This window comes from Phacochoerus africanus, chromosome 9, assembly GCF_016906955.1.
Source record: "Phacochoerus africanus isolate WHEZ1 chromosome 9, ROS_Pafr_v1, whole genome shotgun sequence".
NCBI classification, from domain to species: domain Eukaryota; kingdom Metazoa; phylum Chordata; class Mammalia; order Artiodactyla; family Suidae; genus Phacochoerus; species Phacochoerus africanus.
In genome coordinates, this window is record NC_062552.1 from 58,911,738 (window position 1) to 58,982,030 (window position 70,293).

At 54.8% G+C, this 70,293-nt stretch overlaps 1 protein-coding gene across 3 annotated transcripts; it reads right to left on the reverse strand.

Annotated features, from left to right (window-relative positions):
• Nucleotides 1-17,323: 17,323 nt before the first annotated feature.
• On the reverse strand, nucleotides 17,324-37,225 carry LINGO1 (leucine rich repeat and Ig domain containing 1). 3 transcript variants are annotated; one of them, XM_047796625.1, is made up of 2 exons: nucleotides 37,127-37,225; nucleotides 17,324-19,564 (listed from the first exon to the last, which is right to left on the reverse strand). In XM_047796625.1, the coding sequence occupies exon 2, from the start codon at nucleotides 19,550-19,552 to the stop codon at nucleotides 17,708-17,710; it is 1,845 nt and encodes a 614-aa protein (XP_047652581.1). In that variant the 5' UTR covers nucleotides 19,553-19,564; nucleotides 37,127-37,225; the 3' UTR covers nucleotides 17,324-17,707. The 3 variants fall into 3 exon arrangements, with proteins under 3 accessions (XP_047652581.1, XP_047652580.1, XP_047652579.1); XM_047796624.1 differs by lacking the exon at nucleotides 37,127-37,225 and adding an exon at nucleotides 36,990-37,104; XM_047796623.1 differs by lacking the exon at nucleotides 37,127-37,225 and adding an exon at nucleotides 34,233-34,852.
• Between the last annotated feature and the right edge of the window lie 33,068 nt (nucleotides 37,226-70,293).

Here is a 70,293-nt window from a genome sequence, read left to right on the forward strand (position 1 = left end):
TCTCGTTAATTAAAAATATTGATTCCATGTTGAAAAGATAATATCATGGATATATTCGCTTCAGTAAACGTGCTTCTTAAAATTCATTTCACCTGTTGCTTTTTACATTTTTAAGTGCAGCTATGAAAAATGTTAACTTACTCATGGGACTCGCCTTTTTTTTTTTTTTTTTTTGTCTTGGACAGTGTTATAAGAGACCAAAGATTGGCAAAGCATGGCCCATGGGTCACATTCAGCCGGCAACCTGGTTTTGTGCAGCTCGTGAACCAAGAACGTGGCATTCTTAAAGGATTGTAGGAAAGCAAACAAAGACGAATATGCAACAGAGGCTCTATGTGGCCCACAAAGCATAAAATATTTACTTCTAGCTGTTGACAGAAAATGTTTACACTAGGCTATAAGGTTGACAAAGGCGGGAACTTCTGTCAGCTTCGTTCTTCTCTGTGTCTCCGGTGACTCCAACAACAGGAGCACTGCCTGACGCACAGGTGGTATTCAGTAAGCCTTTGATGAATGAATGAATGAATGGATTGGTTGCCGAACCTTACCCAGCTGCCTTTTTTTTTCTTAATATACTTTTTTTTTTTTGGTCTTTTTGCCATTTCTTGGGCTGACCCCGAGGCATATGGAGGTTCCCAGGCTAGGGGTCTAGTCAGAGCTGTAGCTGCCAGCCTACGCCAGAGCCACAGCAACGTAGGATCCGAGCCGCATCTGCGACCTACACCACAGCTCATGGCAACGCCGGATCGTTAACCCACTGAGCAAGAGCAGGAATCAAACCCGCAACCTCATGTTCCTAGTTGGATTCGTTAACCACTGAGACATGACGGGAACTCCCCAGCTGCCTTTTGTTCCTACCCTGGATGCTGGCCCCTAGCACGCCTGGCTGCCCCTTTTCCCATATACCCCATTACACAGCTAAACACAGGGCCCATGGGAGGGGGGTGAGGGCAGGAATGACACACTTGGAGTGGTGTGCCACCTCCTTCCACCTTGTAGAGGTCAAAGCCACCATTGTCCATTTCTGCTGCCAAGAACCTTGAGGGCGGGAGAGGTGGATGGAATGTACTCACCCCATAAGTAGGAGAAATTCAGATTCCTCTGTGAAACAAGCTCTGGAAGGAGAGAGGGGATCAGCCCTGGCCTGGGGAGGCTGGCATTTGGATGATTTATTCCTCAGGCTTCAGGTCTTCTCCAGGGAATCTGTCACTGGGAGGCAAGGTGATCCAGAGCCTATAGAACCAGGCCCAGCAGCTACGACGTTCTGCCTGGCCTGTGCAGGATGCTGTAGCTTGGACCATTTCGAGACTAGGACTTGGCCATCATGTTTTCATGCTTTAAAAAAAAGGTGGGTTTGGGGGGTTTAGTTTTGACCCTTCCGGGCTAGGTTTTTACACCCCTTGCAATAAAATTGCTCCCGACCATCTCCATTCCCCCAGCATGTGCACTGAGAAAGAGACAATGCTATTAGTGGTTCTCCTCATCCATATACAGCCCAGAGAGAAAAAGAGTTGTGTGGCCCCTGCTGGGGCAGCAGAGAGAATGACGTGACAGCCCCAAGAGATGCTCAAACCATCCCTCAGAGCCGGTGGGGAAGCAGCACAGTTTCACAGTAAGTGCAGACTTTGAAATCAGACCCACTCTCCAGGGAGGGGCCACTTCATCTTTCCTGGGCCTCTGTTTCCCGCTCTGTAGAGTGGCTGATGGGAAAGGGTGCTGTGAGGGTCAGAGCGGTGGGTGAGCAGAGTACCCAGCACACAGAAGGCCCTGCATAAACAGCAGTTGTCATTGATTCTCTTCATTCCGAAGATAATTCCCTCACCACGAGCCAGGGGAGGGAGAGGTCTAGACAGCTCCTACTCCACGGCGTGGCCAAGAAGGCCCCTGACCTGGAGAGGCCCCAGTCCTTGGGGCTGGGGGTGATGAGGGGGCCCCTAAGTACCAGAGTGAGAGCCGTTCTCTAGTCTGAAACCCTCCTCCCACCTACCTCCCCCCACCTTTGTCCAGGCTCAGAGCTCCTGGGATATGGCAGCAAAAGATTGGCAGCTTCCTGCTTTCCTTCCCTCCCTCCCTCCCTCCTTTATTTGTTCTTTATTACATGGGCTGTAATTAAGGTGGAAAAATCTGTAAAAATTAAGTGATTCTGAAAGTGCTGAGCAGGGACCAGGGAGGGGATTGGAGGGAGGCTGTGCCCTTCCTGCTTCTCGAAGACCCTTTGGAGAAAATGTGCTAGAGGAAGTACCTGGAGCTACCCCTTCGTTGCCTCTTCTGGAAGCCCAGCTGAGGGATGCACCTGCTGTGTCCCAAGCCCTGCGGGAGAGAGTCCTAGACCAGTCTCACTCAAGAGGATGGTAGCCTGGTTGGGGAGACAGACACTTTAGGAGACAACTACCCTGAAGAGGACAGCGGGAAGCGGGGTCCCTGTCCAGACCTGTTTTCTTCCTGATTTGCTGAGGAAAAAGCCCCCCCCTCAGGACAATTCCCCACACGGGGAAAGTGGGGCTTCTTTTAAATTTGTGCAAAATGTAAACTCCTTTATGGATGCTTCCTGTAGGTGGCACCAGAGAGAGAGAGACCTCCCCCCCAACCCGCCCCCACCCCGACCCAGCCTGGGGTGAAGATGGTCAGGAAAGACTTCCTGGCAGAGGTAACATTGGCAGAGGGCTTTGAAGGCTGCTTTGAAGGCTGCTTAGGAGTTTAGCAGTCTGGCACAGAGCTAGGGAGAAAGCAGAGTTGAATTTTTAGTCAGAGGGAACAGCATGTGTGAAGGCTGGAGACAGGTTGGTGCCCAGTGTGGGAGGGGAACAGCAGTGTCCTGCTGTGTGTGAGTCAGGAATCTGGGGTCTGGGGGCGGGGCCGGGGGGGAGCCAGGTCAGGCGGCCTTGGACGCTGGCCTCAAGGGCTTGGGAATCTTGGCTTGTAGGTGACGGAAGCCATCTGAGGGGAGCATTTATGACCCAGTGTACGGGTGAGGGCCCTGGAACTCCGAGACGTGAAGAAGTTACCCGAGGTCCTCAGACTGTGGGCTGGGGATGGGAGGCTGGCGCCAGCCTCTGCTCGCCTCTGGTAACAGTGTTAATGACTCTAATTCACTTTAGTCCATTAACAAGTCTTTATTGAGCAGAAGCAGGTGCCAGGAGTATGGGGGTGCAAGCTGCCGCATGGGCCCTCCAGAGCCCTGCCCCAGAGAAGATGGCCAACTGAGTCTCCGTGGCCAGCCATCTGGAAGGCCAAGATACCTCCTCCTTCTCCCTGTCACCACCCCTGGGCTGCAGTGTCCCCCAGATGTCCCTCCTGAATAGAGAGTAGATGGCAGCCAAGGAAGGCTGTCACTGCAGTAGTGTGTGACCTAGCCTCAGCCTGGTCTCTCTTAGGGTCCAACCTAGGCCTTGAGGATGTGGTGGGGGATGTGTGGCAGGACCGGCCCAGCTGATGGAGGGTTTTTTTCCCAGCTGGAGGAGGGGTGCAGAAGCTGCCACATCAGCAGTAAGAGGAAGGAGTCAGTCTGGCACCCAGAAGGAGCTCCCTGGCCAGCTGCCCCACTTCAGCACCCAGTGTGAGCAGGAGAGGGGTAAGATGGGGCTGTTGGCAGGCTCCCTGAAAGAGGCCTAGGAACTCGGGCTGACAGGCAGGGTCCTAGCACACAGGAGGACCCCAGCCGGAAAGTACCACCTCAGCTCAGTCTGTAATAGGAATGAATCATGCATATGCATGAGACCTCATGACTATGCATGTTAGCAAGAAGCCTAACTGCTGGCTTCTGGCTCAGCTGGGCTTGGGATAAGGCAGGAGTCTCTGGCCCCACCATCCCTATGGCCCTAGGACCCTGGCTTATGTGGCTGACAGCTGTCAGAGCAGCTGGAGCAGGAATTCCATTTCCTGTCTTGGTTCTGCTCCTGTCTCTTCCCAAGACGCAGAGCAAATCACTGCCCTGCCTTAGGCCTCAGCTATCAGCTATCCCCTCTGCACAATGGGGGTAAGTCTCAGTTCAAATGCCTCCAGGGGTGGTACTGAAGGTCAAATCCAGGGAATAGCCATCCTGTGGACTGGATTCCCCTGGAAGTTTAAGAAGGGTCTTTTAGAGTCAGAGGTTGCTCAAGACTCATTCAAGGTCCCAGAGAAGGAGTGCTGCATATTAATGCCTTTAGCAGACTTAAAAACTGTGGCCCAGAAAGGCAGAGAGACTTGACCAAAGTCACACCAGTGGGTCCTAAGCCCTGTAGCCTGGTCCTTGCCCCGGTCAACTTTCAGACCCTGTGCGGTGCTGCTCTCCCCAACCTAGGCACCTATGCCACTTCCTGTCACGTCACCAGGGCTTTCTAAGCCATTTGTTTTTATGTCTGTATGTTGGGTGGCCCGTGAGGGGGGTTGGCGTCCGCCTGTGAGTATAAAACTGACAAGAGGCGCTGGTGGAGTGTGGAAACTGTCAGCAGAGCAGCCGCCTGTGAAATTAACATGATATCGAAAGCGTCAATGTTTATTTACTGGAAATATCTGGACAGGATGCAAAGCAGGCCTGCAGCTGCTGCCTCTAGGGTGAGGGTGAGGGTCACCCCTGCCTGTCCCTCCTCACCAGCTACCAGGCCCTGCTAGCAGAATCCGCGGACCCCCTGGCTGAGACTCCCATTCTCTTCCTGACCTGCTGAGGAACAAGCTTTCATGGAGAAAGCATGGCTTCCTTTAAGTTTGTCCTAAAGTAATCTCCTCATATTCCATTGTTCCAGGGATGGTGTCTCCTGGATGTAGTGAATGAGGATAGGTCCTTGTTCTCCATGGCAGCCCTCCCCCAGCCCCAGCTGATTGGGCCAGGTTAAGATCACCTGACTAAAATGTAGCCAATCAGGGTACAGAGATTAGGTTAGCTGCTGGGAAATGAGTGGAGATTGTGTTGGCTCCCAGCATGGGCTACCATCTTGGGGTGGTCAAGCTCAGCTAAATGCATGTTGATGAGTGAGGGAAAAGCTTGAGTTGCAGAGATGCAGAGGAGAATGGAAGAGATATACAGAGGGAAGCAGAGATGAGAGACCTCTTAGCTCCTGGTAGAGACACACAGACAGATGGTTTTCCGTTTGGGGTGGGAAGCCTAGCAGTTCATTGTGCAATCATATTTCTTCACATCTCTCTAACCCTACAATCAAAGGGTCCTTTGGGGAAAAAGGGCAAGAATCCATTGAACCTGGCCCTAAGACAGAGACTGACCCTAGAACTGAGATGACAAGAAACAGATCCTCAGATAAAGTGTGGAATTAGCTGGGAAGAAGTGAAGGTGGTGTTAGTGGCCCATGGCATGTGGTAACAAAGCGGCTAATTGTGCTGTGCCCATTGTTGTTGGGATCCAGAGCTGGGGCCCACTGAGAGCCAGGCCAAAGAGACCACAGAAAAAAGTAGAATCAGGGATCCTCCCTGTAGCTTGCTTCTTCTTCTCTCTACATCCTCGGTGAATTGGAAGCATGGCTCTTGGTAGCTCCCAGGCTCACCGTTCCCAGCCTGAACTCCAGAGAAAAACCGATATTGGTATTCTCTGGTTCCAAGTTCAGATAATAGAGGAAAGGGTTCTGATTAGCTGCACTTGGGGCAGGTGCCGATTTCTTGTTCACTGACACCGGTGAGGAGATGTGGCTTGGATAAGAATTGGCTCCTTATCCTAGTCACACCACATGGTGGGGGGTCGGCGGAGGAGGGGGCACCTCACACGGAGCAGACAGAACAATTGACATCCACTCTTCTCTGACCCCACCACCTTCTCCTCTCCTGGGGGATAGGATGGCATCTACTGATGACAACTAGGCAGTATGGGGCTGAAACCTTTTTTTCACTCCTCCCCTTTGCTACTGCTGCCTCAGCTGATTGGACCAAGGGTGGACACCTCATCTGATCCCAGCCCATCATAGTTTCTCCTGGGAATTTAAAATTGAATATAATGGTAGAGTGGATTGTGGAGAGGAGCTGAGGCTGCCCTCTTATGGGGGCAGTGCTCAGTCAGACATTCCCTCCCCCACCATTGGGCTGAAGAGGAAGCCACCCCCTCTGCAGAGAGGGTCGGTGACCTGAGCTGCTGTGCAGCCAGAAGCTGAGCCAAAAGAAGAGGGAGGCTTCCTATAATGGGTTTCCCCGAGACTCTCTCCTTACAGAAACCCCCGCGTTAGAGAGTCTTTCAATGAGCTTCTGTTCATTGCAGTCAGATTGTTTTGGATACAGACAGCACTAAAAGCTAAAATTTAGCCCAGCCCAAGAGCCCCACAACCCCTGCCGCCTCCATTGTTCTGCCCTGGAGGGGTCCAGTGAGGAGGGCACATCCCACAAGCCAGGCACTTTGCATGGGCATGGTCTCCAAGCTTCCCAACAACCCAGTAAGGTAGGGATGATCATAACCATTTTTTAAGAAGTGCCATGTTTTGCTGCAGGCCGCCTGGCTGATTCACGCAGAGCAGAGCAGAGACGTAAACCAGGTGAGCCAAATCACTTCCAATGCATCTCGCTGGAAGCCAATTATGTAAAGCAGGTCAGAGTGGAGGTCTTGCTGTGATAAAGGGATGGGGGGATTGCTGCTTGCGCTCCCCCCAGAGTGGGGATAGAGCTTGAAAGGAGGGGAGTTGATCATTTGAAAACAATCCCACGGGGGCCTAGGCCCTGAGAGAGATACCTCGAGAGGGCCAAGGCCAGGGACGGACACGGGGCATGCTTGGAAGCTGGGAGCTCTGATTATTGGCATGACCATTGCTCCTGTCATCACATAGGCCACAGGGTGCTTTGTGAACCAGAGCCCCCTCCTACCCCATCCATGCAATTCCTCATAACGCCTGGTCCTTGCAGCTCTGATGACAATTTGTAAATGGGTGTTATTTGAGTGATCGGCTGGTTGGCGTCTGTCTCCCCCATCAGACCCTAAGCTCCCTGAGGGCAGCAACTTTCCCATTCTTGTTCCTCATCACATCCCTGGTGCCTAGCCCAGTGCCGGGTGAGAGGAGGTACTCGATGAATAGGGGGGAATGAGGAAGGGAAGGAGCACTCAAGAGCAAGAATTACAGCTCCATTTTAAAGATGGGGAATGTGAAACCCAGGGAGAGGAAACCCAGTGGCCAGGGTCAGTCAGGGAGCAACTGCTAAGCTGGGCTAGGACACAACCCAGAGCAACGGAGGCCCAAGAAGACAAAGCAGAAGAGAGAGTTCAGAATGGCTGCAGGCGCAAGTAATCCTGGGCAAATGTAAAAAATTACAAATTGAGTGTAGGAGGAAAACATGGTGAGGAGACCCTGAGTGAAGCCCCTTCCTGCGACTGAGCCCTCCCTCTCTGCCAGGGAACACCACCCCTTCCAGCGGGAGCAGCTAGAATGAGCAGCGGCAGCTCTCCCCAAGGCTGAGAACCATAGGCAGGCCAGACCCACAATGAGCAGTAGGTGGGCCACAAGCTGGAGAAGGTGAAAGCCTTGCAGGGCCCCTTTAAAAACCATGCTTGTTCTTAATGTTCCTAAGGTGGGGGAGGCTTGCTGCCCAATAGGGTAAAAATCAATTATGATTAGTTGTCACTCTCGGCTCTTAATTTCTACCCTGGTGGGACAAGTTTCCCTCTTGGACAGGGCACCTGGTATTGGAACGAGTCTGGCTGTGTGTCAGGGACAAACCCTCCTGTGTTTGCTCACCCCCTGTGAATCTCCTGGTCCAGGGCCCCATGCTTGCGCTGAATGTTCTGAATGAAGGCTGGGGGCTAGAAACTGTGGGAGAAGGTGGCATTATATATGATGGGGCGTCCATAAGAATAATAATAGTAGAAGCAAACACTGATTGGTCACTTGCTCTGTGCCAGATGCTATTCGAAGTGCTTTGCAGGCATGATCTAATTTAATCCTCATAAGTTACATGGGCAAGCTGCCCAAAGGCACACAGCTGGTACGTGGCAGAGCCAAGATTTAGACCCAGGTCATCTGGCTCCAGATCCCATGCTTAACTTTCTGCCGTCAGGCCCTTTGACCAACCCTCACCTCTTTACGCTTTGTGTTTCAAATATTCAAGGTAGAGTTTTTGCCTAGTCCCAATAGTGGCAGGCCCTGGACCAGGGGGTTGACAGAATTGGGGGGTGGAGAGGTGGCAGTGAGAAAGGGACTATTTGGGAAGATGACCTATACCATGAGCTGAAGGTTGTCACAAAAAAGTGAGCGCGCGCGCGCGCGCGTGTGTGTGTGTGTGTGTGTGTGTGTGTACACGGTGGAGAAGAGGAAAATGCGGGGGTAGGGGACATACCAAGCAGAGGGAAGAATATTTGGGGAGGCCTGGAGGGAAGGATCGTGGGCATTTCAGGAAAAGGAAGCCAATGCAAGCTCTTCAGAACCCTCTGGAAAGAGGAGACCATACTGGGTCATAAAGCCTCCCCCGAAGTCTTTGAGCCCCACAAACCCCACAAGGCATCTCTGGTCAAGATGCTGACCTGCCACGCCCATCCAGGGGAACCAGCGTTCCTGGGATTTATTTCAGGCTCACTATCTGGGCACCTCTGAGGAACCCCTACCACTCCGCCCTCAGCCTAGCCCTGCCTTCTAATCTGTAAGGACTAGGGCCCGCACAAGTGTTGGGAGTGGGGTAGGGGATGAAGGGGACGTTCCCGTGGCCACGCCCCTCCTGGCCCCGCCCAGCCCGTAGCCTGCGCCTCCGCTGGTCACCTAGGAGACAGCTCCTGGTGAGCTCTCATTGGCCGACCGTGGCTCTAGGGGCGGGAGCGAGGCCCCGGCTGCTGTCCGCACATGCATGTGCGTGCGCAGGCTCACGTGTGTGAGCAGGCTGCGGGGGCACTGGGCTCTGCGCTGGGCTGGACGCGGTGATCCCAAGAAAGAGGGAAGCGGCGGGATGGGATTGGGAGGACCCAGACGGTCGGAGGTTGGTTGGGGATGTCTCAGCCAGAGTGCACCCTGAGGCACTCTGTTTGGCAACATTCTGAGCTGCTGGGGAGGGGGGCTGTTCGGAGGGTCTGTGCTTTAGTGTGAATGCACAGGGGAGAGGATCCAGTGTGGTATACCAGTGTGAACTATTACACTATACAGCTATCATCAGTACCAAAGTGTATGCTAAGGGTGTCTGCCTGCATAGGTGAAAAGATTTGTGTGTGGACACATGTCTGTGTGGGACAATGTGTGGGGCTGTATAAGTGTGAGCGCTTCCATGTGCACAGGTGTGCCCGAGGGAGTGTGTGTGTGTGTGTGTGTGTGTAGCAGAGAGATGTGCATACTCTGCCTCTGATGCTCCCACACCTCAAATCTCTCCTCCATAGACTCTGAGATGTGTCACTTTCATGCTCAGTGCCCTGCCACAGCTCCCCACTGCCCCTTCAGAACCCCTGCCTCAGCTTCCCCAGCCCCTCACACACAAGTCCACCCTCCCTCCCACAGAAGCACCAAGAGCCAACAGGAAGGGGGTTTGTGTCCTTGGTGCAGGGGAGGCTTCAAGGGTAGGTGTTATTCCCTCATCCACCTCCCCACCCATCCTCCCGTTCCTGCAAGTGTGTTTGGGAAAATTTCTTTTGTGACGGAGAGCTGGAGGCCAGCTGGGAGCCCCCAGCTGGGACCTGGGAACATATCATGGGGTACCCTGGCCTCTCCAGCTCTTTGCCTCACCTCAGAGCAATCCTCTCGTCTACCCCACACTGCCAGCTGTCCTTTCTGCCTCTGGGCAACTGCAGAGGCCCATCAACCTTGCAGTGTCCCTGTCCCTTCCAGCTGCCCCGCAGGGTAAAGGAAACAGATGTTCTCCTGGATGCTGGCCAGCCAGGTGACAGCTAGTGGCCAGGCAGTCCTGCTCTGTGCCTCGGGCTTCAGGGCCTTCCACCAGTTCTACTTCCTGGACGGTGGCTCTGCCTGCAGTCATCATGGGGCAGAGGCTCTTGTCCCACTCCTCATGGGCCTGCTGTGGTGCAACCCTAGCTGTGCAGAGGGGGAAAGTGAGGCAGAGTGGTAGGGACTCATCCCAAATGGCAGAAGATTGGTCGGCTCCCTGAGGACACAGGAAGACTCCAGACAGGTGACCTCCAGCGTATGTGTGAGGAGGGAGCTGCTCTGATAACAGGACCTCCGGGGGCTTTGGCTGTCCTGGCTCCAGACCAAGAAGCACCTGAGGCAGGTTGTGGGCCATGGGTAAGAGGTGGCCTGAGGTGGCCAGGGCCGAGGCAGGTGAGTGGACCTGCAGGCCCCTTGCACCTCTGTTCCAGGTGACTGCATGGTCAGCAGCGAGCATGGACAGGGGGATTTATGGGTCCAGGCACAGGGCTGGACAGTAAATGGCATGGTGCTAGGGAGGCTGTAACTCTGCTTCACTTCAGCAGCAGTGTGGGGGCCGGGAAGTGAGATAGAAACACCACTGAGCTCTGGGGTGGACACTGAATCTGGAGAGAGTGGGGAGGCCCAGCTGGTATAGTAGTAATCCAGAGAGGCTGGCCCGAGGTGTTCAGGCCTGGTGCAAGGTCACCCAAAGTAGTGTCTCCTCTTCCCAGGGCTGGGTGCTGGACAGAGCCCAGGAGACAGACACTCTGCCTCCCCCTGACCTGGCTGTGGTGCTGCCAGGGGACAGCCACACACACCCCTTCCCACCCAGGCCTGCTCCCTGTGCCCTTGGCGTGTCCTGAAAGAGGCTCTGGAGCTGGCAAGCAGTGGAAGGGATGAGGGTTTACTGTGCCTGCATCTCTCTTCTTTACGACACCGTATTTTCTTAATGAGCTATGTACATGTCTGCTAGCCAGAGAGCGAAGTCAGGGCCTCCAGCTGTTCCCCTCTGGGGCTGGGTGGTCCCCTGGGGCCAGCCTGACCTTGTGTTTCCCATGGGAAGGCTTTCTGGATGCCACAGCAGTTGCCTCCCTGTCGCCAGCTCCCGCACCCCTCAACCCCCCCAGGCCCCTGGTTCAGCTGACTCAGAGCTGGTGCTGCGATTGATTCACTCATTTTGTGACTTTGGACTTGTCACTTCCCTTCTCTGAATCTCAGTTTCCTTATCTGCAGAATGGGAGCACACACTGGGCATTGCGTGCTTTCTTAGGCGCCACATATTAGCTGTGCAACTTTGTACCATAGCTCAGCCTCTGAGACTCATGTTGCCCATGATCACAACAGGGAGATAGATAGTCATGCTGATCAGTGCTTTGGGCTCAGCTTGGGACACTGGGACCTGGGAGGGGGGCATCATTGGAGGGTCCACGGTCCTCTTGCCTGCCTGGCTTTCTCTTTCCTTTGCCTCCAGTTTCTCCTCCGGCTTCCTCCTCCTCTGTTCCTCCAGAACATCCTGCCACTCCATCCCCAGGATTGGCTATCTCCTTGGTGGTCTCAGCCCAGACTGGGAGTGGGAGGGTGAAGGACAGAGTGGAGCTGGTTGGGGGGACAGGGACAGCCATGCTCTGGTCCCTGCTGGGGTCACATACTTGGCATGGGGGCTGGGGTTGGAAGGAACTGGGAGAGCAGGTAGGCTGGGACTAAAACGCTGGGGCATCCCTCAGTCTCCGTGGCCCTCAAAGTCCCCAGCTTAGCCTTCCCAGATAGCAGAAACCACCTGACGTGACAGGACCTGGGCTGGGGGTGTGGGATGAGCCATAATAGGTTTATGGGAAGACTGTAAATCCCTTTACGGGTAAGCCATCAGCTCCCTCAGGCAGTCAGAACCAGGGCTTAGTTACATGGCCACTGTTCTCAGACCCTTACCCTGCAGTCTCCAGGTACCAGGGCCAGACTGCCAGGTCCTCATGGCTTGTTTATCATGCTCTAATCTCCACCCCCGACAGAGGTGCTGGGTGCACTGGGACCCAGGAAGGGAGAACTGATTGGCAGAAGCTTTGACTGTGATTCCCACCCATGGCACCCACTTGTACCAAAGCACGCTCTCCATCACTGACTCGTCCCATCCCACAAAGAAAGGAGGCTGCGGATGTGTACCCATTTCACAGATAGGAAGCCTGAGTCTAGAGTGGTTCAAAGCAGAGACCAGACTGGTGCTTGTTCTGCCGTGAAGTACTGGTGCCCTGAGTATGAATCCTGGCTTCATCACCTACCTGGTGGTGAGCCCCCGGCAACCACTTCTCTTCCCTGAGCCTGTGGGTTCTCATCCAAAAGGAAGCATCTGAGAATATCCTTAAATAAGAGAATGTGGGTAATGAGTACCTGCGTACCAATGAGTAGTTCCTGAAAGGAAAAGACTCCCTGGAGATCCCTATGGAGGGTGACTTTCAACAGTGGCTGCATCGATGCTCACATTCCTATGTGTCCTTTTATCATGTGACTTTACATTTCCTCTCACCCAGAGCTGGGTCTGTCCTTTCTCTCCTGAATCTAGGTGGGCCTGTGATTGCCTAGAGTAGCATGCAGCAAACATAAAGTTGTAGGACTTCCTGGCCTAGGCCTCAAGAGACCTGGCAGCTTCTGTTCCACCCTCTTGGAACGCTGAGCCACCATAACGAAGTCCAGCTAGCTTGCTGGAGAGACCACGTGGAATGGCCTCCAGCCCTTCCAGCCTCCCCAGCTGAGGTGACAGACTTGGCCCGAAGCCTCCTGTATCTTTCAGCCCCAGTCAGGTCTCCTTAGCTAACACCAGGTGGAGCAGAGATGAGTAGTCTTTACTGAGCCTGCCCAGGTTGCAAAACTGGAAACAAATGACTGCTGCTGTTTTAAACCATGAAGTTTGGGGAGGGCTGTAATGCAGCAATAGATAACCGGTAACAGTCCTTTAGCCCTTTCTGCACCATCTTCACCCGGACTTGGCCTAGATAAGGGGGAGCTCCTTGGCCTCAGCTGATTGGACAGGGGATGAGCACCTGACTTATAAGCAGCCAATCCATTGGCTGGCAGGTGGCCAATCATATATATTTTTTCCCCCCTCTGGAGACTATGAATGAAGATATCAGAGATCCTAGAAAGGCAGACTGAAGGCGGGCTCAAGCTGGGGTTTTGGAATGGGAGCTGAGGATGACTTTCCGTCCTGTGCAGCCTGTCATGTCATCAGAGGACACCAAGCTGAGGAGAGAAGCAGGAAAGCTGATAGGCCATGGAACCAGGTTCAATGAGGGCCCCCATAAATCACTTAACTCCAGCTGATCTACACTGACCTTGCTCCTTATAGCTCATGAACCCCGATTTCAGGCCCTGAGAGGCTTAAGGTCCTCCTGGGATTTCTAATATCTGTCAGGGGTCTACACTGATCCTCTGACCCCTTCTTCCTTGCTCCCTGTGACCTCCATCCCCAAAATACATGCTGGTTGTGACCTTGTCCTCCAGGGCCCCAAGGCATGCCCACTCTTTCAATCCTGGGCAGAGGAGGGTGATAGCCTGGAGTCTGCTCCCATCATCCCCACACAGCACTAAGGCCTTCAGTGGCAAATCAGGGTCTGACCAGGTTCAGTTTCCACCCCAACCCCACCGGAATGCCAGCTCCTTGGCATCCCCATTGCATCCTCCACACAGTTCGTGAGTTCAATCGCCACGTCTCTGCTTGCCCAAAATGATGTCACACTAATAACAGCCATCACTGTTGTACACCAAACAGGTGCCACACCTGAGATGGGGTTTGAACCAAGGTCTGCCTGATTCCAAAGCCCATGCCCCATCCACCCCTCTGCTGTGTGACCCTAGGCAGGTTACTTCCCTTCTCTCAGCCGAGTCCTCACACCTGTGAGGGATAAATCAGCGGGGTCAGGGGGCTTGCTGCTCCCTCTGATACTCACCCTTCTGGGCCCATCCTTGGCCCCGTCCCCTTGCTTGTGTCCAGGGCAGGCTCCCAGGCTTATCACCTTTTCTCTTTAAGGTCTGCTGTCTCCCAGAGAACAGGCCTGGAGGTTGCCTCTGGTCTTGGTCTTCTGGAAGGCAGACTCAACTCTTGGGATTCAGTATCTTGCCTTTTCCCCAGTAAAGCTTGGACCCAGGCTGAAAGGTGAGCAGTCAGCTCCCTGTAGGGCCTGGGGTGGCAGGACCTTCTGACTCCACAACCCTATTGAGTCTGAGGCAGACTGGGGGGCCACCAGGACTGTGCAGGATGTGGGCAGAGCAGGAAGGCTTTGGCCCCCAGACCACCTCTGAGTTCAGGCTCCCAGCTGTGGATGTGCCAGGGAGTGTGTTGAGGTTGAGGAGTGAGTGGTATCTGTTCCTTCTCTTTCTCTGTCAGGCCATGGGAGAGCAACCTCTCTAGCCTGAGTTTTCAGGCTTTTCCCCTTAAATCTGCCAGAGCTCTTTGCGGTTGAGTTTGTTACCCTCTTCTCTAGATGAATATCCCACCCTTAGGAAGGGGCAGTACTAAAATCTAGGCTGCTTAGCTCCCAGCCCGGGCTCTGCCCAGTGTCCGGGCTCCTTTGTTTGGGCCAACTCGGCCCCCTGACCTCAGGTACTCATCCCCATGAACTGATTCTCTCCCCATCTGAAAACAACCTCACAATTTTCTTGTGTCCAGAGTTTCCTTGGGGGTCCAGTTCCCTCCTAGTAGCTAGGGAAATATTGGCCCTCTGAACCTACTGCTCTTACTGGAACCTTGTGAAGCCCTGGGGATCCCATCATCCTGGAGGGGTTAAGTGACAGTCCTATGGGCTACCTGTGTGTGAGGACAGTGCCTGCCAGGGCATCCGGGGCTGGGCGATGGAGAGCCTCTGCTCTGCTCTCTCTGGACGTGGGCAGCCTGTTGGGTTCTGGAAGCCTCATGTGATACCTCTGGCCTCTTGTGGCGTATAAGCCACCCCCAGGTCCGAGGACTCCTCCCCCTGCCCCTGAGCTCCCCAAAGTTGTCTCCTGCCAGATGGGGGTCCCCCAGCCTGGCTCTGAGAGTCCCTGAGCCAAGCTTAGAAGTCTGCGGCTCTGGCAGTCTGGAACTCCCAGGCTCATGTCCTGTCACTTAGAAGCTTTATGACTTTGGCTAAACTACCACTCTCTCTGGTCCTGACTCTGCACCATCGTGCACCATTGGTAGAGGGTTTACCGAGTGCCAGGCTACACCAATCCACAAATATACCTATGCTCCCTCATTTAACCTAAGACCAAAAATTATAAGATTATCTCTGTGTTATAGATGACAAGACCGAGGGGATAAGGAACAATCCCCAAAAGCTAGTAAGTGCTAGATCAGGACCTCAGACTCAGCCCTGACCTCAAACCACAGAGCCTTATCATCGCTAGTCTAGGCTGCCCCCTGGAGACCAGCAACATTTTCCACACCGACATTCTAGGATCCAGTGGGGAGAGGAGCCTGTTTCTTCCCAGGGAGAAAAACCACAGTTCAGAGGCCTTGAGGCTTCCCCAGAACCAAGGACAGGTGGTAGTTGGGAGATGTGGGCAAGTGTACACAGACTGCATCAGCTGGGAGCCTGGAGCACAGCAGGCTCTTGGGTACATTTGTAAATTGAATGAATGAATGAGTGACTGAGTGCCAACTCCATGCCAGACTCTGCTCACCCTGCCATCCCACCACAGGCTTAGTTTAGAAGGTGCTAGGCATGCAGCAACCTAGTTCATGCCAGCTTAGGTTGGGGATGTGAGCCCCAGGAAGAGCCCTGATTGGAGGAGCTGCCTTTTATTTTTTGCCATTTCTTGGGGCGCTCCCGAAGCATATGGAGGTTCCCAGGCTAGGGGTCGAATCAGAGCTGTAGCCGCCGGCTGACGCCACAGCCACAGCAACACGGGATCCGAGCCGCGTCTGAGACCTATACCACAGCTCACGGCAATGCCAGATCCTTAACCCACTGAGCAAGGCCAGGGATCGAACCCGCAACCCCATGGTTCCTAGTCGGATTCATTAACCACTGAACCACAACGGGAACTCCTGGAGGAGCTGCATTCTGGAAGTTTCTTGTTGCTGCAATTCTTCTACATTGTGTCCCCACTCCCATCACCAACTTCAGCTACGTCTGTGACCGTGGGTTCCTGCATTGCTGGATTCTCTCCTCACCTGAGAATTAATGGGCAGCAGGTGGCCTTGGGCCCACTGTGGAGCTGAATCCAAGGAGTCCCCAAGGAGAAAAAGGAAACTGGGAGGGGTGAAGCCAAGACTCCCTGGTGCCCCTCCCTGTCTGACAGAGGTTGGGGGTGAGCACATGGTCTACTGGCCAAGCTACCACCCCAGCTTCTTAAGCCCATGGATTTGGGGAAAATTACAAGGTGAGGTCTCTGGCTCTTTGCACTTCTGTCACTCAGAGCATCCCTTTCCAAGACTGAGTATGGAGCATCTAGGTTTGGTTTGAATGAGCAGGACCGCTTCTGACTCTCCTTGTCAGCTCATATGCAGATAGATCCCAGTCTCAAACTCAGAACCCTTCGAAGCTCAGAGTAAGGCCTGGTGGAAGACGGGGCAAGGCTGGGGTGGTGACTTGGGACTGGGCAGTCCTAAGGGCAGCCCTCAAAGACTAGTATACAGTAGGCACTTGATAAATGCTCGTGTAAAGAAGGCTTGGAGAGAGCTGGTGCTCCTAGTTCCAGGATAGGTCCAGGTCAAGGCTGCAGGGGACTTCTGCCTGGGGGGCCCCCACACTCAGGGTAGAAGCAATGATGGGCCTCAGGACTCCTCTGGGGGTCTAGAGCCCTGGCCATCCAGTCAGTGCTGTGGTCATCGCCAGGCAGCTGTACTGGGAGAAGCTGCTGGAAGTCCCTGGCGGCAGCCTTCCCCTGGCATGCCCCCAACCTCAACCCCATGGAGACCCCTTTAGAAGCCTTGCCCCCCCAATGAAATAATAATGACCATAATGAGAACAGTCACCCACACGTGTGCACAGCGCTTTACAGGTTACAAAGTGTTTCACATACATCATTTCATCAATTCCTCACAACAGCCCTGTGAGGTAGGCAGGGCGGGGAGTAGCGTTTCCATTTATACAGATGTGGAGACTGAGGCCCAGAGAGGGTCAATGACCTGTTCCAGGCCACACAGCAAGTCAACGGCAGAGCTGGGACCAGAGCTAGGCCCTGGTCCCTGGCTCTCTCCACTGACTGTGCTGTCCTCCAGGAGGACCCCAGCCCCTGTCCAGAGTCTCAGCCACACCCGAGCCAGGCCTCCGCCCCCTGGCAGTAGTGCTGCCTGGCAGCTCGGCAGACAGGCCCTTGCCCCCCCTGGGCAGCCCTGTTCCCTCCACCCGCTCCCTGCAAACAGCCAGCTCAGAGCTGGGCCCAGACCCGCCACCCAACCTGCTCTTGGCAACTGCCCTGGCTGGGTGGGCAGGCGAATGGGGCTGGAACCTCCTTCCCTGTTTTCCTGAGTGATCCCTCCCCACAGGGGAAGGGAAGAGAAAGGAGGAAGAGGAGGAGGAGGAAGAGAAAAACAAGAAACTGAGCTGGAAGAGGGCCCTGGAGCAATCAGGACGTCAAAAGTTTGCATTCCGACTAGCTAGAGGAAATAGTTTTTTTCTCTTTTTATTATTTCAAGTTTTCATAAAAATCCATAATTATTGAAACCCAAGTTACAGAGGAAGTTCGTAACTTTTTTTTTTTATTGAATTATTGACTGTGCCGCATGTTGGTTCATCAGCTTCGGACTCCAGTCTATCAATGTGTGCCCCTGTGCGGGTAGGGGTCCCCAGGCCTGGACTGCTGAGGTCCTGGTTGAAAGAGGGCAGGTGGTGAGGGCCGGCGGGGGGCAGCAGGGGACAGGGTGGGAGGGAGAAAAAGAGTGTGTGTGGAGGGGCGGGGAGGAGGTGGGGAGGACCAGGCGTGAGCGGCCGGGTGGCCAGGCCCCTTCCCCTGCCCGGCTCGCCCGGGGGTCCCTGCCCCCCGCCCCGTCCTCATATCATCTTCATATTGAACTTGCGAGGTGCGTCAGCGGAGCTGATGCCTGCGTCCGACTTGCGGGGCACATACTCAATCTCGATGTTGTGCTTCGTGTTGCCCTTGCCCCGGCTCCAGAGAAACAGCAGCACCAGACAGAAGAGGACGACGCCCAGGAAAGAGATGAAGCCCATGGTGGTGGCGATGATGAGGGTCTTGATGTCGAAGGGGAAAGGCACGGTGGCGCGGGTGCTGTTGGCCTCTCCCTCGCCCGGCTGGTTGGAGATGAAGGCGAAGGTCTTGTTGGGCTGATGGGGCCAGTCGGGCGAGTAGCTGCGCACATGCAGGTGGGCGGGCATCGAGTCGTTGCCGCCCGCGTTGGCCGCGATGCACAGGTATGTGCCGTTGTCCTGTACCTGGGCGTAGCGCACCTCCAGCGTGCCGTCGGGGAAGACCGTGAGCCGCCCGTTGCTCTTGGCCGAGACCAGGTGCTTGCGGGGCGACAGCCAGAGGATGGCGGGCGGAGGGTCGCCATCGGCCCGGCACACGAACTGCACCGTGTGGCCCTCGTCCACAAACACCTGCTGGGCCTTGCGGTCCCGGATGCGGGCGCGACGGCAGGTGAAGTAGTTGGGCAGAAGCACATCAGGGAAGTCCTTGAACTCCTTGCCCTGGACGAACTCCGGAGTGGCACATGTGGGCTGCTGCCGGTTGAAGTTGAGCCGCCAGCGGCGCCGGAACACCCACAGGAGCCGGCAGTCGCAGGCCAGCGGGTTGGAGTCCAGGATGAGCGTCTCCAGGTTGCCCACCGAGTGGAAGGCCGACTCCTCCAGCGTGGTCAGCTGGTTGCCAGAGACGTTGAGCACTCGCAGGTAGTTGAGGCCACGGAAGGCGTAGGGCTCCACCACAGCCAGCTGCCCACCCACCAGCTGGATCTCCTGCAGCCTTAGCAGCTCATGCAACATGGAGCCCTCGATGGTGCTGATGGGGTTGTAGGAGAGGTTGAGGAAGCGGAGATAGACCAGGTGGCGCACGGCCAGGTAGGGCACAGCGGTCAGGTTGCAGTGCGTGATGGACAGGGACGTCAAGTTGAGGCCGTAGAGACAGTTGGGAGTCATGGTGTCCAAGTAGGGCCAGTGGGAGATCTCCAAGACCTTGAGCCGGTACAACCTCTTGAAGGAATAGTCCCGGATGGCGTTGATGTTGAGGTGCCGGAGCCGCAGGACAATGAGACCGTGAAGGTGGGAAAGCGCCTCGGTGGGGATGGAGGTCAGGTTGCATTTCTCCAGCGTCAGCTGCTCCAGGCTGTTGAGGCCGCTGAAGGCTCGGTGGGAGATGTAGACGAGGTCGTTGTCGCCGACCTCCAGGGACTTGAGGTTGTACAGGTCCTGGAACATGTAATCCAGCAGGATAACGATCTTGTTCTCACTGATGTCCAGCTTGGTCAGGTTACTGAGGCCGGTGAAGACGCCCAGAGGGATGAGCTTCAGGCGGTTGCTGCGGAGCCCCAGTGTCCGGAGGTTGAAGAGGTTGTTGAAGGCGCCGGGCTCCACGGCGCTCACGATGTTCTCGTTGAGCTCCAGCTCCTCCAAGTGCGGGAAACTGGCAAACTCGTCCTGGTTGAGTGTTTTGATGCGGTTCTTGCCCAGGTCTAGCAGGCGGGTCTCAGTGGGGATACCCTCGGGCACAGCCACGAAGCGCTTGCGGTGGCAGAGCACGGCACGGTCCTGGGCGGAGCACTCACAGCGGGGCGGGCAGCCGGTGGCTGAGCCTGACAGAACAGAGCCCAGCACCAGCAGGAGGATGGGCTGCCAGCAGGCCAGGAGGGGGCTGGGCACGCTCCTCGCGCCCCCCGCCAGCATCCTCTCGCTCACCTGCGGCAGGAGGAAGCAGAGGACAGAGGGGGCAGTTAGAGGGTGGCGTTTCCTGGACCCCACCTGAGCCCTCTGTGGCCCTGTGCCCTCCTGCCCCATGAAGATGTCCTTGACACAGAGAGAGGCGGGGGTCCAGAGTGGCAGAGGACACCTGCCTGGGACCCCACAGTGAGGTCCAGATGCCCAGGCGAGAGGCCCTCCTGCCACGCCACGCTGCTTCCTCCTTGTCTCTTACCCTGCCCAGAGCCCTCCTAAAGGATCCTCCTCTGGCATCCCCGGGATCCAGGGATTCATGGAAGGGGAGGGGTCACTTCAGATGAGCCTGGTATTGGCACCCTGAGCTGTGTCTACCTCCTTTTTGTCTTACATTGTACAGGCGTGTGACTCCGCCTATGCATCCAGCACCCCAGCTGGTACCCTGAGCCTCAGCTTCCCCTAGGGCTCATCAGGAATAAAGCCAGACCTGCTGAGCTGCCCGCAGGGCTCATAGACGGGATCAAAGGGACTCAAAGACTGAGGCCCCCAGGAACAACCAGCAGAGGAACACATTTCTGAGGCTGCTGGGGCCCACCCTGTCAGCCTTCAGCCTGAGCATCCCCAGGCACAGATACCATGGTCCCCTCCCCATCCACACTCTGCTGAGCCCAAAGTCCAAGAATCCTGGGCAATCAGCACACCCCGTGGTTCCTGCCTGTATTTGGGAATCTGCTCACAAGGAGGGTTTCAGGATCAGTGGAGGCGCCCCCATCCAGAAAGCCAGAACCCAGCCCTGATAACCCCTGGTGGAATCTCTCCAACTCTCCCCTTCCTTTGGGCCGCCACAGTGACCCACCCAGGCTCCTGAGCTCAGACTCTCTGTACCTTCCTCTGGAATGCCCCTTTCTGTTAAAACCCTATTTTAAAGGCCTAATTTAGAGTCCCCTGCTCTGAGTTTTTCTGATCCCCAGTAGGAAGTGTTCTCCTCTCCAAAGACCCGCCCAGGCATCACCCATCTGTCTCTCTGGGTTCCAATCACCCTCCTCCCTCCTCCTAGTACCGGGGTTCCTGCAGCTGCTGGTCTGACGGGGTAGCAGTCAGACTCCCACAGCCCAGGACAACACAGGCAGCCCTGGAGGTGCCAGTTTACACCATGGCACTGGGGACATGAGGCTTGTTACAGCTGGGCCCTGCACAACACGCAGGACTTGGGTAGTGGTGACAAAGGAAACGGTGCCTGGAAGAGGGCCCGGCTTGAGTATGGGCTGCAGGTGGTGTGAGCAAGGGTTGTGCGGGACCTAGCCCCCCATTATGCTCTCCATGTTCAGAGGACACCTGCTCCCACTTGTGCCCAGACTGCCCTTCCCTCCTCTATTTCTGTTCCACGCCATGGGAAACTGGTCCATCAGGGTACATAGTGGGCTGGGAGCTTCTAAACTCCAGAGTCTGGACCAGATGGTCTTTGGGAGCTGAGCTGCAGCCCTTCCACTGCTCGGGGCCGGGCAGGGGGAGTGAAGACCCATCCCCCTCAGCCTGGCAGCCTTGGGGCTCTGCTGCCATCCACATACTCCACACTCGTGACCCCAAAGGGGGCTCACTGTAAGAAGAGGAGGCCCAGGCTAGAAGGGTCCCACCTTTCTGCCCCCAGCTCTGGCCCTTCTCCCACCCATCGAAGCTCCTCCCCAAGGAGAACTGTATCCAGCCTCTATTTCTAAAGCTACAGGTCTTCCCATCTGCATATACAGCAACCCTTAAGGCAACTGGAGCTCGGAGATCTTGTAGCTGCTCAAGGACACCCAGCCAGTAGAAGGAATAGATTTGAGATCAGGGCTCTGGTTTGTCAGACTTCTACGACTCCATACACTTTCCAGAGCTCCAGCCATCTCCTAGGACTGACGGGTGCTCCGTGGTTGTTGATCGACTAAGTGACTGATTAACCAGAGAGGGCTCCTGGTGTCGCTGACATGCTATGGAATCTGCAAGGTTTTGTTATTCCTGAGGGCTTTGTCCATGCCCCCTCCCCCAGCCCCTCTCATCCTCTTTCCAGACTATTCTGTGGTTTGGCCTCCTCCACCCCGCCCCCATCAGGCCATTTTCCAGTCACACACGCTCCAGTGACCCACCAGAAAAGCAAACATCCTGACAGGCGATCAATAAGTAATTGGGCTGGCAGCCGGGGCTGGCATGGGTTTGAGCCTGGGGACCTGGCGAGGTAAACAGGACTTTTAGCACCCAGCTCAGGCCAGAGCTGGCAGGTGGGGTAGGGGCTTCTGGAGAGGGTGCTAAGAAATGAAAGAGGGGATAGCAGGGCACAGACTACCCTGAGATGCTGGTAAGCCCCTCATACAGACAAGAATCTGGCCTTTGAAGGCTCCACCCCCTTGCCTCAACCTACCCACTGACCTCCTCCCAGAGGCCACCCAAGGGTCCCTGCTTTATCCTGCACATTTCTGCCTCAAAGTCCTCCATTTGAAGATCTCTCCCAGCATTACTATCTGGGCAGCCTTTGTAACCATCTGCCCCCAAAGGCCATCTCTTCCATGAAGCCCTCCTTGATCTACTCCTTCAGAAATCATCTCTGCCCACCACTCTAAAGCACCTCACATTTGTTACTAGTGACATTACATAACTGATGTATATAGTACATCTCATTCCAAAAAATGATTTGAACCAATGGCCAGAAAAATTATGTTACAAGATGATAAGGTAAAGCTAAAGAAGGCAAGCTGGTTAAGAAAGCAAGCCAGAAAATCCTATAAAATGATTTAAAGGTGAGAACCTCGTAGTGACCTGAGCAAAGAGGGAAACATGCTCCAAAGCCCTCGGCACTTGGCGCCTCTTCTGTGTCATATGTTTAATCCTGGGTCAGACCCTCACAGATGCATTTGTCTCACCTGCTAGAGAGTGAGGTACCTGAGGGGAGATGGTGTGTCTGCAGCCTCAGACCAAGGGATGACACAGAAGAGACTCCATTGAATGTTCTTTGGAAGGAAGTGAGTGTGCATGAGAGTTTTTGCAGGGGTTGAAGCCACTCTGATGGGACTTACACTGAGCAAAGAGAGACCTGGAGGATTCAAATACATTGGTAGAAAAACTGGTCGGCATTGCCCTTGGTGGCAGACCCGGCAGTTAGACCTACAGAGCAAGAGGCCCTACTCCATGGGACCAGGGCAGGCTCTCAGAAGGGCACATCCTCCGAAATGCTTCATCTCACCTTTTTTACAGGCAACTGTCCTGAAAGGCAGCACCATTGAGGCCTAGAGGGGCTAAGATGATTTCCCAGTTGGGCACGATACACTGGGCTGGGTCTCCTGGTCTAACGCCCCCCCATGGGGTCCCTGTCATCTAGGGATCCTGGTAGGGTCGTGTCTGATGGGGCCGCCAAAACTGCTGAGTGAGTAACGCGCTACTCTTGCCACCCTGGCACCGTTAATCCTGCCGGTTACTCCTGCAATGGCCAAGGAGAATTGTTTTATGCATTATAATCAGTGTTGTACTTTGGATCCTTGCCCCCTGAAGGGCTTCCTACAAGGGCTAGAGTTTAAAAACTGGACTAATACATACAAAGAAAATAAACATGGACGGCAGGCAGGTGGGTGGCAGAGGAGAGCCGCGGGGGCAGCCGAGCCATCAGACCTGTGCTGCCGAGGGCCGCCTGCCACCATCACACCCTCACTCATGTCTCAGGGTAGATACAGCCCGGCTCAATGGCTCCCACATCAGCCACTTCGCTGTGTGACCTCAAGGATGCTTGCCCTCTTGCTCTCTCCCCCACTGTGCAGGGAGGGACTGATTCCAGGGTCCCTGAGGGAAACCACAAAGGAACTGGATTTTCTCCAGCCAGAAAGTCAACATCCTCAAACCTGCTTAGGGAATGAAGAGGAGGAGGGGCTCGGGCCCCAAAGGGCAGTTCTACTGAGGCTGGAAGGATCTGTTTGAGGTTGGCCTCCCCAGTTGGGGCCTCCCATTGGGGCTGCCCTCCTAGGGCTCAACTGCTGGAGACAGAAGGGGTATGGGATCACCCTGGGGAACTTGGAGAACCCCGGAGGGGGTCCAGGGGTCATTCTCTCTCCTAAGGCAGCACCTGGAGACCCCCTTGGGGGATGGGTGTGCCTCCACTGCACTCGTAGCCCGGCCCATACCAGCGGGTTGGACTTCTGCACTTAGGGAAGGGGTGCGACAAGCATCTGCAAACCACCTGCTACAGACCACGTTTTAGGCTTTATCGTCACTGTCTTAGCAACCCTCACCCAGCATTCGAAGAAGGTATTTCTCATCCATTTTACAGATGAGAAAAGCTGATGCTTTCAAAAGGGAATTCTTTGGCCTTTAGGCCTAGGCTACAAAGCTAGGAGGCAGCAGAGCTCTGTTCCTTCGGGTCGGGCTGCCTGCCCCAAGAGCCACCAGGAGTGAAGCAGGACTTCCTTCAGACACACAGGCCACTGCAGACCCAAAGGAGGGGCAGGCAGGTGGGGCAGTGGCGGGGGAGGCCCCCAAGGCTGAGGGAAGGTATGAGTCCTTAGGTAGCTGCACCTAGATACCTTGTCCCCCAGTCCTGACAAAAAGCCTTTCCCCAATCATCGGAAAATGGTATGTTGAAACACATTGAATTTTTTCAGTGTTTTTCCCCCATACCATTCTCCTAGGCCTACTGCCTCTGTCTATGCTGGAATCTCAGCTCATTTGGGGTTGGCTGCAGCACACGATGGAAGGTTTAGTTATTTTTGGTTCACAGTATCAATATTTCATGGTGTTCCCACTCAGTGTGCCTCAGGGACCGCAGGGATCCCCAGCACACACAGGCACGAGATCCTTGGCATGGAGGTGCCCAGTGCCACCCATGCGGCCATGGCCCTCTGGGTTCTCAGCCTAGCTGTGGGACCTGGGACAGCTGGGCAGAGCTGCTTCCTCACTGGGAAATGAGGCTGTTAGGTGCGATCTCATCCTGTCCTGACAGCCTATATTCCTAAGGCTGGGTCTGCAGCAGGGAGGGAAGGAGGAGGGATGATGATGGCAGGCCTGGGAAGGGGGGCTGACGGCTTCAGGGACCTTCCTATGCCTTGTCGGCTGGCTGGTCAGCTTGCCGAAAGCCCTGTGACTGCATCCTGCCTCCTGCCCCCGAGGTGGGCTGATTCCTCAGAAAAGTAAAGGGACTTGCTGGGTCCCCAAAGATTGGAGGCAAAGTAAGCTCTAGATTCCTCGTGACTTGCCCTGTCCCCAAGTCCCTGCCTTCTGAAGTCCCTTTTTTGCCTTTAGCTCCAGAGCACAGAGCAGCTGGATCCATTTCATGATATGGTAAAGCACATTTGTGGGACGTGTAGCCGTTCAGAAGGAGTCGTGGCCATGTGGCTGAAAGGAGGCTGCTGTGGGGTGGAGCGAAGCCTGTCTAGAAAGTCCCTGATGGTGGCTCTCTCCTGGGGCCTGTCTCCCACAGCGAGGGTGGACCATCTGCCCTCAGCCTGGAGAGATCTCTCACTTGGCCTTCAGAATCCAAATAATCAAGGGTTATTTACCCAAAGCAGCTCTTTGCAAGGCAGGGATCCCTCTGGCTCTCTGGGGGGCCCATCCAGCACTGCTGGTGTGTTTACCTCTCTCCCTTCTTCCCTCTGTGGAGCTTCCGCTGCCTCCCCTTCTGTGTCCCCCAGACTGAAAGCCCCCAGGGCAGGGCTGCGCAGGATACAGCTCAGCACCAGCAGGCCTGGCTTCAGGGAGCAGATAACCCCCACAGACAGCTGCTGGGACAGCTTCCCAGAACAGCTCTCGACTCCTAGTCTAGGCTCCCTACAGAGGCTTCAAGAAGGAGGCGGTGTCGTGTGGGCTCAGGCTGAAATGCAGATACGTGTCCACCAGCCACGTCAGGGGCAGGAGGGGCGGCATTTTCAGCCGAGAATGATGCAGACAAGGGTGTGCAGAGTGGAGGTGACTGGTGGCCTGGCCCCTTCCAGAGCATCCAGGGGCTCCTAATTGCTTCTCTCCTACCCCAAATCCTGACCCGGGTCCCTGGATGCCTTTTAAAGATACTCCATTCCGGCTTTCCAGGGCTAATCCCTGCTGAGGTGTGAATGGCTGATAATGGCTTAAGGTGTGAGCCGCTAACAGGGGAAACTCAGCCTTCCCCGGCCAGTCTAATCCGGCAGGGCTATTCTGAGAGCCCGGAGGGGGAGGGCAGAGGCTGCCTCCTGGCAAATGGGGAGGGAGCATAGGGGGCACAAGGAACCCTGAGAGGAGGGGTTAGGACCCAGGCCGAGCTCTGGCCGGGGAAATGCAGACGGACGGTGGCCCATGGGCAGGCAGCTCCTGGGCAGGTCTGCCCACCGCCATCTATCTGCCCTCTCCCTCCTCCTCTTCCTTCAGCCCCTCCACCCCACTGGGAGAGAAAAATCAACCTGAAAGAAAATTGAGGTCATGTCCTTTGTCGTGTATAATTCTTTATTTTCCTCTTGCTCTTGGTTCTAGCCAAGAGTTACTGGGCCCCCGGGGTGTGTGTGTGTGTGTGTGTGTGTATGCGTGCGTGCGCTCGCGCAGGCACTCCTGTATCGCCTGCGTGGATGTGTGTGCTTGCTGTCCCTCCTCCCGCCACTGCCACTCCTCACTCTCCCTGGACCAGTGCCACCAGCCACATCTCTTAGGTGCACTTGGAAACTCAATCCTCTCCCAAAGGTGTTCACCTGGGCCCCTCAGCCCCGGCCAGGCTGGAGGATGCCGACTGGGCACAGTGGGGCTGCCCGCCTGTTTGCTAGGGGAGCTGCCCTGAGTGGCCCTGGGCAAGCACGGGTGCCCCCTGAACCTACGGGAGGGCTGCCCCTGCCCACCCCACCGCCCACCCCACCCAGCACAGCCGATCTCAGGAGCTGCCAGCCTTCCGGCCAGCCCACAGCCTCAGGCCATTTGCGGGATAAATTATGAATTTTAATTGTCAAAGCATCTTAGTGTTTAAAGGCTTCTATATATAGGCTTTGCCCTCCAGGAGCTGCCGTCTCAGTGGGGAGGCACGAGGTGGAGCAGGGCCTAGAGGAGGCCACTTCTGGGTGGGCAAAAGGCACTGGGCCCCAGCCAGGGCACCCTGCCCTGCTGTGTGAGCTTGGGTGAGTCCTGGACCTGGGTGAGTCATGCCTGCCCTTCCACAGGGTTGTTCTGAGGTGGGAGGCCAGCCGGGAAGCTAGGAGCCAGCCTGGGGGAAGGAACCAGGAGGGAGCCACTAGTTCTGGGAAGCTTCCTTGCTGTCTGTGCCGGGCCTATCCGGGTAGACTGCACTCCTCCTTGGATTGGTGCTGCTCTGGAATTGAAGAGGGGTAGGCAAGCAGCCATCTGGGGACCTGACGAGGCTCCAGGAAGTGCAGGCCTTGTACCACTTTTACCCCCCTTCCCATCTCTCTCCAGGTCTGAGAGGCCAACCCAGGCCCTCGGGGACAAGAAGGGTGCCCCTAAAGGCCACTGGCCCCATCTACCGCCTATGCCAGGGGACCCCTGGGAGGCACCTGCAGACATACCTTCCTCATCTCCAACGAGCCCCCCTCTGTCTGGAGCACCCCAGGGCCCTCTCCCCGATGCTCCAGCCCTCGGGCTCATTGACCTTGGGAACAGCTCAGGCTGGTCCATTTCAGGCTTTGAAGGCCTGGAAACCAGTCAGTCCCCACCTGGAAGGGCCACGAACCTTGGCTTAGACTGGGGGGGACGTCACAGCCTCAGAAACCCAGGGTGTGAATGGGGAAGCTGAAGGGAGTGGTGGATCTTGTGTGGGATTTGACAGCCAGAGACCTAATAAGTATAATGATGATGATGATGATTGGAAAAATCCGAATAGAGGGCTTTGGGTGTGCCAGGCATTATTCTAAGTACTTTACATAAAAAATTAATTTCATCTCACCACAACCTGTTGAGGTAGGACCTGTTATTTGTCTTATTTTGCAGACTGAAAAGACAGAAGCACAAAGAGGTTCTGTCATTTGCTCAAGGTCGCAAAGAGGTTTCTGTAACTTGCTCAAGGTCACAAAGCTAGCATGGCATGAATTCAGACATGAACTTGTTTCATCTTCATGACAATCCGATGAAGTTGGTATTATTATTCCCATTTTACAGATCAGAGAACTGGGGCACAGAGAGTGATGCGACCTGCCCCAAATCACCCCGGGGGTACGTGGCGGAGCTGGAATTAGGCCCGAGGCAGCTAAGACCACAGGTTGTCCTGACGACTCTGGTAGACAGCTTCTCCATGACTCAAGTTCAAGGGCTGCTGAGCTGCGTGCTTGTGGGCAAGTGGCTTCGTATTTCGAGGCTCTAAACTTCTCATTTAGAAAAGGGGATGGCAGATTTTATAGTGCCCTCACAGGGCTGGAAGCAGAGAATTCATGGAGAGAGAAGGGACAAGACATTTATATGGAGCACATAAACTAAATGCTTTGCAGAATGACCCCACCAACCCTCACCACATACCCTGGGACGGGAGTACTATTAGCCCCACTTTACTGATGAGGAACTGGGGTCCCAAGCCATTAATTCACCTGCCAAAGGTCAATGAGCTTGCTTAACTCCAGAGGCAGGATAACCTTAAACACCACTGCACAGGTGAGGAAACTGAGGCCCAAGAGCATCAGGGACTTACTTGTCCAAGGTCCACGGCATCACAGGGTTAGGGCCTAGGAAGAACCCCAGGCTCCTGCCTGCAGCCACCTTCCCTCCCCAACATCATGTGAGGGTCACAGAGCCTCTCCATTCATGGTGTGACCAGGTCAGGGACAGGTGAAGCTCTGCATGATTGCTGCCTCGAAAGGGAGAAACGACTTTCAAACAACCCCCCAATACACTAAAACCCAGGTCTAGTGAGTTATTTATAACATGGACAGGCAACCTATAAATAAAAACACTTGCCCCCTCCCCCCCTTGGCACTGACTCTTCAGAGCCCTCTCTGCTCAAGAGAATCTTGGCCAACCTCTTGCTCAAGCCAATTTTTCCAACCAAGTGTATATACTAAGGCTCTCGGTGTCAAGAGGAGATGCACCCCTCTGGTCAGACACATACTGGTGGTGTGTTCTGCTCAGGCACAAGTGATGCCATCGCCTGGCTGCCCATTCACAAGAAGCCCAGATTTGGGAGGGCCTGGCATCTCTGCAAATTTCTAAGGGGTGTCCCCAGGCAGAGGGTGCAAAGGGTCTAGCGCAGGCCCACAGGGCGAGGCCAAGACCCACTGGCAGAGTCCCAGAGGAGTCGCAGAGGAGGCCCATTCAGTAAGGAATCAAATGGAAGATCAGATAGTTCAGGATGGAAGATGTGTCTTGGTGGACAGTGAGTGAGCAGGCTGTCACGAGAGGTGTGCAAGCAGAGACCATGGATCGGGGACACTACAAGAAGACTCCTCTGCTGGGATCCACACCTCAGCCATGCCTCTTAGCTCTGAGATACCCCCATCATCCACTCAAATGAAGGCACTTGACATGGCCAGCCCCCCAACAGCATCTGCAGTCCTGCACGGGTCCAGGCAGACAAAACCTGCTGGCTGAGCCGCCACCCCTCCCAGGGCCTGGAGCAGGTTCTCTGCAGAGGGAAGCAAAGGAGGTGGCAGAGGGAGATCAATTCTCCGAAATGGGAAAAAATAGAAAAACACACACACACACGCCACACACCCTAATAACATGTAATAAGAGGTTGGAGATGAGGAACAATGCCCTGGTAATGTCACCCTGGCGGCAATCAATTTGGGTGTCACATGAAATAGGCATAATTATTCCACCAGCCCCGTCACTCATCTCTAACCAGCTCCAGGGCCCCAGGCCTGGGTGGCGAAAGCAGTGTGGGATCAAGTGTTTGTGCACCAGGCTGGCAGAAGGAACTGCTCCCAACGAGCTTACCAGCCAGGCTTCTCGGCCCCTGCGGATATGCAGGGGCTTCACGGCCTCAAGGAGGGGGCCTTGTAAATGCCTAGGAGCCACCTTGCACAGCCCCCCTTCAGTCTCTCAGTGGGCAAGGGCAGTTAGGGAGGGCTCCCCAAGGATGTGGGAATGAAAGAGGGAAAACATATATTTGTTCCTTAGCGTTCTCTCCTTGGGTCACCAAATTCTTATTAAGCACCCACCAAGGCCGAGCCCTGTGCCAGGTGCCAGGGTATACAGACGGGGTTTATCGGGAGGCTATGCATTATTAAAATCATGAAGCACAGGTTCCCGCCACCTCCTAAGCTAGGACCACCCTTGCCCATCTTGTTGGTGAACACAGAACCACTAGGGTTCCAGGGGCCCTAAATGTGTGGGGACTTAGTTTCTCCTGGCTCCTCCTTCATTCCCACTTCCCTGGGAAGTCCTCCCCGATGGCTCTTGCCCATCCCTGAGCTCAGGGTTTGTACGGACAGCGTCCCAACACTTGGAGAAACCGAAGAGCAAAGGGGATGATTACATAGTATGCGAGCATCCGCTACACACTGGCTGCTGCCCGTCTCAACCCCCATCCCATACATCAGAAACTGTGAACTCCAGAAATGCAAATCCAGGTCATAATGTAAGAGCATTTAAGGCGCATTTCATCAGGAAAAGTCAAGATGCCTGACCATCCTGAGTGTAGATGAGGGCGGGGAGTGACAGGGATACTCCTCTCCTGCTGGGGGAAGCATATCTGGTCCGACCAATTGGAAAACCACAGTGGCACATTTCTTAGTAAAGTCGAACATGAACATGCCCTAAGGCCCAGCAATTCTGCTCCTTGCTACGTGCCCCAGAGATGCTCTGCGTATTGTTTCAGAGGAAGGGACAAGAAGGTTCACCAGCATTGTCAGAGCAAAAGGAGAAACAACCCACAGGCCCATTAATAGAAGAAGAAGAAGAAATACAGTTTACGTTGAAACAACAGACCATTACACCTCAGTAAAATGAATGAATTACATCTACCATTATTGACAACAGTGGGGATGAAGCTTAGGAATAGGACGATGAAGAAAAACGGCAAATTACAGGGGCCCACGTACAGTGTTCATGCTCCTGTTACAAAGTTCAAAAATAGCGAAATCTGAGTAATTTATCTATATTGAAATACAAGGTTTTTAAAAGGCAAGAGAAGGCTAAATAGATAATGTAGGGTAGCAGTTGCCAAGGGATGGAGTGAGAAGAAAAACAGGGGATGATGTATGTCGTTATTAAAGTGTTAGTGCTCGGGTTGGGGAGTAGGGCCCTGATGTTCATTATATGAAGAGCAGCAGTAGTAAATATATTGATTAATTAATTAACAGGCTGTGCCTAGACCGATGAGAAAGAGTCCCAGACCACAGGTCAGGAAGAAGGCATTGGGCAAGTCATTCTACTTCTCTGGCTCTCGGTTTTCTCAGCTATGAAATCAGATCTCTGAACCAGATTTGACTGAGAGCACAGCATTGATATGAACTCTGAGAGCACAGCATTGATAGCAGTTCTGGAGAGTTTAGTGTGTACCAGGCATTGTTCGAAATGCTTTGCACACATGATCATACTCAGTCTTCATAATGGCCCCCTTGTTATCCTCAATTTATGGAGGCCCAAGAGATTAAGTAACTTGCCCCACATCCCAGAGTGAGATGTTCGTAGAGCTGAGATGTGAACCCAGGCATCTGGCTTCAGGGACCACATGCAACAACCTCACTATTAAATAACATTGGAGGAACTGAACACACATGAGCAGGAGACGGCTGTCAGCACAACTCTACCGGATCCACAGAACCCAAGGATGTTAATTCATTCTTTCAGCACATAATAAACAAAGGTCAGCATGCCTTAAATGCATTTGGAAATGAACTTACCTTCCCACACTCTTTCTACCAAAAAAAAAAAAAAAAAAAAACCATCCCTGATGCTGGAATCCTGCTTTCTGTGTCTCTGCCAAGTCTTCTACTCCCTCCAGAGATACCCAGTCTCTCTCTCTTCCTGGAGGTCCTCTGCCTGCCTCAGCCCCCAGGAACAAATCCCATCCTTCTCTAAGTGCGGCTGTGTGCTACTGAATACTCTGCCTTGGCTCTCCCCAACCCCTGCCTGGGGCATCCTTGACATCACCTATCCCTGTCCATCCATTACAGGCTAAAGACACTGTGTCCCCTTCAGGTAGTTCTTGCCACCAGAACCAGCTGCTCCCTGGTGGCTCCAGCATCTTCCCTATTCCAGGGGCCAGGCAGGGGAGCCCAAGAGATGGGTACAGGATTGCCCAGGTGTTCAAGGCAATCCATGGGGGCCATGGGAGAGCCCAGCCCAGAGCAGAGCAGGGCAGATCAGGATGTGTAGAATAAATGCGTGAATGAATTAGGTGGTACAATATTAGGCACAAACCAGTATGATTCTTTCTACACTGTGGGTGCCTGGAGAAGAAGGGTCAGTGACATGGAGAAGTCAGGGAGGCTTCCTAGAGAAGGGGCCAGGAGAAGCAAAGACTTTTGGGTAGGAATGCTGAACCAAGCCAGGTGATGGGGGGATATGTGGGATATGTAAGGGGATTGGTGGGAACAGAACAGAGAGCCATTAATGGGTAACCATCAGGAAGGAGGGACCCTGGGGCTGGAAGGCCACCATCCTTCCAAAGAGCACAGAACAGCTAGACCAAGAGACCCCAGCCAGCAAAACCAAGTCTCTGGCTCTGAAACCACCACCACTGAAAGCCTCCCCTCCCTGGTGCTTCTCTAGCCCCAGAGGACTCACTTCCTCAAACCTGCACCTGACACACTGCCTCATGCTTCCATGGGACCCTGTGCAAATCGCTGGACTGCTTCATTTCTTAACAGGAATGCATTTCCTCCAACCCCCAGACCCAATCATGATCTTCTCACCATTTGCTTTGGTGGCACCTGGACAGCAGCACCAGATGAGCCATCACGGGTACCAGGGATCCTGTGTGGCTTTTTGCTGAACAATGACCCACCCTCACGAGACTTTTTTTTTTTTTTTTTTTTTACTTTGGTATCCCCCTAGATATCCTAGTGTATATATACTAGAAAATATCTAGTATAGGGGAGCTGATCCCTAGGATCAAAGAGAACTACTGCAAGGGGGAGAGCAGTCTCCCCATTGCCCTCAGCCCACAGGCCATGATACCTTGGCCCTGAGCACCCACTCATCTCCTAAAACCTGACTCTTTGGATGAGGGACCCACTCTAACTCCAGAAACTGGGGAGCATTGCAGCCTTGACCAAGCCCTCCCTACCAAGGGCCACCTCACACTTTAATTGGCAGGGAGTGGGAGAGGGGACAGAGACAACAAAGATGCCACAGGGAGCCTGCCCTTGCTTATGCTAAGCCCCCCTCCAGGAGGGGCAGCTGGGTGCGGTCAGGAAGCCCTATCTGGGTTCCGAGGAGTTCTTGGCCTCTCCCCTCTGCAACCTCATCCCCTCTCCCCTGCCTCAGGCTATGGGAAGAAAGCAGGAAGGGCAGGCAAGCTGTCCCAGCAAACCAGGTGCTGGCATCTTTCCAGAGGTGTAAGGACTCTGAGCCCCTCCTGGCCCAAACAAGGACAAAGGGCTGGAAGCAGCTGACCCTCCCTTCCTTCATAGTGCTGCTCACTGGCTGTGGGGAAGCCCCAGGCTCTCTGCCGCCTGGATGCCCCGGCTCATTTCTCCCTGGGCATGGGAGGCACCAGTGCTGGAGACTCTGGCATAATGACCAGCAGGGCTGAGCCGGAGCCGTGGGCCAGGTTGGGCTGCACAACCTCCAGCTGGCTGCCCAAGACGAGCATAGGAAACCTGGGGGAGGGCTGGGCTGGCAGGGAAGGGGCTTGCCCAGATGGCACTGTCCCCACCTCAGGTTTCCTGCACTCCCACCCCACCAGGGCAGAGCTGTTGCCCTACTCCCAGATGCCCCATTTCCCCAGCCCGACCCCAGGACCTCTGAGAACAAAGAAGAGATGCCGACACTGGCACACCAGGGCTGGGACCCAGGACAAGAGATAGGAGGACATGGCGGGGTGGGCCTGACCCCACCCCTCCTCAAAGTGGGATCCACCTGGAGGTGCCTGGGGGATCGGGAAGCCCACAGCCCTCCTTGCAGAGGTAGGGGGTCGAGAAGGAGGCCTCTTCTACTCAGCTGGTTCCCATCTCCCACCAGGTCTGCTTCAGAATGAAAAGTGGGGCAGGAGGAAGTGGGAAGCAAGGGCTGAAGACAAAGGGGAGGCCCCTAAATGGTTCCTGGGTCCTCCTCAACCCCAAGTCCCTCTCTCCCACTCTCCTAGCCCCCATTTGCCTTTTCCTCTCCCTCGATGGGCAGGAGCTAGAAAGAGGCTGCTCCAGGTTAGGGGAGGGAGGTGGTGCCCAGCCCGGTGCCTGTGGAGAAAGCCCGTCCCTGACCTGCATCCACCGGCTTAGGGAACCTGGTGCTGTGCTGGCTAGGGCTGCCTGGGGGTGTCTAGGGTCTATGGAGAGAGGCGGGCACCCCGTGCTAGGGACTTATCCTCCAGGGTGACCAGTGCTCAGAAAAGGAGGGGGGGCAGAGGACGAACAGCACTGGGACCCCTCCACAGCTCCGGGTCCTAGCTAGTCAACCTGGAATTTGTTGGAGTGGGAGGTACGGGAAAGCAGGAATCTTCATTTCTAGGGCTTTGGGGGGGGGGTGGAATCAGATCTGTGACCCCTAAGCGGGTCTAGGTGACGCTGGGGTGCCCCACAGCCCCAGGAGGGCGCAGCCCAGGCTAACGGCGGCCCCCAGGGGCGCTCGCCGCCGGGCTGCCTACTCGGGGCTGGGCCGCGGCCGCCGGGCTCACCTGCATCTCGGGCGCGCTGTCCGTCCGCTCAGCTCGGTCACCAATCGCATGTCTCCCCCGCCGGGCCCCAGCCCCTGCCCAGCCCCCTCCTCCGTCTACTCCTCCTCCTCCTCCTCCGACACCTCCGCCCGGCAGTCCGCTCGCCCTCGCGGGGCTAGCCGTTCGTCTGTCTGTCTGTCTCTCCCACGCCTGCCGGAGCCAAGCTGGTGCCGGGGCCGGGGCAAGGGCCGGGGAGTGGGCAGGGGGGAGGCCGCGGCCCCGGCGGGCGGAGGGGCGGGCGTGCTCAGGACGCACGACGCGGGCTCCACGAGCCTGGTTCTGCGCCCCGGGCCGGCCTGGAGCGGCCGCCGCCGCCGCCTCTGCCGCTGGGGCCGGGGTCGAGGCCAGGCGCGCTCCTCAATGGGGCCGGGGCCAGGGCTGACGCCGGCGGGCAGCGGCCGCGCATGCTGCTCGGAGCCCCGCGTCGGGAGAGAGGCCGGAGCGGCGCGGATGGGGACTCCACGCGCTCCGGGGCCGGTACCAAGACCCGCCGCCGCCTGCGCTGTCGCCGGCCGTCCGCTCCGGCTCCCGCGCCGGCTCCCGCCCCGGCTCCGCGCTCTGCCGCGGCGCGGGGAGGGAGCGCGAGGAGCGAGGAGCGAGCCAGGGAGGGAGGAGGGACCGAGGGAGGGAGGGAGCAAGCTAGCGGCGGGAGCCGGGCGGGGGAGGAGAAGGCGCGGCCGCCAAACCGAGGCGGGGGGAGGTAAGGTGGGGCGCTCCTTTCAGCGACGGGGGCGGAGTGCGAGGAGCGTCCCGACCACCGCCCTGCACGGATGGGGCAGCGAAACTGGCCAGGGGGCGCAGACAAGGGGCGCGCCAGCCTTGCGCGATGGCCGTTACCCGCGTCCCTCAGCCCCGCACACGGCCGCGCCCCTACGAGTCCCGCGCCGCGGCGGCCCAGGGGAGTCTGGCCTGCGGTCCTCCCCGGGGTGTGTGCGCACCCTCGCGTGGCCTCTCGCCTGTACATGTGAGCGCATGAGTGTGTTCACACATGTTAACTGGGGTTACTGCACAATGCCGTGTGGACCGACACACGCACGTGAACCGGCAAGGCTCCCCACCAGCCCAGGGTTGTTTGGAGGACGGCGTGGGAAGGGTCAGGCCGGGAGCCTCGGTCCTGCGCCTTGTCCCTTCTCAGAGTTGTCTGAGAATCCCTGTTGGGCTCACAACCTGGCGGCCTCGGAGCAAGGTAGGAAGAGAGGGAAGCTCCAGGGGAGTGCGAGGAAGGAGCGCCAGCCCCGCAGCTCTACCCGAAGCGGGGTCTTGCGCCTTCTTTTGCAGCCTGGGTCCCCGCCCAGCCTGGTTTCCTTGCCCAGCAGAGGGCAGCAGGCAGCTCTGGCCGGCTCTAGGCACAGGCACTGCACCCAGCGGCCAGCAGAGGGCAACGCAGAGCCTCAATGTGGGCTTGGCTGTCCCTCACCCCCCTCCCCAAAGGTCCAGGGGATTCTGAGTTGAGGCCATATACTTAGGCCTAAGGAAAGAGACTTCTTTTCAGAAACCGGGATCGTCCTTGACCGGCAGACAGAGAATCGGCTGACAGGGGTGTCTTGGCAAAGCCCACAGAGTGAGCTACAACCTTTGGGACCTCACTTCCTTCCACTGTACATCCCCTTCCATTTCCTTGAAGCCAGATACCCTTTAACACTAAACTAGATTGGTTAGAATAACCATCAATGCTGACATCACCTGGCAGCTCGCCCTTCTCCAGTGCTGGGAGTGCATCCCATGAGCACATCAGTGCTCCTGATACCGGGTAGGAGTCCCCGCAGAAAAGGATGCTAAGGCTCCCAGGGGAGGGAGTGGGAGACTGGCCCAAGGCCTCTCCATGTCTGGGGCAAACGCGAGGATCCTGCTCCCAGTGCCCCGTCCTGCATGGAGCCTGCTTAACATTCACTGCAGATACCTGGCTGGCATGGTGGGGCCACCAGTCTGTCCCCACCCCAGCACCATCTTACTTTTCCACTATTCAGCCTCACAGGCAGTCCAAAGAGTTGCACAGACATTCTGTTCTAGCTAAACAGAGTTGGGTACTTCTCAGGCTCACTGCCGCACCACGCTCTGGACAGTTCTGCCTGGAGAACCATCTCCTGTCTTCTACGTCTATGTCCATCCTCACTCTAGGCCTAAGTGGAGCTACCTCTTAGCAAGTGAGGATACTGTGCTGGGCACTCTGCATTCATCCTCCAACAACCCTGGGAGGCGGCGCTGTTGGCCCCCTGTGACAGAGAAAAGGCACCCCAGGACCAGAGAGTTTCTGTGGCTTCCCAGGGGTCAGTTAGTTAAGCCATGAATAGAGGATTGGAATCGCTTTCCAGCCCCACCCCCACCCCCCCCGTAAGCCAGGAGGGGGCAGGCTTGGCAGAGGGTCTTATGGGTGGGAGGGGAAGAAAGAAACCGACACAGGAGGCCCCCTCCCTTCAAGAGCCCAGCGCAGGCGGCTCCCTGGCCCCTCAACTCTGTCGCCTGGACCCCCTTCCCAGGCTCCCCGGCTCCCCCACCCCGGCTGTTTGTGTGAGTTACCCGTGAGCTCCCGCCCTCCCGCGCCGCCTCCTCCCACCAGCCCGACAGGAATAGACACTCTCGCTCTGCGTAAAGGCTCCGCCAGGCTCCCGGCGGGCGCGCAGACCCGCTGCGGGGCGGGGGCGGGGGCGGGGGCTATTCCTGGTGCGGCGACTGACGCAGGCACTGCACGGCCACCGCAGATCTCCGCCCCCGACTCACCTGCTCCCTGCCTCAGTGATCTCGACGGAGAAATGGGGCAGAGCCTTACTGCCCCCACCCTCAATCCCCAGATGCTGGCTAAGGAAGTTGGAGTCCCGGGGTGAGGTCTTCTGGAGCCCGCGATTGTCCCTCTGTACCTTGGAGCGGCAGGGGTGACCAAGGAGTTGTGTGTCTGGGAGGAACTGTCGCAGTCTTAGTTCTCCATTGTAAATAGTATCCAAGCCGTTTCCCCTTCTGCTTCTCTGAAAGAAATGATCCCTCCCAGCCCTCTGTCTTATATACACCCGGGCAAATAATGGGGAAGGGGAAGCATTGAGGGGAAGAACTTAGAGGAAATCCTTTTTGAGGTCCCATCCTGGGCCTGGTAGGGTGCCAGCCGCTGGCCTTGTCATCAGAGACTCCATATAAGGGAGGGGGCCTGTCACATGGCACAGGTTTCTTTCCTCTCCTGTCTGGTGGGGTGGTCCCCAACAAGGCCCTCTCAGGGATCCAAGGGCCATGCTAACTGTGCAACATCGGAATGACCCAGTCTAAGACTTCACTGGCACAAGCTGAGGTCACGCCCTGGAGCTGCAGCTGAAGAATATTCACCCAGGGCTCCAAGACTTTGTTCTTACTGGCCCACCTGCTCGGCATGCCCTCTCCTTGGTTCCCACCTGTGCTTCAAGACCAAAGGAGGGCCATTTCCTTCTACTTCTGTCTCTCCTCCTCAGGCTGAAATGCCCTTCCAGGCAAATCTCCTTCCTCTCTGTCCTCAGACTAGGAGCTCCCAAGAGCAGGCCTGAGACAGCATGTCTCCAGAGTGGGCACACAGCAGATCCTGGCTTTGGGGTGAAAACTCCCAATAAGCAGGAATTGATGGCTGGAAGAAGCAGGCAGGCTGCTGCAGCCTGGGCACTCACAGCAAAGCAGAGCAGCTGGAATGGGTCTATCAGGGGACTCTGGAGGAGGGGCAGGACCCTCTAATATTTATTTGGCTCCCTCTGAAAGCCAGGCTCTGTGCTATGCTTTACATACTTCATCTCACTTCAGGATTGGGATTTGCTATCCTCATTGTACAGATGAAAAAAACTGAGGCTCCGGGAGGGCTGGTGACTTGCCCAAGTTTACTCTGTGTAAGAGGTAGAGCTGGGTTTGGAAGCTCTGCGTGTGGTGTCAGAGCACAAGCCCTGCTCTCCCTGACTCTTGAGAAGCCAAGGAGGCAGGACCCAGTCCCCCGAGGCACAGGAAAGAAGGGATGGCACACATAGATCTGCCTGCATGCCTGCTTTGTGCTGGTCCTGCCTGTTTGCATCCCAGCAGCTCTTGGGGTTTTACGATGATGATTATTTCTGAAGGCACTTGAAATTAATGACAGCTCTAAAATGCCTGGGACAGTGGAGTCATTGCTGAGACCTCTAATTAGCAAGAAAAACAGAGACCAGGAGCCAGGGATGCAGGTGGGGGCTGGGCAAATGGCACCAGGCATGGAGCAGGGTTGGGGGGCTGGGTTAGAGCCAGCATCCAGCTAGAGGTTCCTGTGGAGCAGGTGGACCCCATGTTCCACTTTATGCCACAAATATGATTCTGAGCACTTTTATTCATTTGCTGTGTCACCTTCGGGGGAGTCACTGGCCCTCCTTGGGTGAAAGTTTCCCCAGTTATGCAATAAGGGGTTGGCCTGGGGTCTCTTAAGTTCAGGGCTCTGTGGGGAGAGTGAGATGAAGACACAAGGGGGGGCTCCTTGAAGGCTCCTGAGATTCTAGAAGGCTGAAGCCCAGAAGCTGGGGGCCCTTTAGCCTCCGGGAGCCACCGAAGAAGCCCTGCAGCCCTGCATGCTGGCTTGCTGAGGCTGCTGATATAATGAAGTCCTAAAGACTCAGGCTGGAGTGAAGTGGATCAGGAAGTGGCAGAAAATCCATAGGTCAGAACCCTGTGCTGGTGCAGCTGTGGAGGGGGTGAGGGATGAGGGACCCTCTGAGGGGGCTGGGAGGAAAGTCACCTCTAAGAGGCAGACCCAGAGCTGTGTCCAGGGTTTGGGCCTTCCCGCTCCCTCTTAATTCCTTCCCTAAGAGTCAGAAGGGACGCAGGGACTCCAGAGTCCCACCTGAGCATGTTACAGAGGGTCTGACCGAGGTACCTAAAAGGGAAAGGACTTACTCAAGGACACTGATCCGGGTGCACCCTTGCTTTTGGTCGGCCACATCCTTCATGGGACAGCTGGCACAGGGAGGGGCACTTATTTGCAAAGCGGCTGGCCCAGCTGGTTGTGGAGATGTGCTGGTTGGCACGGAGAGACACCCACGGGGGGTACAGGCTGAGGCCAAGACTCTAAGGGCAGGGGTGTGGAAAGCCCACCCTCATTTCCTTGTGGCACCCTCTTCCCTGGCAGCCCCCACTGCAGGCATGTCTTATTGATCACTGACAGCTTTCTCAGACTCTAGACTCACTTCCTTGACTCCTCCCTCCAATGCAGAGTACTGTGTGGCCCCCTCCTTCCAGAAGCCTCCTCTAACCACCTCAGTCTCCTGCTCTGAGTCGGCCTTTGTATGCATGGGCACCTCTCTAAGCCTCAGGTTCCTCTTCTGTAAGATGGGAATTTCAGTAGAACCCAATTCATGGCCTTGTTGTGAGGATCTCATGACTTCATGCACAGTTGTGGCTATAGGACACCCCCATGGATACTAAAATCCACAGATGCACAAGTCCTTTGCAGTCAGCCCTCTGAACCTGTGGCTGTGGAACCTATGGATACAGAGGACCAAATGTATACCCAGTACTTGATGCTGGGCCTGGCCCACAGTAGACGCTTGATAAATGTGGGTATTTTTATGGTTAGTATACTTACTCGAGGGTTGCTCTCTGCCCCATGACCCTGCAGTCCCTCCTCTGTAAAGACAAGGGTCAGGGGTCCACCGTAAGGTCCCCTTCAGCCTTCCCATCATAAGAAGCCTGGATCAAGCGCTTCCTATTGAGAATCAGGAACACCTGAAGGCAGGAATTGATCTTGAGTCTCCTCCAGTTTCCACAGAGACCTCAGAGCCCAGATTCCAAATTAAACTCAACTAAAATCCATTCATCAGGAAGGATCAATGGGTTCTCCTCGAGAAGCGGGCCAGGGCATGGGGCTCAGGGCTGCTCTTGAATCCCCAACTCTCACCTCCTCTCATCTAGGGGTCCTCGATCACTCATGCCTCTATTGGAAATAGTCCAGCATCAGTGACATTCACTTATCTAGAAGCAATGCAGGCAGCAGCCTCCACTACTTGGAGAAAACAGGAGGAGGCCAAAAGGCTCCTCGAGGATCCACAGCAGAAGCCAGCATTGGGATGAGGGAGGTCCTGGCACTGGCCCCTACTCAGCCTGCTGAATTGGCGCCTGGTTGCTGCATCCATAATAGCTGAGAAGCAGAGAATTTGTCTGGGGTCAGTCAGTGAAGGGGCTCATCAGCCCTGCCCACCCTGAAGTCCCCCCAGGGAAATATCTGATGTTTCTGACCTTGCAGTTAGCTCTCCTAAGAACACAGGGAAGTGTGCACTCCATTAAACACACACACACACACACACACACACACACACACACACACACACACACACACACCATCCCAATGATTAAATTGAAAGCAAAACCAGAAAAGCAAACACAAAAAGTAGTTTATATAAAGGGACACTCCTTGGCTCTTTGGGAATCTGGGCTCCAGGCTTGGCAGCGACTTCTCCCAAGAGTCTGGGCTTGGCTGTCCCCACGGATCATGTCAGGGGGAACTTGAGCTAATGTGTGTAAACAGACAGCACTATTAGCAAATCCATTTATTAAGCACTTGTCTTGAATTCGGCTGTGCAGGAGACTTGTTTATTAACTTAAGTCAGAACCTGTTATTAACTTAAGCCAAAGAGCATGGCAGCTCGGAAGATGTCCAGCCCCAGAGCCAAGCAGTTTTGAGTTCTAGTCCTGGCGCTCTCTAACCACTGTGTGACCCTGAGCAAGTCACTCTACCTCTCTGAGTCTCAGCTGCCCTGTGACAGGTAGCCCCTAAGATGGCCCCAATGGTCCCTCCCTTCTGGTAACCCCCCTTATTGCAATCCCCTCTCCCTGACTGTGGTCTGGACTAATTGACCCACCTCTAGTGACCAGAATATGGCAGAAGTGATGGAATATCACTTCTGAGATTAGGTTACAAAAAGACTGTGGCTTCCTTCTTGGGTACCCCCTCTCCATCACTTGTTTATTCACTATGGTAGAAGCCAGCTGCCATGTTATTAGCTGCCCTGTTGAGAAGCCCACATGGAAGGGAACTGATGTCTCTAATCAAGACTCCATTAGGGCCTGAGACCTGCCGATAGCCACATAAGCAAACTTGAAAGCGGACCTCCCTCAGCCCAGCCTTGAGATGACTGTTCTTCTGGTGGACACCTTGATTATATCCTTGTGAGAGAGAGGCCTTGAGCCAGAGGCACCCAACTAACCTCACCTGGATCCTGACCTTTAGAAACTGAGATAATAAATATTTGTTGTCTTAAGCCACTATGTTTTGGGATGACTTGTTATGCAGCAAACAATAAGTAATACATACTCCATTTATAAAATGGGCATAAAAATTCCTTTCTCCCAGTATAGCTGGGAACATTGAAACAAGGCAGGAAAACTATCTGCTGCTGGTCAGGGTGAGGAATGACACAGCAACTAGATAGTTATTTGGTAAGGTTGAGAAGATATACATGCTATGGCCCAACAAATCCCTCCTGAGTATAGATCCTGGAGAAACATATCCATGGAACAGAAGCTCAAGAATGTTCCTGGGGTAGTGTTTGTAAGAGTGAAAAATTAGAAATGCCCTAAATGCCCATCACTGGAAGGAGGCATGAACAGAATGTGATATAGCCATGCAAGGGAATACTATGCAGCAATGAAAACGGACAAGCTGGAGCCACATGTGTCAGTGTGGGTGCTCTCACAAACACAATGTTGAGGGGAAAAAAAACAAAGATATGTACAAGATGGTACCATTTATATAAGATTTTAAAACAAGCCCCAAACCCTATAAGTTACGTATGGATAGCCACATATATAAGAAAAGCATAAGAACAAGAATGAGAATGGTCAACTCTGATTCCAGAGGAGTGGTAAAGCTGGGCTTATCCTGCACCCCACAGTCCGGAGTGTTTGCTATGAGCAGGCACGATGGTTCTAAGTCACTCATTTAATCCTTTCAACAACCCATGGCCATTCTATTATTCTGTCTTCCTACAGAAGGAGGAACTGAGGCACAGGGTCTTCAGGGAAAATTTCCTGGCTTTCAAGTCCAGTGGGAGGGCAGGGCTTGGTTCCCCACTTTGTCACTAACTTGGGGGAGACCACATTACCTCCCTGATCTCAGTCTATTCTTCTGTAGCATGAGAGAGCCTGGTCCCCCTTCCCTCTTCCTGGGTGTGACCTGAGATGCTGAGAAAGTCTTGACCAATCAATCTGGAATATTTGCAGAGCCCACCATGAACCGAGCCTGGGGCTAGCTACATAGCAGGGAGACTGAAAAACAAGGAGGTGTGGACAAGAGAAGGTGTGAATAAGGTGATTGGATTAAAATTCAGTATTATTCAGTTCAACTTTGCATCAAGTCATTTCATGGAGAGAATAGCTGAGATTAAGGAAAATTGCTTGAGCCCCTACAACATGCTGGGCCCTGTATTAGGTACTTTTCTAAATTATCTCATGTAAGCCTCAACCACAACCCCCAGTAAGGAAGGAACTGTTATTATCCCCATATAACTAATGAGGAAACAAAATCAGGGAGGGTGAGCAGTTTCCCCAGGTCACACAGCAGAGCTGAGATCGTCAGGATTTCCCTCCCGCCACCCTGACCTGACCTCTGTTGGGTGCTAGGGGCATAGATGGAGGGTCTAGGCCTTGTGGCCCTCTGAGGATCCCAGCTCAGACCAGGAAGGCCTGGAGCAGTTGGGAGGAGCGGGAGACTGTGGCTGTGGCAAAGGATGGGTTTCCTGGAGGAGGGGGAGGGGCAGGTGCTGCAGCGGCCTCATTAATAGTGAGGCAGGTGGAGGCTTTCATCCATCCATTCTCCCATTCGGTCTTTCAATAAACATTTGCTAAAGCTTCCTCCGTGCCCCAGGAGGCTCAGCGCAGAATGATCTCGGCTGAGATGAAGGAAACAGGGGAGGTTGTGCACACACACACCAGGCACTGGGGAGGCAGGATAGATAACCAGGAGGTGGGGATGGGTGAGCTGCAATCCAAAGGGTGAGGACGGGGCCACCAGCAGATGGGAGGTGGGGGATGATACTGCAAGCAAAGAAAATAGCAGGTGCAAAGGCCCGGCCCTGGGATGGTGGGGAGAGACAACTGACCCCAAGGAAGCCTGGCAATGGCCAAGGTGATTCCAGCTCAGCGGAGGAGGTGTGGGGCTGAGGCTGCCACTGTCTCTCTCCCAGGTAGGGTGTCTGCCTGCTGGGTTCTCTAGCCTGTTGGGCAGGCGGGGCCCCTCTCTAGAGGGATTAAGAGCAAGGGAGTCTGAACCATAACGGTGCATGTAATTATGTGTAAAAACGAAGGAGAGCTCCCTTAATAATTGATGGTGAGAAAGAGTAAATATCGGCAGAGGCACCCGGCTGCATCGCCCCGTCCCGTCTGGCTGGGACCCAGGGCAGCCGTCTGGCCGCTAATATACCCATAAATTATTGAAGTTATAAAGAAGAAAGCAGGTGTCATGTCACACCCATAAACAGCTTGTTAGCTAAGACTAACGAAGGGGCAGCCTGCCGCTTGGCATAGCATGGGCTCCCCCCACACCCTCCCTGACAGCAGAGGGAGATGGATGAGGGTGTGGAGAGAGGCAGAGAGACTGGCTGCCCCCCTCCCTGCCCCTCTCCAGCATCCTGACCCACTGTGAAGTCAGGCAGCGCTGGGGGGAGAGAGGAGGTCCACAGACATAAAGAGCCAAAAATGGGCTGTGAGTTCCCCATCACTGCAGTGTGTAAGCAGAGGCTGGGCAGACCTGCCACAGAGGACACAGAGGAGCTCGAAGAACTCCGAGGTCCTGGCCAGCCAGATGTGCTGAGGCCGACTGGGGTGCTAGGAAGAACTGAATGCTGGGGCCAGACATACAGGGCGCATATCGCAGGGAAGCCATCTGCTGGCTGTGTGACCTTGGGCAAGTCACTCACCCTCTCTGAGCCCCTTTCCCTTCACGCTACCTGGGGATAGTCATTCTTACCTTGGAGGATTGTGGGGGAGGGTCCTAGGAGCATATATATATGTAATATTCCCACTGCACACAGGCCCTTGTGCATAGGACACTCCCTCTACCTCCCTCATCCACCCCCAATCTCATAGGGGCTCCTAATTAGATCAGGCCTAATGAGGCTTCCCTCTGCCAGGCTCTGTTTACGCTTCATTTAAGGCCTGAGTCCAGGATGTTAGGAGGAAGGGGGAGACAACTGAGGAGGGGCAAGGTGTCCAGCTGCCAGGCCTTGGCCAGTCCCAGGATCCACCACACCCCCACCCCAGGGAATAAGGAGGAAGATGGACTGGGGCTCCAGAACCCAAGCTGCCAACAGAGGCCTCAGGGCCAGTGGGGAGGGGTAGGAGGAATGGTTGGAAATGCTAGCATTTTGGCTCCTAGATGACAAAGAGCTTGAACCTCACAGTCTCACAGGTTGGGGGTCTGCAGTCTCTAAGATGCTCCCTTCCAAGAGGGGGAACCAAGCAGCTTGATGTGGGCACCTAGGTGCCCATGGTGTGCTCAGCTCTGCCAAGGGCCATACGAGGGAAGAGGAGGCCATCGGAATCTAGGGAGGTTAGCCTGGAGAGGCAGCCTGATGCTCCTGCATAACCTGCTTGAGGTCACACAGGGAGCAGGGAGGGGCCCACCTCTTGGGCTTGGCTCTGGGCAGCAGATGGGCTCCTCTCCTGGGTCCTGAAATACCTTCAAAGGGAGCATTTGTTCTGTGGGTGAGGAAAGAAAGGAATCCTGAGAGTTTTTATTAGCTATGCTTTGGGGGGGGGGAGTCTCCTCCAGGACTCTATTCTGCACCCCTTAGCTTATCTTATGCAGCCTTGGTCTATCCCATGGTTTTGGGTTTCCACCCAGAAAGGAGCCACAGCTCTGGCCAGAGGGAAATCTCAGGTAGGGATGCAGACAACCAGGCATCCTTCCTGAGAGTCTGGTTCCACACCGAAGCAGGATGCCTAGGCTTTCTGCTTGCCTATCTCATCTCCCTCTAGCATGGGACTGGGCAGGGGGGTGATCTGTCTGCAAACAGGGAAACAGCGGGTGTAATGAGTGGGAGAACCTTCTGGAATATGGACCTCTCTGGGCAGAGCACTTAGACAAGTCCCTTCACCTGCTCCAAAGGGTTGTGAGGATTAGATGACATAATCCATTCAGAGCCCCGGGGACAGGGCCCAGCACATCATCAGCCCTGAAGAGGGTGCACTGCTGTGATCCTGAGTCTGGTTGGTGGAGAAATGTCTGCTTTGTGTGTTATGGTTTTTATTATAACGGTGTTGTATTGCAGATCCGTGCTGTGTGTATCACTGTTAAATGTGACTCACTATCTTGATTGTATGTGTCAGGATCAGGTGTCATGAGCAGGGCTTTTCTGCGTCTCCCCCATTTTCCAAGCCCCATTCGTCTATGGACAAAACATCCAAGCCCCCGTTCAGGGCTTCCCGGCTGTGCTAAAGAGGAGCAGCCACTGTAGTCTGTACCCGGACCATGCCCTCCCTCTCTACCCCTTCTCTGCCCTGTGTTGTCCTGGCAGCCCAGCCCCCACAATTGGCTGACCAGAGCCTGGAGGGCAAGTGGGTGAGGGGGGGACTCTGGTTCCAGGAGTCCCGAGGGCAGACCTGGGGATTGACCTGCTCCCTCTGGGCCACCACTTGCTTGCAGCGTATTTATAATCTGGGACATAAGCATGGCCCTGGCAGCAGTATGAGTGATGCTGAGAGGGCAAGAGAGAACCCTGCACATGTGCCCCGAGATGACAGGAAATGGGCCCCAAAGCAGGGCTGAGCCAGGGACAGGTTGTGCTCCAGCCAACTGCTCAGTGGTCACTCCTGAAGCTGATGGCCCCAGGCCTGGGCTGTTTCCCTCAATCCCTTCAGCAACAGCCGAAGAGGTGGCTACTCTGCCCATTTCACAGATGATAAAACAGAAGCTCAGGAAAGGGAGGCGACTTGCCCTAGTGGGGCCAGGACTAGCAGCCCTGGTGACAGGCACAGAGATTTGATGTTGGAAGGAGGACCCCCAGATGGAATCCTCTCCATGGGGTAAACGACATGGCTTTAGCTGGCAGCCTGAGATGGAGAGATCTGGAAGGCCAGACAACGGGTGCCCCCACACTGAACCAAAACATGGGCTCATACACTCAGAGGCAGTGTGTTCACACCACCTGCTGGGGTGTGAAAGCCAGCCATAAATACCTGCATTGTCGTGGTAGCTCATCAGGCAAGTGGGAAGAGAGGCCTGGTGTGCCCTCAGGAAATTTCCCAGTGACTCACACACGTGTGGACCCCACCCCACCCCTGCACACCAGACACTCCTCCTCCCATATGCACACCCCTGGAAGTGGCATGTCTGGGAGCCCTCTTCCTCCCACAAAAGAGAGCAGCTTAGAGAAGACCAGCCATCCACTTCCCACATCAGGAGGCTGAGGGATCTGGGAGGAGGGAGTCCTGGCCGGTCAGCCGGCAAAGATGCCAACATCCCAGCCCAGGAAGCAGGGCCAGGGAGGGTCCCAGGCAGAACAGGGTGGAGCCGAAGGCTGACCCCAAGGCCCGCTCTTTCTCACGATCTCTCTTCCTGGAGGCAGCCCAAGCAGCAGGTGGAGAGATAGGCTTCATCGCCACTCCTTCTACTGGTGCCCAGCTCTCTCTCTGCTCTTGAACTTGGCAGGGACATCGTCACATTTAGTTCCCATGTTGGAGGTGTGTGTGTCAGGGTGGGCGTGTACATCTCATGGCTAAAGAGAAATGCCAGCTAATGTCTGAAGGGTGGGAGGCGTCATGAACCAAGTCAAGCCTACTGTGTGCGCCCTCCCATCCCCAGGCAGGCTGGTCCCTCACGTAGGCAGGGCTGCTGCCTCAGACCCTGGCTCCACCTGTTGCACACTTGCAGTTACTTTCTGCCCATGCACAGCTTACGGATCCCCATAGAGAGCTGGCTCTAGACCCACTTTAGGAAGGCTGGCAGCCTTCCCTTAAGCGCCAGTTAGCTCTGGGAACAAAGAATAAAGAGAAGCAAAGTTAAACATCTTGCTGGTAATTCTTCCCTTGCGGTGGACATTAGCCTGCCTGCCTCCGTGGAAGAAGAGACAGCCCAGGAACAGAGGCTCTCAAATGCACCTCAGGTATCTCCTCTGCCTGGGGGAGCCACGAGGCCCCAGAAGGGCCTCAGCTTGGCTGGTAGCCCAGGGTGAGTCCAGAGAATGAGTGAGGGCAGGAGCAGACCTCGGTTTCCCCATCTGCAAACTAGGACAGCACTGCCCTATCCTGCCGGCTTCGTGCAAGGGCCAGTGACATGAGATGAGCCTCCTGCACGATCCTGGTCGGGGGCAGACACCCAGCCACTGAGGGGGAAAAACACATCTATGCCCCCCCCAGTCAGTAAAGTCATGGATTGTTCCTGCCTGGGCTTTAGCCACATGTCAGGGACGGGGGTGTGAACCAGGCCTGCAGCCCCAAAGGGACCCCACCCAAACACACAGCCCCACCCCTACCCCACCCCACACCAGTGTGCAGGAGGACCTGGGCGTGTACACGAAGACACCACCTACCCTAGGCACACATGCTAGCACACTCTGGTTCTGTCCCCATAACGAGTCCTGCTTCCCAGCACCCTGTTGTCATGGCAACCAAGAGAGTTGTTTTTTTTGGGGGGGGGGGCAGAAGGGCCTGTGGGGGGCAGATGGGGAAAGCGGAGAGAGGACTGGGCTGTGACCTACAATTCATTGAGAGGGCCGAGTTCTCCTTCCCTCTCCTTTGTGCCCTAAATACAGGTCATGAATCTCTGAGTAGGTGGAGCACAGGCAGAAACCTAGAGGTCCCCCCACCCCCAGGAGGCCAGAGCAGAGGCCGACCAGCTCTGCCCTTCTCCTGGGAGCAGATGCAGCAGAGTATAAACCCACATTCAGGGCCAGGTTTGAGGTCAACCCTGGCCCAGACCTCTCCCTACGCTGAGTCCGCTGTGATTATTCGCCCATCTCCATCCCCACGGCCTGAAATCCCAGCCTGAGGGATTTCTTCCACAGGGCCTCAGAGGCGTCTCTGTTCTCGGGAGCACCCCTGGAAGGGCGGGGACTCTGACAGTCACAAGTGACTGGGCTGGGGGGAGCTGCCAGTCAGGTAGGATGTGCTGCTATCAACTAGGCCCAGAAGAGAGGCAGGCCCCACCACAGACCCTGGGGAAAAATTAAAATGCCGAAGGCTTCCTGAGCATTTCCTCTGTGCCAGGGACCAGGCCCCTCCTGTAATCTGGACATTAGCTTATGTCATCCTCTCAGTGGCTCTATGAGGAAGGTGCCATTGGACAGGTGGGGAAACAGTCACAGAGAAGCAGAGTAACAAATCCAAGGTCATAGAGAAGTAAGTGCCACCATGGGGAATGTCCAGCCGAAGAGTGTGGAGGGTGGAGAAGGCTCTAGATGGCTGTGCGTGAGGAAGGGGACCTGGAGCTCATTTGTCTGACTGCCTATTTTACAGGTACTTATGCTGAAGCCAGGAGGGCAGTTTCCCTAGGAGCCTCCCTGGTGGGAGGTGGCTGGTGGCCTGCTGAGAATCAAGGTCCTCAGAGGCTTGCAGACCAGGCCCTGCTGGGTTCCCTGTGCTGTCCTGCCCCTGACAGAAGGCACTAGGAAACCAGAGCTGAAAGAGTCCCAGTCCATCTGCCAGAGCACAAGCCAGGGGCGAGGGAGGCCCGGCTTGCAGGAAAGTCTGACACAAGATGGGAAGTGATCAGAGCAGGAAGGGAGGAGAGATGAACCCCAGGGAAGGAAGGGAATCCCAGGAGGTCTCCCTGGAGGAGGTAGTCTTCAGGAGTGGAAGGATCCTTCAGAGAGGGGGACAGACATTCTGGGAGGAAGGAACAGCGGGTGCAAAGGTGTGAAGATGGGACAGAGTGGGTTCTATACAAAGCCCAAGGAGTAGCCACTTCCCCTCATGGGGTGAGAGTCAGAATAAGGTTAGAGGCTGAGTGGGAGCCTGGGAATTCCTCTCTAAGGTCACTGTCCTCCCCAGTACTGAGGGCAGTGTTTAATCTAGGGTTGAGATGCCACCTTTTCTAAAGGGCCAGGGGGCCCGAGGGCTTTCCTGAGGTTGAGCAGGAAGCCTCACAGAAACAATGCCAGTGTTGGAGCACAGACGGCTTCTTCACTAGAGCACGTGCTGGGTCGGTGGCAGCTTTGCCAAATGCTGTTCCAGGCAGCCTGAGAAAGGCCCTGGCAAAATCTCGCTCACGTCTCTGCTGCCGTGCCCCATGCCCTCTCTTCCCTGTCTGCTTTGCCCACCCCTTCCTCTCTTCCCTCCCCTCCCTCCCTTCTTTCCTTGTGTCTTTCTGTCATTGTTCCTTTATTTTATTTTCAGCCCTCAGCATTTTTCCTGAAAGAGAACAGCTGGGCTGCTGGAGTCACAGGGAAAATATTTTTTTGACTACTTTGCAGATTCCCCTTCTCTGTGAAAACTGATGCTATGATTGCTAACTGATGGATGGACGGTGAGATATTTATTTTCTTGTCTCCTTTCCTCCCCATCTCTGGGCTCTGTTCTAGGATACGGAGGCAAGATAGGGCATTCAGATGGAAGTTGGGGGAGAAGGGTGGTAAGTAGGGAGGACTTTGGCACCGGGTGGGCCTCTGGGACCCTCAGTAGCATCATTAAGCCCACTTTACAGATGAGGAGACTGAGCCCCAAGATCACTTGGATATAACATCATTAATTACAATACTAAGACTATCCACGGAGCTAGCAGTTAAGGAGTACTTGCCACATGCCAGGCACTGTGCTAAACACTTCACATGCAAGGAACCTATGAAGCAGATAGATCACTGACCCCATTTTACAGAGGGAAAAACTGAGGCTCAAAGAAGGGAGATCACTAGCCCAAGGCCACACAGCAGGGCCAGTAGAACAGGAATGTCCCCCACGCCCATACAACCATGCACATGGCCACTCTGCCTGCTGCAACCCTCCCCCGCCCTCTAGCTGGCTGGTAAGTGGGAGAACCAAGATTTGAACCCATATTTGTCTACATACATTCTCATTCCAAAGCTGGGCTCTCGTCCATGTTGATAGCTATTGCTAAGAGAACATGGAACCCAGTTCTAATCATGGGATTCCCTGGCTTCATCCTATCCCCAACCTGATTCCCGAGGCCAAGAGGTATAGAGCTCCAGGTCAAGCCTGGCTCGGCCTCTGACCTGCCCTGTCTGGGCTTCAGAGACTCTGCTAAGAAAGGGGGAGACCAGATAGGCTGATCCCTGGATAGCAACAAAGTGGGGCCAAGAACCCTATATGGAGCAACCCATGCCCCCTTCCCAAGGGTCACTTTTGCTCACCCCATTCTCCAGGGTTGGAGACCACAGGCAGGCCCCTGCTCCTCTGGGATGTCAGTCTGCTCTCTGTGGCCAGAAGACACAAGGAGGGGACAATAGGAACCCTGGCCTGGGCCTCGAACTTGCTGTTACACAGCTCAGCGGCCCCCAGGAATCTTGCCTGCACATTCTGGAGCACCCCAGTAAGGCCAGGAGACCCCCAGCTATGCATGTGTTATTGTGGGTCTTGATCCATGTATCGTCAAGTCCAAACTTAGGGAAAGTGACTTTAAAACCCATCCAAGGAATAACTGTCAAGCCTGCAAGCTAAGAGGGGGGTATTTGGATCCTTTATGGGAGTTATATAGGATAGCAGCCTGTGTTATCTGCAAACCCAGCGCTCTCCTTGGCTGTCCAGTGTAAATGTGTTTTAATAGCAACGCGTGTGTACATGTCAATGGGAATGTTCTAGGCTAATGTGTGATGGGTATAAATGTTGGTGAACTCAAAGTAAACATGATAGATAGTCATGCGCTGTTCAGTATAAATATCCAGTCTTCTACCGAGGACCTCATGAAAAATATGTCCGGTTGATGGGAATGCACATTTGAGGTCAATGGTAATGCATGTGTTCTCTACAAATGTAAGGCAGAGGCAAATATCCACGTGAATCCGCATGGGAAACACACCATGAGAAAGGATGGCACAGGAGAACATTGGACCAAGGGACACAGTGTGGGAAGGAGAGAAGGATCCCGAGAGGGAGGAGGGTGCCGAAAGAAGCTGGCGCAGCGGATGGTGGCTGCTGGGTCAGGGCGGAGAACCTGGTCAGCTGGGGTCCAGATGTGGGTGGGGAAGGTGTCTAGCCAGAAAACAGAAGCCAAGGGAACCCGGAGTGCAATTAGGGGACCTTGGAACCCAGTGCAGCCAGCGGGGTCCTGTACCCAGGCTGGCCTCTCGCAGGCCACCCCTCTGAGATCAGTAGTTCCCAACACTGCTCATGACGGAGCAAGGGAAACCCCTCTATGGGGAGAGTGGGGAGGATGAAAGGTTGGGGATCATTCAGCTGCCACCCCCAACTCTATCACACCAGGAGGTCAACAACAGAAAATAAAACTAGCCCTAGTCAGCCACCAGGGGACAGAGGTCAGTGCACCTAAAATCCCAAGCCTCAATTTTCACGTGAAAAATGGGGGTTGGGAGAGCCGGTGATAAAACCTCCTGTGTGGTTCGCACATGAAACTGGATGTGAAAGGGCTTTGCAAACGGTAAAGTGATTTGCAATGTGAGGTGGAGGAGTCCTGGCCCCTGGGACTTTGCCGTTGATTGACAAGGACCAAGGAGGCCAATTTGATGGGGATGTGGTGTGTGAGCAGGGGCACAGCATGTACACGCATGTGTGTGTACACATTTTTAAGACCTGAGGCTCTCAGAGACTCTGCTACCGAGGTTTGAAGTGAGGGGGAAGAGAAGGAAGTGAGATTTCAAGATAATCTTAAAAGCGGGAAAAAAAAAATTATTACATGTCAAAAGGAGTGGGGAGGCTTAAATGGCTCCCAGGTGGGACACAGAATAAAACAGTCTTTGCTGTTATTTTTCGATTGTCTTCACACAGGGAAGCCAGGCAGAGGGTCGCCATAGCAACCCTGGGCATCCAGCAGGGGGCGGCCTGGACTCTGCTGGTTTGTCTGGGCTGAACAGGGTGAGTCAGCCCAGCAGACCCCAGAGGATGAGGCTGGTGGTGGGCCCATACCCTTGTCCTGGAGGCCACTAGTTCTTCTTCTTCTGGAGGCCACCACAATGGGAAGAGGATAGACAGGAGTTGCCTAGTGGCGGGGCCAGGGCAGGTTGAGACGGGGAGCTGAGTCTGAAGGTAGAGAAGGGGATGGAATGAGATGGGGAGGAGCTGAAGGGTTGCCAGTGGCAACAAGGGAGTCCCACATGGTGGTCAGAGTGGAGAGGCCATGCATGGCCAACACAAATGATGGAATAAGGATTGGGTGATGGGGTAAGCGCTGGTGGGTCTGGGTGCTAGAGTGGACAAGGCATGGTTTGGAAGCTAGTGTCTCTCTCAAGCCACTCCTGAGCCTGTGTTAATGGAGGGCAATAGACATTATATAGGCTGAGTCGAGAGTGAATTTGGCCTTAGTCGGGGCTTCAAAGGCAGGGCTCAGGCGGGAGAGGAATGTGGAGAAGAAAAATCCTGACTAGAAAAAAGTAGCTACGGCAGACTCACACATCTGGGTATGTACAGAGGCCACTTTTGATGGGAAAATGAATTAGGAGGAGAGAGTCCTACCTTTTTGGAAAGTGGCTGAGAGTTCACTGCCTCTTTTACTGTGTATTCCTAGTGTCTGACATTCAAGAAATATTTTTTTAAATAAATGAATGAATGGCAGAGGACTGAATGAATGGAAGCTCTAAGGAGGCAGCTGACACCTTTTCTCTGATAATTTGAAGGCTGGTATTGAAAGTTAAGCAGCAAAAGAAACAAAGCCGACCTAAAACTACAAATGAGGAGGTTGCTGGCCCAGGAAACCAAAGGAATCTGAATCTCACGTGGCCTAGAGATTCACTGGGAAAGATGGTAACAGTTCTTTCTTAAGGCCAAATGATAAAAGCCCAAATTTATATCAAGTAGTGACTGATAACAGTCCATTTCTACCAAGAAAGTACCATACTGTACCTCAGTGTTTGGACTTCTTTAGGTCATGCTCTGACTTAACAAGCCACAATTCTGAAACATGTGCTAGGCTCACAGCTTGATGTCCTAGAAGTCATACTCTCCAAACAGCTTCAAATGAAGAGCAAATACAAACTCAAAAGGCTTTGGTGGATGAGTAAGTCCAGCGATGCAAATATAGATTCTGGGTCAGGGTCGTGGCTGACCCCTTCGCCCCATGAACCAGCCACTTTGGCCACAGTCTTGTTTCAAGGGAAAGAGGCTTTGCAATAATTTAGGGTGTAGGGGGTCTTTGAATTTCTGGATTTGGCCAAGCCCTCAGGGATTCTTGGCTGAAGGCGGAACAGAGGTAGCCTTGGGAGACCTCTCAAATTCCAGAAGTCAAGGAAAGCTACAGAGCAGGAGCTCTAGAATCCATTTCCCGTTCATGCTGGAACTTTGCTCCCTTCAATCACCAAGGAACTGTCCCCCTGGTGAAGGCCCTTGTGCCTTCGAAAAAGCAGGCAAAAGATACCACTGAATCAAATAGCATAAGCACATCTGTGGACCTACTGGCTTTGGGCAAAACTTTTGCCTTCTCTGTGAATCAGGGGATCAATGGGACAGAGCACATCAATGGGACAGAGTAAGACAATGAATACTCAAGTGCTCCATTAAAGGTAAAGTGCCAAAAAGAATTACTACTATTCTTGTTGCTGTTATTGATTCACTAGGTAGAAGTGGGGGGGGGGGTCCCTTCCCATAGTCCACGAGGACTCAGAAGCCTCTGGGCCTTCTAGCAGCATCCCTGCTCTGCACCATGAAGTCTTGGCTGACAGCTCTTCTCTTTTCCTGAACAACTCCAACATCGCTGCACATTTCCCCATGTCAGTATCTCCTCCTGGTGACATCTGTCATACTCACCCCAGATGTACCCCACCTCCAAGCCATTGTTCCTGCTGTTCTCTGTCTGGAACCTGCTCCCCCTCCTTGTCCAGCTAAAGAGCTCAAGGTCCGGCTCCAATTCCTCCTTCACCGGGGAGTCCTCCTGGATTTCTCCAGCCTAGCAGTGGTCAATGATAGGACTAGGGAGCAGAGAATAGGAAATTGGGCTCAACCTATAGCCTGTCTGCTTTGTGCCATGGCTGGTAACCGGTGAGCCTCCCTGGAGGAAGTATGCCTCTGTCACACCACTTGGTCTTGGTTACCTGCCCATCTCTTCCTCTGACTGTGAGCTACTGCAGGGGAGGGCAGGGTCTGGCTGGCCCAGTGACTATAGGATGAGGGAAAGCCGCTTCACCGTGGGGAAGGGGAAATGCTGGTTGGTAAAGAAGCTCTCCGAACCCTGATGTCAGGGGTGGGGTGGGGACCTAGGTCCCTTCCCTGGAGGAGACTGAGGACTACAATGGGAAAGGGACTCTCCCAAGGTCAGACAGCTTTATGTGGCTATGGACTCAAGTGGCTCAAGTCCTAAGTCACCAACCCTGCCCACAGACCCCCTCCCTGTCCCAGGCCTTCGTTACTCATCTTGGACTCTAGGACAGACAGGCGGCCTCCAGCCAGGGTGGATGGCATCTTCCTGAGTGATGCGGAAAGATGCTGAGCGAGAGGAGGGGTCTTCAGCCTGGTGGGCAACCCTGACCACCACAGACCCTCTCAGTGTCAAAGGCAACATTTGTTGAACAGAATTGCATTTACCGTTCAGTTGCAGGAGACGTAATTTGATCTGGGTCCTATGAAGCCCTTAATAAAGTCAAGGTATTACTAGTATCTCTGGCTCTTTTTTCATTTGTTAAAAGAGACACTGGAGGATCGGGGGTGGCGGGCTGCTCAGGTGGGAGTGAGGACATCTGTCTGCTTGTCCGGGCTCTGCTGCCACCACACTGTGTGCCTCGGAGTTGGGGTGGGGGGAACACAACACTCTGCTCTGTCCCAGAAGCAAAGGCCTTCCTCCTTCAGGGGGGGCTGTCCATCAGCCCTGATGACAAGGGAGGAGATAGTCAGGAAAGGAAAGGGAGTTGAAATCTCTAGGAGTTGGAAGTGCAGGGAAAAAGATTAGGCATCTTCTGTGTGCCAAGGTCCCCACCCCCTTTAGCACGCTGTATGCTCATGGCCATCCCTGTGGGGCAGCACCTGTGGTCATCAGTAAGGAATGTTTGCCAAGATGCCAAGTCTCTTCTTTCAGACATCTGGTAAAGAATTGCACTTCCCTGTTGCCTTTGACGTTGGGTGTGGCCATGTGACTTTCTTTGGCCAATGAAGTGGAAATTACCTCTGCCACTTACAAGAGGGAGCTTTAGAGCCACTGCCAGTTTGGCTACGCCTCTTCCTGTTGCTGTGGTATTGTGGGTGCCCATGATGAAATGGGGACAGCTCCTTCAGGCCTTGGGTGACAGTTAGGAACAGACCCTCCCACTCCCGGTCACAATCACACAAGAAATGCACCTAAGCTGTTGGAAATCTCTGAGACTTTGAAGGTGGTTGTGATCATAGCAAAACCTGCCTAGTCTGAGTGATACAGTGACTCTCTGTTCCTGTTTTCTGGATGAGGAAACAGAGGCTCAGGGAGGTTCAGTAACTTGCTGGGGAACCAGAGTGAGTAAATAACAAAGCTCAGAGGCAGTCTCAATATACCCAATGCCAAGATCCGGCTCTTCCTAAACTGGGGTCCTGTGTCTGCCCCAAGCTGGCCGGGTATGGTCAGACTCCAGCCAGTGGGAACAGGGACCCAGTGTTCAGCATCGATTTCTCCCCATTTTGCCCTCTTTACTGAGCATAGCATCCCTGCAGCCCCTCACAGGGGCCCACTAAAGAGGCCAAACTGGGGCCTTTCCGTCCGCGAGGGCTCATGGTGATCAGAGGACTGTGGCTTAGAGAGGTCATGGCTAGAGTTCAGAGGTAGGCCGACCTGGCTCTGGTACCCTATCTGGGTGACCTTGGGCAAGTTACTCTCCTTCCCAGAGCCTCAGTCTTCTCAGGTGACAAATGGGAATAATGCTACTTCCCTAGTTACTGCAAGAATAAAATGAAATGCAAAGAGCTTGGCACATAGAAGGACCTGATCCTTGGACATTCTTATCAACGGAAGCAAAACCCAGAGCTCCACTCTCCACCCGTGTCCTCCTCATCTCCTCAACCAGAATGTGCCATGTTTTCCCTAGACACAGTCTAAAGGAATCTTGCCCCATTGTCTCACAGGGCCCTACTGAGGCCCTGGAGGAGGGAAGGCTAGGTCTCTGTAACCCCATTGATAGTCAGAGAGGAAGGCGTTTCCCAGCATCACACACCAGGAAGTTTGGGTGGAGCTTGTGTCAGAGTGCTGGCCTCCTTGCTCAGAAGCCCCATCTTCCAAGGGTCTGGAGGGGGCTTTCCAAGATGGAAGGCTGGCTGCCCTGGACACACTAGGCATAGCTTCCATGAAGAGGAACTAGGGGAGAGCTAGAGATTCAGTAGAGGCAACAGTTGGCTTTAGAGCTGCTCACGTGGCCTGGTTCTGCCCCAAGAGCCAACTCCCTAGTTGCCACTCCACCATCTTCCTGCCAACCCACTCTTTTTTTTTTTTTTTTGTCTTTTTTGCCATTTCTTGGGCCGCTCCCGTGGCATATGGCGGTTCCCAGGTTAGGGGTTGAATCGGAGCTGTAGTCGCCGGCCTATGCCGCAGCCACAGCAACGCCAGATCCGAGCCACATCTGCTACCTACACCACAGCTCACGGCAAAGCCAGATCCTTAACCCACTGAGCAAGGCCAGGGATCGAACCCACAGCCTCATGGTTCCTAGTCGGATTCGTTAACCACTAAGCCACGATGGGAACTCCAACCCACTCTTCTTGATGCGGACAGCCCCACCCTATAGCGCTGCTTACCCAGAACGTGGCCACGCTGGGTCTCACCACCATGCCTCCGCCTGGGGCAGGTCCTCCTCCAGGCTCAGGACTGCATTAACACATCCCTATGTTCCCAGCAAATGCCAGGGATCATGTCTTGAATGACCCCACCACTGCCATTGAATGAGACATGCTCTAGCTCCTGAGCTATACGTACACCATAGGAACCCTGCAAGGTAGGGGCTGCCAGCCCCATTTTGCAGAAGGAGGAAGCTAGGCTCAAGGAGGCTCATTTGTCAGAGGTCCCGCAGGTATGAAGAGACAGAGCTGGATTCACCACCAGGTCCCCAAAGCCTGTATTCTTAGCATACCCACCCACCCTCAGTCCCTGACCAGATGGATGGGTGGAAACAGTCCTCTCCTTTCAGCTCCCAAATCCTCCCATGCCTCATCTCCCACCTCCCGCCCCTGCACGATTCCCTGTTCTCTAGGCAGCTTTCCATGTCTGCCCCAGCCATGCGGAGTTCCACGAACACCCAAGGAGTCTGTGATGTACTTGGGTTAGACTGGATGCCTGCCCTGGACCGTGGCCTTCTGCCCGTCTCTGCCCCAGTGTCACTGTTCACTGGGGGAACACTCAGGGGACAGGGATGAGGGTGAGGAACCCAAAAAGGGCCAAAGAGTTGACTAGAAACCTCAGGTAGGGCACAGGTTTGCATGTTTTAAGGAAAAGGGTTACCCATGGCCTGGATCGGAGGGGACCCTGGGCCTGGGCTGAGCTCTAGGGAACACAGCACCCTGATCAACCCTCAACAGCCCCACAGAGCTCCCACCCTCCTGCCGCTCCCTCTGTCTTACTCCGTCTCTCCCTCCTTGCCTTTCCCACCCCCTTCCCCTGCCCTTTTTCCCTTCCTAAAAAACACAGAGAAATAGGATTCAGAAGCCTACACCGCCTGCGAAGTATGGTTCAGCCTCCCCAAAAGAGGAAATGCCAGCGTGCAGGTTCTCATGGCAACCCCAGCTCCTCCTCCCGCAGCCGCCTTGTGCCCATATGGTGAGATTCGCATGGCACTGACTCAGCTAGGCTCTGGGGTCCCAGGCCTAGACCTCGACAGGGGGGCAACGTTGGTTTATTCGGCTGCCTTGGCCAGACCCTGCCCTCCTGAGCAAAAGAGACCACCTCCTGCAGGGACTCTCTGGGGACTCTAAGCCCTACTGAGGGGTGCAGGGAGGTGGGGGTGATACTCAGGAGCTCCCTCAGCCCTGAGTAGGGGGCTTTCTGTGGTCTGCAAGGCTCTGATGAAGGCTTTGAACTTGGCTTCTTATCCCTAAAGGCAGAACAGAGTGGGCTGGTCAAACAGGGTCAGAGAGAGCTCCCTTTACCTCCTCTTTCCCTCTGCCTTTGATCCCTGACATGTGCCCTGGACTCTAGGATTTCTGTGTTGGGTGTGGAGGGATGCAGGAAACAGGATGAAACTGGGGCTGGTGTCTTTCCTCCTTGCAATAGCGTGCCAGCTACTTGCCCCCACTCCATCCTAAGCCATAGCACAGGTGCTCACCCGGTGCCTAGTGTCTGAGCTGTGCGATGAGGAAGCGAGGCTTGGGGACTTGCCATGGCCCAGCTGCCCCTAGGCACTGCTCGGTCATGTCTCCAACTGCTCCCTGCCCAAGGCATCCTCTACCAGCCTGCTGTGTGGACTCCTGGCTTTCCAGGCCAGTTGGCATTTCCATGACTAATGAAATGGAAGCTAGTGCCAGCAGGCTTGGGGACAGCAGGGCTGGCGGCTGAGAAGCAAATCTTCCAGGGCTTGGCACCCACCCTGCTGTCTTTGCCAGGGCCCTGCAGGGCAGACAAGCACAGTGGGGCAGCAGAGGGACGTCTACGTCCCCAGTACTGCCTGGATCCCCATTCCTCTACCTGACTCTGGAGGAGCTACCTAGACTTCAACCAGCCCTGGGCCACCCTCAAAGAACCATCTGGGTGGGCTAGGTGGAGTGGGAATTAAGGAGGGGACCCAAGCCCCAGATCTGAGGGTAGTCAAGGGGGGGACCCGCTTAGTCCGGCTACATGAATGTGGCTCTTTCTGCCACCTCAGAGCCATTCTCTCTGAATGCTCTAGGCCTAAGACCCCCCCCCATCTCTGTCCCTGTACTCTCCCATTTCTAATCCCTCTCCCCAGACATGTCCATGAGTGTCCGAGTCAGGGAACCCCAAAGGGAATGGATCCGACCCCTTAGCAGCACATAGGTAGGGCCCAGAGAGGGTCAGAAATGGCACAAGGTCACACAGCAAGTCTGGGGTCAAGCTAGGCCCAGAAACAGACCCCCTGCCTCCCTGCCCGAGGTTCTCTTGGAGTAGCAAGCTGCTTCCTCTGATTCCCTCTCCCTCTCAGCTGATGGGAAGGAAGGAAGGATGGACGGATCGATGGCTGGTTGGGATGGGGGAGCACGAGGAGCAGGGATTCAGGAACAGATGGGCTCCTCAGCTCCTCCGCAGGGGCTTGGGGGAGGGGGAGAGGGTCTAGAGAAACTGGAACTGTTACAAAGTTGCGAGTTAAAACATTCTTCACACTCCCGCCTCCTTTACTGTTCTGATGCACCAAGACGTGACAAAAATGTGTCAGATTTTTAAAAAAACCACACACATACACAAATGCCAGTCCCCATCTCTGCCGCCCGCCCAAGCTTGGGCCATCTGTTCCCCGAGGGTGGGAGGGGAGTGGGGCTTGGCAGTCAGTGTTATCACTCTGGACAACCTCAACCCTGGGTGTGGACCCATGGCCTAGTCCAAAAAAGGCCCTCAGGTAATGGTGGGATGTCTAGAATGAGGGCTTGAACACTTGGTGCTCCACCAGCCATGCTGCCCCACACTGCTGCCAGGCCGCTACCAGCTCTGCCCACCCTGGAGTTCAGGGCACGGGCAGCCCCTTCCTAAGCTGGGCACTGCCCCCTCCTCTCCAACATGCTGCAATTGGGTGCCTAGGGCTGGGAGCCTACCTTCATGGTATAGTCGAGAAACTGAAGCCAGAAAGGAGGAGAGGCTTGCCCAGGTCTGAGTCCATGCCCCTCATTCATTTAGTCACTCAATGAGTGAATGTCTTCCAACAGAAGGGTGGTGAGGACAAGAAAACATGTGGGCCTGGCAGCAGGGCCCAGAGGGGACTCAGGGTGACCCATCACCCCGATATGTCTGGAACTGTTGTGGTTTTAGCACTGAAACTTCTGCACTCTGGAAATAACTTGGCCTCAGATGAGCCAGGTTGACTGGTCACCTGGTGGCTACTTTATTTATTTATTTATTTAGTTAGTTAGTTTTTTGGCCTTTTCTAGGGCCGCGATTCCGCGGCATAGGGAGGTTCCCAGGCTAGGGGTCGAATCGGAGCTGTAGATGCCAGCCTATGCCAGAGCCACAGCAACATGGGATCTGAGCTGCATCTGCAACCTACACCACAGCTCACGGCAATGCTGGATCCTTAACCCGCTGAGCAAGCCCAGGGATCGAACCCGCAACCTCATGGTTCCTAGTCGGATTCGTGACCCACTGTGCCACAACGGGAACTCCACCTGGTGGCTACTTTAAATTGGGCATACATGAGCTGAGTCCTGAACATGAGGACTCAGCATGAGGGTGAGAGAGAGATGATGGGCTCCGGGCGGCAGCGGGGAGGTAGATACATATGACCTTGGGAGAGCTGGAAGGGAGTAGAGATTTTATTTAGTCACAGAGTCAAATTTTTATTGAGTTCATAGAGTCGAATTAGGGAGCAGCTGGTACAAAGGTTATGGCCTGTAGAGAATTTTTCAAAAAATTCACCAAGGTGGAGTGGCTAGGGTACGTGAAGCTGGCAGGGACTAGACCTTGTCAGGCCTCTGAAGCATCCCAAGAGAGTGGGGACTTTCGTCTAAGGGTAGCAGGGAGCCACTGAAGGGTATAAGCAGAGGCTTGATGTGCTCAGATTTGCAAGTAAGAAATCTTTTTTTTTTCTTCTTCTTCTTTTTGCCTTTTCTTGAGCCACTCCCACAGCGTATGGAGGTTCCCAGGCTAGGGGTTGAATCGGAGCTGCAGCTGCCGGCCTACGCCAGAGCCACAGCAACGTGGGATCTGAGTCGCATCTGCGACCCACACCACAGCTCCACGGCAACGCCAGATCCTTAACCCACTGAGCAAGGCCAGGGATCGAACCTACAACCTCATGGTTCCTAGTGAGATTCATTAACCACTGTGCCACGACGGGAACTGCTGCAAGTAAGAAATCTTAAGGCTCCTAGCTGGTCGGACCCAGAGCACCATCTATCCCTGTAACCACCCTCAAACATAGGGGAGGTTTAATCATCCTTCAGGGCCCAGCCCAAATGCCACCACCTCTGAGAGGTCTTTCCTGACTTGCTGAGAGAGGCAGGGGCCATCATGCCCTACTGTGACCTCCTCCACCCTGAGGACCCCCAAGCATGGGTCCCAGGGGAGCCCCCATCACAATAGCCACCCTGCCAGCTCCTACACTTTGTCACATTAGATCCTCAAAGCCATCTGACCCGATCTACATCCCAGATGTGGACATGGAGGCTCAGAGAGGGGAAGTGGTTTGCTGGAGATCATACAGCACTTGGCAGAAGTTAGTTCAGAACCACGTCACTTCTGTCTGAGTTCAGAGTCCCTGGGGCCCTGCCCACAGGGCTATGAGGGGTAGCGAGAAACAGGGACTAGCCAGCCATCTACCTCCAGAAGAACAAATGAGTGGTCATTACCAGGATAAGCTGGATGGAATGGGCTGTGGGGCATGCGGCTGGCTGTATGGGAGAAGCTGGCCACGGCTGGGAGATTTCTAATGGAAGTCTCCCAGATCAATTACGGAATTACCAGGCAGCTTGACCTTGAAAGCAGGCAGGCAGGAGACGCTAGGCTGGGGTGAAGGGGGTAGCCTAGGAGCAAGTGCTCAGTCTCCTCCAACAGAGGATGCCCAGAGGAAACAGGAGACTACCTGGGGAGGCAAAAAGGAGTGGAGCCTAAATGTCACCATTATCTCACATTCGTCTGCTTAAAGTGGTGAAGTTCCTGTTAGAATGCAACTAGCCCTTCCTCACCCTTCACTGCAGGAGCTCATCAGGGCATCTTCCTGGATAGAAGGATTCAGTACAGTTCTTTCTCTTCTCCGAGCCTCTGACTCCCCACCTGCAGAATGGGGCTCCTTGTCCCAGTTCCACTCACCCTCTAGGGTTCATGTGAAGCTCACATTAAATCAAGCCGATAGACAGGCTCTGGGACGGGTCCAGCCTATAGTAGAGTCAAGGGTGTGGCTAGAGGGCTGGGCAGCTGCTCAGCCACAGGAGACTTAGGGGAGTTCTGAGACCAGGGAGATGTTGTCTTTGACTTCCGGGGGCCTATGTGAATGGCCCTCAGCACCAAGGACCTTTTGAAGGGGTGCTCTGAAGTTCCCAGGGGATGCCTGCCAACCCTGGAGGGCCAGCCTCCCTGGTGTCTCCTGGGAGAACTGTGAGCCCCCAGGGAGAAGCAGAGACTTGCCCTCATAAGATGACCTCAAAGGAATGCCTGACATGGTTTACATGCCAACAAGTGGACTCTCCTCTCTGTTCCAAGTGGGAGGTACTCCCTCTACAAGGGGATGTGCCGGTCCTTCTCCGTACAACCGGGATGGAGGGTTGATGGAGGGAGAGGTTTGCCTCCTGCTCCCTCATTCTCCTCCTGCCACTCACCACTCTTCCCTTATCTTCCTATCAACTAGAAATTCCTGCGGGTGAGTAGATTAATTAAATGGCTCAATACAGCTTTTGAATACGTGTACAGTGTTAACAATAGTGCCTGACCCACAGGAAACACTGAGTGTAGGTGATTATTACTATTCTCATTAATACTATTACTGTCATGCTCCTCTGTTCAAATCCAAATACCATAGGCGGGATAAATGGCTACCAATCATTCCTGGGTATGAATCAGTTTAAAAAACTGTCTTGCTTTCCTGCTCACCCATCTCAGGTCAGCTTCTCTTGGGATATGGGTAAATCTGGAGCTTGCTGTGTGAGGGCATCATATGAAAGACCTGGGCTTCTGAGCATCAGATTTCAGTGTGGCGATGCCCCATCTTTCTAGCCTGGATGGAGACGGTAGAGAGTGAGGCATCAAAAGTCTTCAAGGACTTGAGCGTCTGTCTCTAGGTCTCAACCAAACCAGGTGTCTGGTCCGGGACTGGGGAAACCCACAGCAGCAGAGGGGTGACACCTGCCTGGAGCACAGGCCTCTTCCCAAAATGGGCAGGAGGGAGGGCACCAAGCTGTGCCCGAGTATGGCTATCTTCTCACCACTGCTCTTGGCACTGCAGGGGGAGGTTGGAGAGATGGGGACAGGTTGGGGGGTGATTATGGGCAAACAGAGTGGAAGATGAAGCTCTTCAGACGGCAAATGAGTTTGATAGAAATGCAATGGGCAGAGGCTGTGATGAGAATGGCGATGCTGGGCAAAGGTGAGCTGATTCTGAAACAGGCCTGGCTGGAAAGGCTGCAGTGGGTCAGCTTCGCCTCTTGCCCTCAGGGGCTGGCCAGGCTGCAGGGGCCAGTGTACACACCTCCAAACCCACCCAGAACCAAGGAGGCAGAGTAACAGAGGGGAGGTAGTGGGCCCTTTGGATTAACAAGATCCCACAGGAGTGGTGGGGTGAAGTTAAAGCATGAGGGACTGTGGTCAGACTTGCAGAAGAAATTCTCGGTCAGCATAAGGAACAACGTGGGAAGTCTAGAGTCCTAAAGCCAAATATCGGCCTCTCTCAGAGGAGCTGGTCCCGGCTCTGCCTCAAGGCGGCAAGCAAAGCTGCCTTTGCTCAGAGTGCTCAGTTGTGGGAGACCCCTCACCAGGAGCAAGTCTATGTCCCCTAAGGGCGGGGTTGTCCCTCCACATCCACAGGCCTTAGTGCATCTATGAAATGGGAATCACAGTGCCCACCCTGCCAGGCCACTCATTTGTGAGGCTCCAAATGAGACAGAGTGTGGGTCAATCTCCATTTCCCAGCTGGGCCACCATCCCTGAGGGCAGAGCAGAGACAAGCCCTTCTCTGGCCCAGCAGCTTAGACAGCATTTGCTGGGGGGACAGTTGGTCACCTCCTCACACCACCCTAGATTCTGCACCCCCTTTCCTCCCTGACCTCCCCACCCTCTGCTCCTTTGTCCCTATTGCTCTTTCCAAAGCAGGCTGGCCAAACTGGGACAGGGCGCCCTCACCACACACAGGCATGGGCCAACCCTCTACCTTCACCGGGCTTCAGTTTCCCTGTCTGCACAATGGCTATGCTGACCCAGAGGTTCTTATAGATCCTCCAGGGGCCAATGGCTGGAGGCAGGGAGCAGTGGTCGTGGATTCTGCCTCAGTCTTCAAGGGCTATTCCTACCCAGGATACTGCCCAGCTCTTCTTCCAGCCGAGATCCTGCTCGGCCCTCTGGAGGCGAGAGGAGAAGATAGAGGAGGAGCAGGAGTTACCCCCAGCACAATAACTAATAACCAGGCTGACAGATTGAATTATACCTTTTCCAGTTTCTTACCCTATTGATCAGGGAGCACACGTGTGAGCAGGCTGTGCCCCCAGTGCGTGGGGTTCCAGAGGCTCCAAGGCATGTGCTGAGTCGGGCAGCTTAGCAGAGGGATGATGTGCTGGCAGCCTGGGTTCTCCCCACAGGAACTGAGCTGCCCCAGCTGCCCCAGCTCCTGCCCAAGGGGCCCAGAGCATGGGCTTGCAGCTTGGAGTGAGGAAAGGATGGGCCTGAGTGTGGTGAGAAGGGAGGCGGGATGGGGGCTGGCTGGGTCCCTTGGGAATGACGTGGCAGAAAACTCCCTTCCATGGGTTCTCAAGGAGGGGCCAGACTGTCCAGGCTCCTAGATAATGCCACGGGGACCCCAGTCTGAGAGAAAAAAAAAACCCAGCCCTGCTCTGGGGCCCCATCTGAAGAGACCAAGCATAATCCGGTCCTCACCTCTACCTCTCAAATCCCCACCCTCTCCATCCTTTCTTTCCGGCCTTCCCTGACCCTCCTTAACTTCCCTCACAGCCAGACCTCAAGGTCAAGGACCATCTCCCCTGGCCAATGTTTCCCCGAATGCCCCAGCCTGAGTGTCTTCACTCCACAGGTGGCTGCTGAGTAAAGGGAGGCCAGCCACCCTCTCCATGGCCTAAAAAACAATGCCTTTAACCCCTTCGAAAGATGGATGGTTCCATATTTCAAGAGTTTTTCAGTCCATGAAATGACTTCTGAGCATCCTGTGCACGTACACACACAGCAAGGATGTGTGCCAATACATCCACACCAGTGACAGTCACAGTATTTCAACAGCCACCCCCTACATGGGACACACACACTAGGTTTGAAAAAAGATGAGCATCCCAGCAGGCCCTGAGCCTGGAGGTTCTGGGACAAACTGAAGCCCCTGCAGGCAGGCAGTCGCTGCCTCCCCATACCTGGCAGGCAGGAACTGGCCTCTGTGGGAAGCTGAGGGTGGCTGGGGTCCCCTGCTCCACCTGACAGCCCTGTCTCATCTCCAGAAGCATCCCATCCTGAGGCGAAAGCTGCCGCAGGGGCATTAGAAAGTCCCTTCTTTATACCTAGTTTAAATCAAATCAATTCTCTATGCTTTTCGCTCAACAGACTTTTCTTGGGCAGGCACTGAAGACCCCAGGGTCATGCCCTCGGAAAAAGAAGGAAAAATTTGCTGGGTCTCGTGAGAACTCTGTCCCAGGGGCAATAAGAAGGAAGCAGCTTTGGGGTCTCCCAGGGGTACAGGTAGGGGAAGACTTCCAGTGTCCCTGGGTGACTTAAACCACGGCGATTCCCCATGATCTAGTTTCCCCAGCTGAACAGGAACTCCCCCTCCCTCCCTCTGCCCGCAGGGAAGGCCTCCCTGAGTTCACTGGGTGTGGCGAGGCTCCCACCCTGGACTTGGGTCCTGCGCCAGGCACCAAGTTAACTGAGCTGAGTCCCTACTCTAGGCTCCCTCTTGAAACAGCAGGAAGCCTTTTTGCTGTTTCTCTGTCCACCTTCTCTCAGAAACCCCTTCCCACCCTTGAGGCATCCTACCCAGACCCCAGACCCTGCATATGGCCTGAACTTCCATCCCTAGGGATCCTTCCTCTGTGTCAGGCATTCTCTGCATGGGGTTGCTATTCCAAGGCCAACAGCTCCAGACAGGCCTCCCCAAACCACTCCTCCCCTCACCCCCCAGACCCCAGGGGCTGGAGGGTCCAGTGGGGGACGGGAGAGCTTCTGCCACCCTCTATGCCATCAGCAGAGAGTAGCAAAACTGACCTACGAGCCCTGGGGCCAGGCCGGGGAAAACGGTGAGGCCAGAACATGAGGTCACCTGGACAGGGAGGCCCAGCAAGGGACCAGGGGGGGCGAACATCTGGGGCAGGACTGAGGCAGGCCTTGGCCTTCAGACCACAGTCTGAGTTTGCAACACTAAGCTGCTGGAGAAGGTGGGGAGATGCCACGGAGCTTTCCCTGGGAGACTGACCCAGATTTTTCTCCCTCTCTCTCAGCCACACAGGAACACCGGGTATGACTGTGTGTGTGTGTGTGTGTGTGTGTGTGTGTGTGTGTGTGTGTGTGTGTGTGTGTGTATGCGTGTGTGTTTTATTCTCAGCCTTAGCAGGCAGAGGGGTGGGAAGGGAGGAAGCTTGCTGAAAGCTCTGGGAAATGAGAGAGAAATCCTCCCCAAATCCCTTGCTCTGTCACTAATAGCTAAAATATGCTCTTGACAACAAGGTGAAACGCCTTGAATACTCAGGCCTGACCTTGCTACCGGGAGCTGGAGCCCCAGGCCTGGCTGTTAGGGGAGAGCCCCGGGCCTGAGTGGTCAGGGCTGGGCCTTGACCCCACCCTCTGGCTTTCCCGATCTCCCCTTTCTGGGCAGTGTCCCATGGGTCCCTCTCAGGGTGCCCTGGGAGGCAGTGAGTTCCCCATCAGGTAGGGGCTGTACAAATGGCAGGGGGAGGGAATCTACCTGTCACAATCCCTCTGCAGGCACTCAGGGATGGCTGAGGAGGGGACGAGTACAAAAAAGGAGCTGAACAGCCCCTCCCAGCCTGAACTGTCCCCTTGATGCCCAGGGCCACCCACAATGCCTGTCCCCAGGGAAACAGACCTCAGTACTTAGGGGAGGGCCTTGTAGAGGACAGGGCAGAGCTGGGCCCACACCTGGAGGCAGGAGATTTGGTCACTTTCTGGCTCAAATGAGAGGAAGAGAGTGTGTCCTGTGGGGTTGCGGCCATGGCCAGGGGCTTGGGTGCACACATATGGGCAGAATTGTATTTCCAGGGCCACACACCTTCAGACATGTGGCTACACAGGGTCACACACATGACATACAGATACCTGCATGTACAAACAGAAGCAGGGCGGTACACGTGAGTGTGAGCTGGTATACACGTGGACACACAGTGGACAGTATTTGGTTCCCCTCTGGGCTTTCTGGGCCCCACAGGCATGTGAGAAAAATTTTCCCCAGAGATGGGCTATTAGGGGCTCAAGCTAAATCCTTGAAAGCCTTCCTGTGGTAAGACCCCAGAGGGAGGCCTCCCCTCTGCCACAGTCCAGACTCAGTGTCCCTTCAGCCCAATAGGACTGACCCCAGTGGAGGGGTTGCTGGAGGGCTGGAGGTGTGGCGTAGGTGGATGCAGCCACGGTCATGGGTGACCTCCAGGCCAGCCGCACCCCATAGCATCTGGTTCCTGAGCCCAAGGCAGTCTCCCAGCATGGTCAGGGTATCATTTGTCCTCACACAGCCCTCCACAGCTAGCTCAGTCCCCATGCTGCGGTACACTGCCATCCACGGACGCTGACCAGCCCATTCCCCAGCCTACACCAGGCAGGACAGGAGAAAGGCTGAGCTTCCCTGACATGTGTGCTGGGCCTGTGACCATCTGCAGAAGCCCTGGCCTCCATCCTCCCCCTCTGCAGTGCATCTCTCCAGCATCTGCAGGACAGACAGGGTGCACACAGCCTTCCAACAGCTCCCTCAGCTGCCCCTACCCTGTCTCCACAACCAGGCCCAACAGAGTATGTTGTAATTGCCTTTTCCTGAGTCTGACCTGCTCTCTTAGACTCAGAGCCTTTGCACAGGCTGTTCCTGTGCTGGGATGACTGTTCTTCTTTGTCAGCCTGAAAACACTTCCCTCTGCCGAATGAATCGGTTCAGATGTTTCTGCCCCGGTGCAGCCTTGCTCCCCCATTCTGCTCCTACCCAAATGATGCTCTGGTTACCGCTTCCATGGGGCAGGTTTTACCCTGCACGGGTCAGGGGTGGCTACGCTCTTGTCCCGCCTGGGCAGTGGGCTCCCTCAGGGCATGACTAGGACCTTCATCTCAGCATGCTTAGAGCCCTCCTGAGGGCCTGGCGCCAAGTGCCCGGCATCCAGTAAGTGTTGAGTGAATGAATGAATGAATGCTATGAACACGTGGACATCTTTGCTTCGTGCAAGCATAAGCTGAGACACAGCTTCGAACATCTCTTTCGAGGGGGCAGATGTGCTTTAGAATCCTGTAGTCAGATGCTAGCCCCTCATTCAGCAGACCCCACCAGCTGGCCCTACAGTATATGAAACCCCTGTCTTCAGAGAGTGCGCGGTGCTCCTGGGAGGACCAGGGAGCCCTGGGAGGGGAATTATCTGTGTGAGGTAGAGCTCAGAAGAGCGTCCTCTTGTCACCGCTACCCGCATTTGCCAACTCTGAGCACGTGCTGCAGGGCCAAGGACCACATAGCTCCTGCCTGCTGCTGAGCTCAGGAAGAAGAGATGCAAGTGGAGAAAATGACGATAAGCTAAAGCTGGAGGCAGAAGAGGATGGCTTGGGAGCCACATACCCTGGTTCATGCTGCCCACCACTTAGCAGCTCTGTGATCTTGGGCAGCTAGCTTAACTTCCCTGCCTCTCAGTTTTCCTCACCTGGGAAATGGGGATGATATGCGTATTTATTCAATAGGGTTGTTAGGAAGATCAAATGCTTATAAGATGCTTTTAATGGTGCCTGGCACAGAATAAGCACCCAGGGAATAAGAATACCCACAATTATCATTAGTTCTAAGCAGTCATGGACTAGGCATGCAGCAAACAGGCAGGGTGGCAGCAAAGGAGAAGTCCAGGGCTGAGAAAATCAACCTCTCCAGAGGATGGTTGGCTTGGCTTCTTTCTCTGCTCAAAGAATCAAAGGACCTAAAGAGATCTAGGCCCTGAGGGGAGGGAAGAGAGGAAGACTGCAGTGGCTGGACAAGCAGGTTCCCAGTGGTCTGGGAGTGCTCATCTTAGCCCTTCTGCTCAGAACGTACATGGATGAGAGGAAGCATGCCAGGACCTGCGGGCAGGGGTACTTGCTTTGCTGAGGAGGCCAGCACCAGCAAGGGGGTGCAGATCTGAATGTGGCAGGGCTGGCAGGACGGGGTGGGAGCAGACATCCTTCCGGCTGGAGAAGGGTAGAGGATGGAGGAGCTGCTCTCCCCTCTCTAGCTATGTGGGAACACTGCTATGGAGGCTCTCTGGTATGTGGGGGACCTCGGGCTGATGACTGCGGACCTTCCCAGGGGTATAGAGGCCACCATTTAATCCAAGCCATCCTGCCAGAACAAGGAGGAGCGAGGGGCCATGGGGTGAAGGAGACAACCCAGCAGTGAGCTCTCTGAGGATGAGGGGTGCTCTAGCAGGCTGTGCTCAAGGAGAACAAGTGCCTGGGGAGGAGGGGAGAGCTGTCCACTTTCCTCTCCACTTTTCCCTTCTCCTTCACCCTATCTCAGGCCACCCTCCCCACTCCCCCCCACGAGCCATGTCTGTGTGACATTAACAGGCTGACATTAATAAGCCAGAGCTCCCCCACTCATCTTCCAGATCGAGCCTCAGCCATGGAAGAATTGCTAATTACAGCCACAATGAGGAAATATCAATGATGGACGTCAATATTATTGCCTTCTGCTTCCCTGCCTGTTGATATGAAAAGAGCCCTGAGGCTGTCTCTCCAGGACAATGCTAAATGATGACAGAGGAGAGGCGAGCTCCATGTGGAAGACTGGGACCTGTTTCCTCTTAACAGGGGTCCCTCCACCAAGGGCCAGGGCTGAGGATGAGGGCACAGGAAGGAGGAACTAGGGATATTGCTTGAAGCCCCGGTTCACTGAGTGACTTTCAGGCATGCCTTTTTGCCTCTCTGATCAGTTTCCCTCATCCGCCAAATGGGTACAATAATTCTGGTCCTGCCTATCTTGTGCAATGTGGAGGGGTGAATGAAGCACAAAAGCAAAGCTTTAGAAGGGTGACCCTC